The sequence below is a fragment of the Lathyrus oleraceus genome, chromosome 5 (genome assembly GCF_024323335.1).
Source record: "Lathyrus oleraceus cultivar Zhongwan6 chromosome 5, CAAS_Psat_ZW6_1.0, whole genome shotgun sequence".
Classification (NCBI taxonomy): Eukaryota; Viridiplantae; Streptophyta; class Magnoliopsida; order Fabales; family Fabaceae; genus Lathyrus; species Lathyrus oleraceus.
The window spans coordinates 441,690,419-441,762,507 of NC_066583.1; the positions used below are offsets into that span (position 1 = coordinate 441,690,419).

Sequence of the window (72,089 nt, forward strand, 5' to 3'; positions counted from 1 at the left end):
CAGATAGCTGAAACTAGGCATTAATCCTAAACACAACGAGAGCGTTTTAGGATTAATTAGACTTTATTTATATTCAAAGTTACTTTTAAATTCAAAATGAGTCCGCGAGAGCCAAGCATTCTGGTTTAGGAGTATGGCCAGAGTCAATAAAAACGAGAGTGTGAGACTAGGTCCTTTCTATAAATAATTTCTACTAAAGAATATTTTAACCAATAAGATTACACCAACTACCTATCGAATCCCCGGAGTTTGATGCGTTACATACCGATATCCCCTATATCACATATCTTTATTAATATTCTATTTACGTTATAGTTATTTCTCTTCATCCCTCCAATCTTAGAAAGATCATAAACCTTAGATTTGCATAGCAACATTAGACCACGATACGTTCGATTATTAGTCCTTGTGGGTTCGATAATCTTTAAAACTATGCGATAGGACTATGCACTTGCAGTCACGATTCACATAGACTTACTAAGTCACGATCAAGTTTTTGGCGCCGTTGCCGCGTGTAACACCCCTTTTTCTACCCCAAATTATTTAGCATATAATCAGAGTAAATAAGCACGCATATAAAGAAAAGGGCGTCACATCGACGTTTTCGAAACTTAAAACTTTCAAAAACCAACAATACACCTGGCCATTTGAAGTAACACATTTTACTCCTCATGAATATTCAAGCAATATGCGTTCGCAGCGGAAAATAAAGAATACTCATGTATTTCATAAAATGATTCATGTCCCATACCATGATCATCCCTCACTAATCACTTCCAATTAAAATAAACAAGTAATAACATAAAACATATCTAAATAAGACACGAGTTCAATACCACTAATCTACCCAGTGTTACATGACCAGAGCATTGACTCATCACCTAATTTCAAACTAAATACGGAAACTCTCTAGCTATTCTTGAGCGAGCTACCGTCCACCTACTCCAGCAATACTACTTTGTAGTATCTGCACGATACCCATGTAAAGGTAACATTCAAACAGAAAGGGTGAGAATTCAAATCATCATGAAATAGCATAATAAGGCACAATGAATTAAAACACAATTTAAGAATTCATCACACTTGGTATAATCACGTCAATAATATTAACCAACAATCATCTCACATATTTCAAACGTATATCGCATCCACATCAATACATGCATTCAATGATCACATAACTATAGACAACTCAATGCCAGACAATGTGACTCTATGCATGTGGTACCTCAATGTGAACTCAAAGTTTCACCGCTTTCCGATTCAACATCTAGAATCCAAGCCACGCTTCCGATCCGGACAAGACCAAAGCCCTGCGTCTGTTTCCAATGAAGGATCACCGCTTAATACTACGCCTAATCCCAATTAGGATTAACGTCTGCTACGTCTGTTTCCAATGAAGGATCACCGCTTAACCACTTCCACAATGAAGTCAACTATGCTATGAATGAATGCACACATACCAACACATATGCAATTAAGACCATCTATATACCGTCTTAACATCCCACATATCACCATGACTCACAATTGGTACATATACACATTCATCACAACACATCAATTACAATTACATATACACATCCATAACCATAAATCATTCACAATTCAATAAATGGTATACATACACATTCATACAATATATTATTCACCAATATAGGCCAATCGTCAAATATGTACCCATAGATTTCATTCCAAAACGCACACAACATTTAAATATCAATTTTTCACTTTTCAAACAGTGTTAACCGGTTAACGCCCTAGGTTAATCGGTTAACGCAAAACAGAATGCGCTTCTTGGCAATTTTTAACAGTGTTAACCGGTTAACGCCCTGGGTTAACTTGTTAACGCAAGACAGAATGCAATTTTTTCAATATCGCAACAGTGTTAACCGGTTAACGCCCTGGGTTAACCGGTTAATACAAAACACAATGCTGTTCCTGCACTAACACGAAACAGAATGCAGGTTTTCCCCGCATTTTTCATCGTTGGAGGACTTCCGGACCTCCGATTTCGATTCCGTAAAAAGCTACACGTTCAGAAAATTATGACTCATCCAAATATATATTCATTCACAGTTTTAGTATAATTTAATCAGCACAATTCAAGAGTATTTATCAAGACCTAATAATTCCAAACCATGCCAATTAAGGATTTCAACCTAAAACATGTTCCTACCCATTGACCCAATCATTAATCCATAATAATTAGAATTTCCCCCCTTACCTTGTCAATCTGATGAAAACCCTGACTCCTCGTTACTTTTCCTCTCCTCTTTCTCTATTGCCTTTAGTGCTCAAGTGAATTCTAATTCTCACTTCCCTCACTCTTACTATTTATAATAGTATTCTAGTTGGGCTTAAATCATCTAATTTAATTACTAGGCCCAATAATACCTAATATTTAAATACCTATATTTAAATTTAAATAATTAACCACTCACTATGCAACCAAGTTAATTAATAATTCAATTATGTCTCATATCAACTAAATAATGAATTAATACACCAATTAATTAATTAACACTCCACATAATTAAATTAAAATTATAATAATAATAGTATAATAATTAAATACTAAAAAAAATGGGTTGTTACAACTCCCCCCCACTTAAAAGATTTTCGTCCTCGAAAATTTACCTCAAACGAACAACTCCGGATATGATTCCCTCATCTTATCCTCGAGTTCCCACGTAATATTTCCATTGGCGACTCCGCCCCATATTACCAAAGCAATCTCCTTACCACGAAGCTTCTTCACTTCTCGATCTTCAATCCGCATAGGTGATGTATCAACCGTCAAATTATCCCGTACTTGCACATCATCTAATTGAACAACATGCGATAGATCTGCAATGTACTTCCTCAATTGAGACATATGGAATACATCATGAAGATTAGAAAGTGATGGTGGTAATGCAATCCGATATGCCACTTCACCTATCCTCTCGGAAATCTGATAAAGACCAATGAAACGCGGCGTCAACTTACGCGACTTCAAAGCTCTACCAACACCCGTTATTGGCGTAACTCGAAGAAACACATGCTCGTCTTTCTCAAACTCAAGAGCTTTCCTCCTCTTATCATGATAACTCTTTTGACGACTCTGAGAAGCCTTCATCTTCCCTTGAATCATCTTAATCTTATCTATAGTCTCTTGAATCAACTCGGGTCCAACCATAACACTCTCTCCCGATTCGTACCAACATAAAGGAGTTCTACACCTTCTGCCATAAAGGGCCTCAAACGGTGCCATTCCAATACTCGAATAGAAGCTGTTATTATATGTAAACTCGATTAAAGGCAAGAAACTATCCCAATTTCTTCCTTGTTCCAAAACACAAGACCTCAAAAGATCTTCAAGTGACTGAATAGTCCTCTCCGTTTGACCATCAATTTGCGGATGATATGCTGAACTCAAACGCAACTTCATACCCAAAGCACTTTGCAAACCTTCCCAAAATCTCGAAGTGAACCTCGGATCTCTATCCGAAACAATACTCGACGGTATACCATGCAAACACACAATTCTCTCGACGTATAACTTAGCAAGTCTCTCCATCGAATAATCCATTCTCATCGGAATAAAATGAGCACACTTCGTCAGTCTGTCCACAACGACCCAAATCGCCTCACAATTACTCGATGTTCTTGGTAAGCCCGAAACAAAATCCATAGAGATACTATCCCACTTCCACTCGGGGATAGATAACGATTTCATCAAACCAGACGGCTTTTGATGTTCAATCTTTGACTTTTGACAAGTCAAACATGAATACACAAATTCCGCTACATCCTTCTTCATACCTTGCCACCAAAACATCTTCCTCAAGTCTTGATACATCTTAGTAGCACCAGGATGAATACTCAGACCACTTCTATGCCCTTCCTCAAGAATCCTCTTTCTCAAATCCATACCATCCGGAACACACACTCGATCACGACACCTCATGATACCATTCTCATCAATCCGAAAGTCACCACCTTTACCTTGGTTAATCAATGTCATAACATCGACTAACTTCAAATCTGACCTCTGACCTTCTCTAATCTCGTCAAGAATGTCACACGTAAGCTTCAACATCCCAAGCTTAACACGCGAAGACGTCGCTTCACAAACCAAACTCAAATCCCTAAATTGCTCCAACAATTCAAACTCTCGCATCATCAACATAGACATATGCAATGACTTCCTACTCAATGCATCGGCTACAACATTCGCCTTCCCAGGATGATAATTCAAACCAAAATCATAATCTTTCAAGAATTCCAACCATCTCCTTTGCCTCATATTCAATTCTTTCTGATCGAACAAGTACTTCAAACTCTTGTGATCACTAAACACATCAAACCTCGATCCAAACAAGTAATGTCTCCAAAGCTTCAACACAAACACAACGACGGCCAACTCTAAATCATGCGTCGGATAATTCTTCTCATGAACCTTGAGTTTCCTTGAAGCATAAGCTACCACTTGCCCCTTTTGCATCAGAACACCTCCCAAACCCAACAAAGAAGCATCGCAATACACAACGAAGGTTTCTAACGGATCCGGTAAAATCAAAATAGGAGCCGTAGTCAATCTTCTCTTAAGCTCTTGAAAATTCGCTTCACACTGCGAAGTCCAAATGAAAGCTTGACCCTTCCTAGTCAACTGCGTCAACGGTAACGACAACTTAGAAAATCCCTCAATGAACTTCCTATAATAACCAGCCAAACCAAGGAAACTTCGAATCTCAGCAACAGACTTAGGAGCTTCCCACTGAGATACAACTTCGATCTTCGTAGGATCCACAGAAATCCCACCGCTCGAAATCACATGTCCAAGAAAACTTACTTCACTCAACCAAAATTCACATTTAGAGAGTTTAGCAAATAACTTCCTCTCTTTCAACACCGATAACACAACCTTCAAATGCTCTGCATGATCCTCTTCGCCCTTGGAATAAATCAATATATCATCGATGAACACAACTACAAACTTATCCAGATAATCATGAAAGATTCTATTCATATATTCCATAAATACACCAGGTGCATTCGTCACCCCAAAAGGCATCACGGAGTACTCGTAGTGACCGTACCTTGTCCTAAAAGCAGTCTTCTGAATATCCTTAGCCTTTACACGAATCTGATGATACCCAGACCTCAAATCAATTTTGCTAAACACACAAGCTCCAACCAGCTGATCCATCAGATCGTCAATCCTCGGAAGTGGATACTTGTTCTTAATCACCACTTTATTCAGTTGTCTATAATCAACACATAATCTCATAGAACCTTCTTTCTTCTTGACCAATAGCACAGGTGCACCCCACGGCGACACACTCAGACGAATAAACTTCTTCTCGAGTAAGTCTTCAAGTTGACTCTTCAACTCTTTCAACTCAGAAGCGGACATTTGATAGGGAGCCATCGATACAGGACTAGTTCCAGGAACTAAATCAATCGAAAACTCGACCTCTCGTTCCGGCGGTAAATCACTTATATTTTCCGGAAATACCTCCGCAAATTCACAAACTATTGGCAGTTCTTCGATCGTCCTCTTCTCCTGAATATCCAAAGTTGCCAACAACATAAACAACTCGGCACCATCTTGCACCGATTCATCAACTTGCTTAGCAGACACACACCAATCTTCCTTAGCATCAACCTCAGGAAAAATAACCGTCTTCTCGAAACAGTTGATATACACCCGATTAACTTTTAACCAATTCATACCCAAAATCACGTCGAGTTGCTCTAACGGAAGACAAACCAAATCAATTCCAAAATCCCTACCAAATATACTCAACGGACAATTCAAACACACATAGGAAGTAGAAACAGAACCCATAGCAGGTGTATCAATAATCATACTTCTACGCATATCAGATAATATGAGATTCAGCCTCTTAGCACAATCCAAAGAAATGAAAGAATGTGTTGCACCGGTATCAATAATGGCAATCAAAGGTGTACCATTAATAAAGCACGTACCTTGGATTAGTCTATCATCGGTAGTGGTCTCCGCACCAGACAATGCAAACACCTTTCCCTTCACTTGCTCCTTCTTCGGCTTATCACATTGCGAACTAATGTGACCTTTCTCACCACAGTTGAAACAAGTTACGTTCGAACCAACTCTACACTGGTTTGCTCTGTGACCAATCCTACCACAATTGAAACACTTCACAGGATCTCTACTAGAATCAACAGCACGATGACCTTCAACGCCACAGTTGAAACACGTAAGTGGAGTAGAAGATTCTCCCCCACTTGGCTTCTTGCCAAAACCGGATTGTTTCCTCTTGTCATCATATGGTTTTCCCCGATCTTGGTTTTTCCCCTTCAAACTCTTGTAGACAAAAGCGCTCTCCCTACTATCCTCGTCATAAATCCGGCTCTTGTTAACCAATTCTGTAAAACGAGTAATCTGTTGGTAACCAATGGCCTTCTTGATATCATGTCTCAAGCCATTCACAAACTTCAAACATTTAGATCTCTCAGCATTAGCAGTATTGTAATGAGGACAATACTTGATAAGCTCCTGAAATCTAGCAGCATAATCAGCAACGGTACCATTTCCTTGCTTCAATTCAAGGAACTCCACCTCTTTCTTCCCACGACAATCTTCTGGGAAATAGTTCTCCAAGAAGGTATCACGGAAAAGAGTCCAAGTAACTTCAATGTTGTCTTCTTCGAACCTCTGAAGAGTGTTATTCCACCAATCTTCAGCTTCCTTCTCAAGCATATGGGTACCAAACTGCACTTTCTAAGCATCAGTACAGTTCATGACTCTGAAGATCTTCTCAATTGCTTTCAGCCAAGCTTGAGCTTTCTCAGGTGCATGCTCACCCTCAAAGATAGGAGGATTGTTCCGCTGGAATCTCCCCAAAGCACGGAACTCATCATCATCTCCCTTTTGGTTACCGGCATTTGCATTCGCTTGATGGGCATTCGCTTGATGGATCTGACCCATGGATTCAGCCAGCATCCTCAGCGCCTCAGCAATGGCATCGTCATTCCTGCCTGCAACCATTGTCCTGAACAACCCGAAACATCAAACAAGCAGTATCGATCGTGTCAGATACACAAATCAAATACCACGGAAAACCTACTACTATTGACCAACTGGTCGACCATGCTCTGATACCACTAATGTAACACCCCTTTTTCTACCCCAAATTATTTAGCATATAATCAGAGTAAATAAGAACGCATATAAAGAAAAGGGCGTCACATCGACGTTTTCGAAACTTAAAACTTTCAAAAACCAACAATACACCTGGCCATTTGAAGTAACACATTTTACTCCTCATGAATATTCAAGCAATATGTGTTCGCAGCGGAAAATAAAGAATACTCATGTATTTCATAAAATGATTCATGTCCCATACCATGATCATCCCTCAGTAATCACTTCCAATTAAAATAAACAAGTAATAACATAAAACATATCTAAATAAGACACGAGTTCAATACCACTAATCTACCCAGTGTTACATGACCAGAGCATTGACTCATCACCTAATTTCAAACTAAATACGGAAACTCTCCAGCTATTCTTGAGCGAGCTACCGTCCACCTACTCCAGCAATACTACTCTGTAGTATCTGCACGATACCCATGTAAAGGTAACATTCAAACAGAAAGGGTGAGAATTCAAATCATCATGAAATAGCATAATAAGGCACAATGAAATAAAACACAATTTAAGAATTCATCACACTTGGTATAATCACGTCAATAATATTAACCAACAATCATCTCACATATTTCAAACGTATATCGCATCCACATCAATACATGCATTCAATGATCACATAACTATAGACGACTCAATGCCAGACAATGTGACTCTATGCATGTGGTACCTCAATGTGAACTCAAAGTTTCACCGCTTTCCGATTCAACATCTAGAATCCAAGCCGCGCTTCCGATCCGGACAAGACCAAAGCCCTACGTCTGTTTCCAATGAAGGATCACCGCTTAATACTACGCCTAATCCCAATTAGGATTAACGTCTGCTACGTCTGTTTCCAATGAAGGATCACCGCTTAAATACTACGCCTAATCCCAATTAAGGATTAACGTCTGCTACGTCTATTTCCAATGAAGGATCACCGCTTAACCACTTCCACAATGAAGTCAACTATGCTATGAATGAATGCACACATACCAACACATATGCAATTAAGACCATCTATATACCGTCTTAACATCCCACATATCACCATGACTCACAATTGGTACATATACACATTCATCATAACACATCAATTACGATTACATATACACATCCATAACCATAAATCATTCACAATTCAATAAATGGTATACATACACATTCATACAATATATTATTCACCAATATAGGCCAATCGTCAAATATGTACCCATAAATTTCATTCCAAAACGCACACAACATTTAAATATCAATTTTTCACTTTTCAAACAGTGTAAACCGGTTAACGCCCTGGGTTAATCGGTTAACGCAAAACAGAATGCGCTTCTTGGAAATTTTTAACAGTGTTAACCGGTTAACGCCCTGGGTTAACCGGTTAACGCAAGACAAAATGAAATTTTTTCAATATCGCAACAGTGTTAACCGGTTAACGCCCTGGGTTAACCGGTTAACGCAAAACAGAATGTTGTTCCTGCGCTAACACGAAACAGAATGCAGATTTTCCCCGCATTTTTCATCGTTGGAGGACTTCCGGACTTCCGATTTCGATTCCGTAAAAAGCTACACGTTCAGAAAATTATGACTCATCCAAATATATATTCATTCACAGTTTTAGCATAATTTAATCATCACAACTCAAGAGTATTTATCAAGACCTAATAATTCCAAACCATGCCAATTAAGGATTTCAACCTAAAACATGTTCCTACCCATTGACCCAATCATTAATCCATAATAATAAGAATTTCCCCCCCTTACCTTGTCAATCTGATGAAAACCCTGACTCCTCGTTACTTTTCCTCTCCTCTTTCTCTATTGCCTTTAGTGCTCAAGTGAATTCTAATTCTCACTTCCCTCACTCTTACTATTTATAATAGTATTCTAGTTGGGCTTAAATCATCTAATTTAATTACTAGTCCCAATAATACCTAATATTTAAATACCTCTATTTAAATTTAAATAATTAACCACTCACTATGCAACCAAGTTAATTAATAATTCAATTATGTTTCATATCAACTAAATAATGAATTAATACACCAATTAATTAATTAACACTCAACATAATTAAATTAAAATTATAATAATAATAGTATAATAATTAAATACTAAAAAAAATGGGTTGTTACACCGCGGACTAACTTAGTCGATATCGTAACTCCAGTTTTACCCAGTATAGACTAAGGCACTCTTTTCTCTATTACTATGTATCGCCCAAATTTTCTCTACGATTATCACTCCCAGTATTTTGAGGAATCACAAAATTCCTATAAATCCAACCTGGAAATATTAATGGAGGATTTCATTGAGACGCAAACTCACTCTAGGATAGAATCTGTGATGGAACGCTTTGTGGCTACACAAACTCTTCAGAATGAAGAATTTAGAAAACAAAGTCTTTATACCAATGAAACCCTTACGCAACTGAACACTGTGGTCGAGTCCCTCGTCACTCACAACGAGGCATTGGAGACACAAATCTCCCTACTTGCACAGACATCTCTAGGACCATTCCCACAGAAACATGAGGATGTTGTAACAATCACCAATGAAAAATTTACCGAAAATCCTAAGGAGAGTGATAATGAGGAGGGTTCAGGTGAGAAAAGAGTAGAGATTGAGAAAGAACCACCGACACCACCCAAGAGGGAGGTTGTCAAAGAGGTAGAGAAGGAAGAACTATGTGTTGTTCCTCCTCCCTATAAATCACCAATTCCTTTCCCGCGTAGGTATGTGGAAGTCAAGGTAGACCCCAAATCCGAAAGATATGAAGAGCTATTGGAAAATATCCACACCAATGCACCTTTATTTGAGACCCTGAACAAGAAGAGAAAATTAGAAGACCATGAAACTAGGGAAATCATTAGTATTAAAAGGGGAAAACCAGACTTTGAGGTGGTGGATGCAAAAATTGAACCTAAACCTAAAAAGGTAGCTCTCATGATAGAGCCAGAACCACCACCATTAGTTCAGAAGGATAAACGACCTCGCAGAAGAAAAAGAAGAAAATGTGACGAATATGAGAGATGGATTGATAAATGGCCATGGAAATCGAGGATAATTAAAAGTTTGACCGAGGATTCATCCTCGAAATAACCACCATGAGTACTTACACTCCTGAGTCGCCGCGCTATCGACGTAAAACATAGCAAATATTTCCTGTTTTATTAATGTCATTTTTTTTATCTATCCATTTTTCCTTTCTCCTATTTCATAAAGCCAATCGACATTCTTCTTTATTATTAACTATTACAAACTTAATGCCATTATCTAATTAAATTTATATAGCTACTGACCATCACTATGCAACAAGTAGATTACATGGATATAGTCTTCAGAGGCAGAGCTTAAAGGAGACGCTTTGAGACTCTAGCTCAGAGAGAAATGGAATTAACCATATACCCAGATGGACGTACTATGACCAAATTAGGTATAAGAGACAATGTTATGTTCCTAATTAACCAACTAGGCTGGGACACCTTTGCTATCAAAAGAAAATTTAGTTCCTACAGTAAGTCAACTTTAAAATTCCTAAGCTCCCTAGTTTACCTTCCAAACCATGGTATGGAATTTAACAAAGGCCTCATCACCTTTAGGTTGTTCGATAGTGACTACCGTTACACCCATAGAGAAATATATGAACTCCTAAGATGCCCTAATGGTGCTGATACCTTTACCATTACCCAGGAAGACATGCTTATAGACCTTGAATTAGATCACTTTTGGGGTAGCATCACAAGAAACGACCATCCCGAGTCGAATCTTATGCATTTCGAGAACATCCATAACCCTGCCATTCGTTACTTTCATAAGATCCTAGCTCACACCTTATTTGGAGAGGAACAGAACAAAACCTTCGTGTCCAAGGACGAACTCTTAATAATGTATTGTGCATCACAGGCCCAACCTGTTAACGCCGCTACATTCATGATAGCTAATTTGTACCGTATAGCACAGGAAGACCATGGACCAATCTCAATGGGAGGCTTAGTGACCATGATAGCAAATTCCATGGGATTGCACTACCCACTCGTTAAGGTTATACGACCTATGAACATCCGATTTTGTGTCAACACCTGTATCATTAGGAACCTAGGCCCGGATGTGTTTGAATTCCTAATTAACAGCCAAGTAGTACACCTGTTTACCCTGCCAGACCCTAGGACGAGTGTACATGATAGGAACAACTAGCTCTATGATTTGGATGGACCACCAAATGCACCACCCTCTCCTCCAGAGACACCCCAAATCTATGATCACTATGAAAATTATCTCTCTGACACTGAATCACATGACCCAGTTATACCTGCTGCACCTCTCACCGATCATGCTGCTGCCATCAAAGTTGTTCAAACAGATGTCTCCAATCTGAGAGGCGAGTTGAGCACCCTGCGTGTGGAATTCCACGGCTTTATGGATGTAGTGACAGAGAACCTGGATCACATTTACCAGCACTTCTACTCGTTCGCTCCTCCTACCAGCAGTTGCCGTAATGGCTAATTTATTCGAATTACCGATTTACTGACTTTTATTTTATTTTCTCGTTTGGAATTTTATTGTATTTTCTTTTACACATTGGGATTTATTTAATTACTTCATTTCTTTTTTCCAGTAGACAAATTATTTCATCTTTTCCCGTCTACAGCATTCTTCTATTCGTCAAATTTTGCGATTAAATTTCATTTCACTATATCATGTTTATTATTCCTATATACTATATTATTATGTTGGTAAACTAAAATTCCATTGAAAATTATGGTCAAAGCACACGTAAAGGCACATACATGGGGAAGACCACACTGCATGTGGCGCCTACCACACACAGTTGTGGCGCCCATGTGAGGGTTGTGGCGCCTGCCACAAAGCCCATAGTGGCGCCCGCCACCAACATCAAAAGTGGCGCCAACCACTACACAAGCTTGCATGCACATACCGTGTATTTTGACCCATCAAATCACTTTATGGTGCTGTCTTTTGCATGCTTAACAATTCCTTAAAGCCATTCAACCATTTTCAAAAACTCTTTGACCAAGGCATTGAATACCGTAAGTGCAATTTCTTTATCAATCAATTTCCAACCACCATAACCTCTATAAAACCACCAACATAACCTCAACAAACCACACCTCTCATTAGCATATTTCTCTTCTCTCTTGCTCTATTCTCACTACATTACACAACGAGTGCGAAGTTCATTATGGCACAGATGAGGGAATATTAAATAGTGTTCAGAAACAGCGAGCCAGGCGAATTACAAGAGGAGACGTACACGTCTCTAAGCGCAAGAAAGATCAAATCAACAAGGTACGCCGATGAACCCTGTTTATTTGCCTTAGGAACTCTAGATAGTGTTAACCATATGCTAGACACTTTAGATTTAAATTATTTTCTATCTCTCAAGGACCCTGTCTATGCTCAATTAACACTAGAATTCCTAAGCTCGTTAATTTTTAGTCCCACACCCAACACAAACTACTCCAGTGGGACTGTCCATGCTAGTTTATTCAACGTCGAATATGCCCTTACATTTTCCTATCTAGCGGACCTGCTACATTTCCCCCATGGGGATGGCATAGTAAGTGAGGTCCCAGATATTGAGGGTTGGCAACGCGCCTTCCAACCATTTTGGAGAGCAATAACTGGTACAGTAACCCATAGTTTTAAGGGAAATAGAGCCACTTTAATTCACAACTCGGCTATTCGATATTTCCGCCAAATATTGGCGTCCACCATTTTTGGTCGAGCAAATTCTAACAAGGTGAACGAAAAAGAACTATTTTATTTGTTCGCCATATTTTCGCCACAAAAGGTGAATACCGTCCCTTTTATGCTAGCACACATGCATGACATTGTCAATGCGAAGCGAGGGCCGATTATTTTTGGAGGTTTAATAACCTCCATAGCCAGAGTCCTAGGACTTGAAGAAAAATTCTCCAGGCTAACCCCGCCCCCGCATCATGCCATTGACACTGACATGGCAAGGAGCATGAAACTAGTAAAACAAAAGAGTGACAGTAAATTTAATTTAATAATTGCAAATAATGTGTTACAAGATTTTATCCTCCCAAATCCAAACCGCACATATGTGCGCAACCCGAATAATTATTGTTATACTAATGATCTGGTGCCTAACCAAGTCCCCGAACACATTCCTGAGAATGTAGCTGCTGGCGAGGACACCGATGAGGATCATATTCCGGAGCAAACTGCTCCTGCTACTGACCCACACACCACACACATGTCCTTTGAAAATGTTGCAGGTACATCTTCCAGTCAAAGACCTAGAAGAAGAAATGTGGCACCATCCACTCTTGATGAGATTTATGCTGAACTGCTGTGGCGTAGCGAATTAGACGCTCAACACGGCCTACAAATCCAAAACATGGAAGCTCAGCAAACTGAAATGATGCAAATCCTTCGCCAAATGCAGCATGATTAGCATGACTACACCTTCAGAACCGAACATAACATGTCTGGCTTGATCGATGAAATGGCAACATTGACAATGCGTGTGAAATATCTCCAAAACTACACGCCACCTCACCATCCAAGAAACGGTGGATATGCACATACACGTGGCAGAAGGTGCCAGTAGTAGGATACCCAGGTTCTACCTTTCTTTCCTATCTTATGTCGTTGAATTGGGGACAATGTAAGGTTTAAGTATGGGGGAGGAAGCTTTACCGCTTTTATTTATCATTTTCTAGGTAGATTTAAATTATTGTTATTGTTATTTCCTTTTGTTATTTTTTGTTAAAGTGTCAGTCGAGTTAAATATCAATGTGCTGTCGAGTCTTTATGCGTGGTTTCCGTTATTTACTAATTCTCCTATTTTCTCAAGCCATACACAATTTTTTGCAAAAATCTAGACTTAGAGATACAATACATCTTTTGAAAATTCTAAATTATGAAAAAAAACTGAGGTTGAATTGTAGAGATTTGGAAAAACTTTATAAGATCGGTATCGTTCTAACACCTTTAATCTCCCAAATATAAGATCGATTTGAGTACTTGTCATGCCATAGCCTTAAATTCTATCCTTTAATATTTCCTTAAGTAGTTTATCTAGCAATCAGCATCATCCTAAGCACACGCTACGCAAGAAGTCAATGCAAATAAGTGTATGATCTCAGGCTTAAAAGAAGAAAAGATTACGAAATGTATGAAAAATGTTGTTCCCTCTAAGTTATGTGATCCTCACCTGATTGTAGCGGGAAATTCATGATCATCAAGCTATTGACAAGCTAGAGATCAATTAACAAGAGTTGCCACCGTGCTTTTATTGTTTCCAAGGGAAAAGGGAAAAAGTACGAACAAAACCCAATAAGTAAGAAGTTTTCAAATAAAAACTAATAAAAGTCAAAGATCACAGGTAAGGGGGTTGGTTACACAGAGGGAAGGTGTTAGCACCCAAAGTATCCTAGGTACTCCTAGGGAGCCCTTTTTGTGTGCATATGTATTTTGTACAAAGTGATGTTTACAAACAAATAGAATGAGGGGATGAGAAAAGAATTCATTAATTATATTTTTGTGTTTGACAAGACCTTCGGACTTGTGCCTACGTACCAACATAAAAAATTAGGGATCAAAACCTCGTAGTTCGTGCTACAAATTTCAAAATGGATGCATTGATTTTAACAAAATTTAAGTTTGAAAGGCACAAAGGCCTAAAATGGTTTGAATGAGTTAGTTCTTTTTGGCTTTTTGAAAGTTTAAGTCAAGTATAGTTAAGTTTATTCACAAGTTTGATTTAAGAAAATAAGTTTGAAAATGCAATGGCATAAGGCCAAAGTTTCTATCTTTTTGCAAAAGTGGTCAAAGTTTAGAACAAAAATAGTTCACACAAAGAAGATTTTTGAAAAATGGAGGGAGATATTTTGAAATTAAAGAAATGGGGAGAAGATGAAGAGACTACCTTATGCACAAAATTTAAAAGTTTAAAGTTAAAAAGATCTGACCAAATGGGTAGCAATCCAATAGACAAAAATGTCAATAGAAACCCAGAATTCCCTTGGACTTTTAGGATCAAGCAACACACAAATGCATAATTATATTATCCTGAAGAGAAAAGGCATCAAATAAAGATGGCCTCATCCAAGCTTATCTATTCCATGATCTTCTTCAAAAATAGCCCATGTAACAAATGAATTCCACAAGTCACAGGTTCAAAATAACAGCTTCACAATGATCATGTCGCAGATGGATCTAGAGAGGTCTTCATAGATGTATCAGATGAATTTCAAATTGCAAGTACTTGGTTCTTCAACAAGTTGGCATTGGCCAAGTCCATTAGCATAGGAAGGTTGCCTAGATTCTAAGTCCATTTGTCCAAGATCAAGCCAACAGTCCACTCAAAAGTTTTTTAGGGTTTTTGTTATTATTATGTACATTATGAAGGAGAATTGCCATCCAAGGCGCAGCGGAATATAAAAATTTCTCCATTTAGTGATCCTTACGAATGGGCATGATCAGTGATAGAATCGTTACCTCTTGTGGCGATTCAAACCTTGGTGCAGATCTCTTGTAACGATCAAAACCTTGGATACAGATCCACGGGGCGATCACGAACGTTGAACGATGACAACGTCTCTACTCAGTCCACACGAACGGGTTCCTTCAATCTCAGTGCTAGCTGGTACGAATGAAGGCTTTGAGTGAGAGAGAGAGGGAAACGAAATTCCAAGTCTTCACTTGAGTGTTAGTCTGAGTGAGTGTGCTTCTACCCAAGGGTTCTATTTATAGAACCACTTGTGTGGGCTTCAAGCTAAAAAGCCCACTTAAGTGTATTTTGGCCCATATCTTATAATATGCCAAAATCACTTAAGTATTTGGTACCTTACCATATTTCGTATTCCACTTAAGTGCATCGTACCTTACGGTGTTCCTTAGTTACTCTATCTCTCATCAATCCGTCCTTTGTGTATGACCCTGTAGGTTTTCGCGACGTTGGCAATTATATTAAATCACGCATTTAACATAATAAACAGTGAGCGGTATCTAGCAACACATCACTGCTACCCAAGTCACGAAAATGTCATGTGATCTGACAAATCCTCCTGTGATAATAATTATGTGTATAATTACCCCTTTGCCCTTATGTCTATATTGAACACAAGGTATAGACCGTGTCATCCTTGTCCAGTTCAATATTGGGCCCATAGACATTTATCCTAATATGCAGGATGGGCAAATTCCATCTAGGACACTCATGTCCCTCAGCATGCTTTGTGGAGTACCCATCAACTGTCTTTATGGTTATCCAGTTACGGACAATGTTGGATCAACAATAAAGCACTCGACTTTACATCTAGGATCCATAGTGGTTTCAGGTCGAAGAGTGGTATACATCATTATCACCATGAGAATAACTTATGACACTTTGCATAACTTTCTATATAGTATTCTCATAGCGGGTCAATCCGGTATAAATATTACTCTTAATATTCATACCTATGTTTAAGACTTGATAACTCCTTATCCATGATCCATGAGATGCGATCATCAGTCTACAAACATAATAGTCTTCATGCTTTAATGTTATCCCACTTCACAATAAAGCTCGACTACGGATACTTTAAGAATAATGTTCTTATGTTTAATGTGATCTCATGATTAAGTCATACTTGATACATTAAACGGACTATCTATTCCAGGGACTTTATTAAATAAACATAATAAAGAAAAAGCCTTTTATTATTTATAAATAATTCGATACAAGTACCAAAAGTATTGGCCTCTAGGGCTTACACCAACAATCTCCCACTAGCACTAGAGCCAATCAGGCATACCCCTAATGCACATTGATCTAGTATGGCCATCATGCTTCTGCTGCACAAGAGGCTTTGTTAGTGGGTCATCAATATTGTCAAGTGTTGGTACTTTACATATTTTCACATCTCCTCTATCTATTATCTCTCGAATGAGGTGATAACGCCTGAGTATGTGTTTGGATCGTTGGTGAGATCTAGGCTCCTTAGCTTGTGCGATAGCACCATTGTTATCACAATAGAGACCAATGGGATCCACAATGCTAGGAACTATGTCAAGGTCACTAATGAACTTTTTGATCTAAACAGCTCCCTTTGCTGCACTTGAGGCAGCAATATACTCGGCCTTGGTTGTAGAATCAGCAACTGTATCTTGCTTTGAACTTTTCCAGCTCACAGCGCCACCGTTCAAGCAAAACACATAACCAGATTGTGATCTAAAGTCATCCTTATCTGTCTGGAAGCTAGCATCGGTGTAACCAATTACAGCCAACTCTTCCTGACCTCCGTATATCAAGAATGAGTCCTTAGTCCTTCTCAAGTACTTAAGGATATTCTTGACAGCTACCCAATGGGCATCACCAGGATCAGATTGGTACCCACTCGTTGCACTTAAAGCATACGAGACATCTGGTCGAGTATATAACATGGCATACATGATAGATCCTATTGCAGATGCATATGGAATCTTATTCATGCGATCCCTTTCTTCCTTAGTTGAAGGGGATTGTGTTTTTGATAGACAGGGGCCATGTTGCATATGTATGAATCCTTTCTTGGAATCATGCATATTAAAGCGTCTCAGCACTTTGTCTATGTACGTACTCTGACTTAGGCCAAGCAATTTTTATGATCTATCTCTATAGGTTCTGATTCCTAATATATAGGTTGCTTCACCTAGGTCCTTCATAGAAAAGCATTTCCCCAACCAAGACTTTACTTGTTGCAGGGTAGGGACATCGTTTCCAATGAGTAATATGTCATCTACATATAACACCAGGAAAACGATCATGCTCCCACTAACCTTCTTGTAGACACAAGGTTCATCTTTGTTTTTGATGAATCCGTATTGTTTTACTGTTTCATCAAAACGAAGATTCCAGCTTCTGGAAGCTTGCTTCAATCCATAGATTGATCTTTGTAACTTACATATCTTTTGGGCTTCTTCTGGTATGTCAAATCCTTCAGGTTGTGTCATGTACACATCCTCAAGAAGATTCCCATTAAGGAAAGCAGTTTTGACATCCATCTGCCATATTTCATAATCATGATATGCAGCGATAGCAAGTAAAATCCGAACAGATTTAAGCATTGCAACTGGTGAAAAGGTTTCGTCATAGTCAACCCCATGAATTTGTTTATATCCTTTTGCAACCAGTCTTGCCTTATAGGTATGTACCTTACCATCCATGTCAGTCTTCTTTTTGAAGACCCACTTACATCCTATAGGGTTACTTCCTACAGGAGGCTCTACCAAGGTCCAAACTTGGTTTGTGTACATGGAATCCATTTCAGATTTCATGGCTTCTAGCCACTTCTCAGACTCGGGACCAGTTATGGCCTCTTGGTAGGTCACAGGCTCATCTTGATCCATGAGTAATACATCACCTTGATCTGTTATGAGATATCCATATCTCTCAGGTAGGTGACGTATTCTGCTTGACCTACGCTGGTCTTGTTCTACTTGAGCAGGTTGCTCTTCCACAACTTCTTGTGTTTCCTGCTCTAATTCTTCCATAGGTGTATCGATGCTTTGTGATTCTTGAATTTCTTCAAGCTCTACTTTCCTCCCACTGATTCCTTTGGAAATAAAATCCCTTTCTAGGAAAACTCCAGTTCGAGCGACAAACACTTTGCCCTCAGAAGGATTGTAGAAGTAATACCCTCTTGTTTCTTTAGGATACCCCACAAATAAGCATTTGTCAGATTCGGGCTCAAGCATAGTTGAAATTTGTCGTTTCACATAAACTTCGCAACCCCAAATCTTCATGTAAGACATATGTGGTTTCTTTCAACTCCATATCTCATATGGTGTCTTTTCAACCTTTTTGGATGGAACACGGTTAAGTGTGTAAGCTGTTGTCAACAGTGCATGTCCCCAAAAGGAGTTTGGAAGATCGGCGTGACTCATCATGGATCAGACCATGTCCAACAAGGTTCAATTTCTTCTCTCAGATACACCACTCCATTGGGGTGTTCCAGGACGAGTAAGTTGGGATAGGATCCCACACTCTTTCAGATGGTCATCAAACTCTAGGCTTAAATACTCACCACCTCGATCTGATCGAAGAGTTTTAATATTCTTACCTAGTTGGTTTTGTACTTCATTCTTGAATTCCTTGAACTTTTCAAAGGACTCTGATTTGTGTTTCATTAAATACACAAAACCATATCTATTGAAATCATCAGTGAATGTGATGAAGTACTTAAAACCTCCTCTGGCTGGTATGTTCAGTGGTCCACATACATCAGTATGTATGAGGGCCAAAAGATCATTAGCTCTTTCACCTTTTCCTGTGAATGGAGACTTTGTCACCTTTCCAATTAAACAAGATCTGCACGTCTCATATGATTCATAATCAAAAGAGTCCAAGAGTCCATCTTTATGGATTTTGGAAATGCGTTTCTCATTTATGTGGCCTAATCGACAATGCCAGAGGTAAGTTGGATTTAACTCATTAGGTTTCATCCTTTTAGTATTAATGTTATAAATAGGCATTTCAAGATCAAGGACATATAGTCCATTGTTCATTTGTGCACTAGCATAGAATATATCATTCAAATAAATTGAGCAACAATTGTTCTTTATTATAAATGAAAAACCAAACTTATCCAAACAAGAAACGGAAATAATATTCCTGCTAATTGCAGGTACATAATAACAGTTCTCTAACTGAATTATTAAACCACTAGGTAAAGTCAATACATAAGTTCCTACGGCTAAAGCAGCAACCTTTGCTCTATTGCCAACTCGTAGGTCGACTTCACCTTTTGCCAATTTTCTACTCCTTTTTAGTCCCTGCACATTTGTACAAACGTGAGAACCGCATCCAGTATCTAATACCCATGATGCAGAAGTGGATAAATTAATTTCAATAACAAAAATACCTGAAGTTGAAGTCTCTACTCCATTCTTTTTATCTTCCAGGTACTTTGGGCAGTTTCTCTTCTAGTGTCCGGTCTTACCGCAATGGAAGCAGGTGCCTGCTTTTGCTATGCCTCCACTAGGCTTTAAAGTAGCAATGGTGGGTTTGGGTTTGGCAACTTCCTTGCCTTTCCCTTTATCACCTTGCTTAGTGGGCCTTTTGTTCTGTCTCTTTCCATTTCCGATCATCAGAATGGACTTCCCTTCTGACTTCAGATTCTGCTCGGCAGTTCTTAACATGGCGAGCAGTTCAGGAAGAGATTTGTCCATATCAATCATATTGAAATATAGGAGAAATTGACTGAATCTATCTGGCAATGATTGCAAGATCAAATCAGTCGCAAGTTCCTTTTCGAGGGGAAAACCTAATCTCTCAAGGTTTTCCACATACCCAATCATTTTGAGCACATGGGAACCTACAGGGGCTCCCTCAGCTAACTTGCTTTGAAAAAGGGATTTTGAAACTTCAAACCTCTCATGACTTGCTTGCTCTTGATAGAGCATCTTCAGGTGTTCAATCATATCGAACGCTGACATGTTCTCATGTTGCTTTTGCAATTCTGAGTTCATGGTAGCTAGCATGAGACAAGCAGTCTCACTGGCATCATCGACATGCTTCTTATAAGCATCTCTTTCTGCCTTAGGTGCAGAACTAGGAGGTTCCTCTTCAGGAACAGGTGTCTCCAAGACATACAGCTTTTTATCATGTTTGAGGACAATCCTCAGGTTTCGGTGCCAATCCAGAAAATTTGTCCCAGACAGTTTTTCTTTGTCAAGGATCGATCGCAAGATGTTGTTAGAGGTGTTTGTTATCATGGTAATCTACATAAGAATTAATGAAAATATAAGTATCATTGACATATTTAATTAGGCCTTTAATTAAATATTCTCCCACTATTTTACTCAAAACAAATGACCCTCATCATTTGATTCGGAAAATCCCGTTGGAAGATTTTCTAGTGGGTCGAGATCCATGTTTCACTTCGTTCTAAGTCCACGTAGGCGGATTACACAAAACTAAGTTATTTAGGTAGGGACTCCTTCCAATTGTATCTCATACAACTCTCGAAAATTTCGGTTGGGCGAATAACTCCTTATTCCAATCCATCATATGGATTATTCCTAACTCTTGCTTCTAAACATATATAATCTTATTATAATTTGTTTAGTTAAGTTTGACCCATTGTTTTAACAGTTGGATATTATAATTATCCCATCGCACCTTACTAATTACATAACATGCACCTCGCGTAGGCGAAACCTACATTATCCGATACTAGTCTTGATGAGTGTTAAAGCTTGGAAAGCATAAACTTAATATTTAATTTGAGGGAATTGCAATTTTTCTGATCTCACTGGCTTATTTATCATATAAATCGCCTCTCACATGCATCAACATACATTCACATGCATCAACATACATACATACATAATGAAGCAGTTATGGCCCCTAGCGCAATTGTTCTCTCAAGCCAATGAGAGAACCTAAGCTAACCTAATAACGATCTAAGCTTCTCCAAGCAAGATCTTCAAGGTTGTCCTCCTTTGGCACTGACTTCTTTGCTTTCTTTATATCATTACATTACATAAAGAAACTTGTTTTACATACGAGGGAGTGAGATGAGAAAAGAAGTTACATTGAGAGGTTAAAAGAGAGGCACGACACGCAGGTCGTATTTTAAAACCCAAAACAAAATAAAGGAAAACTAAGGTCATAACCGATCACCACAAGACAATAATAAACACTTTATAATTATTATTAATCCTTTAATTAATTAAAATTAAATTAAATCTCGACGACCGATCACCACATTTTAATGAACAATTCATTTAAAATCGACATCGCTTTTCGCATCAACACTTGATACTCTAAAGCACTGAGTTAGCCGAGCGGGTGAATTTTGCCTGGCGTTAACCGGTTAACCATATGCGTTAACCGGTTAACACTGTTTGAAATCTGTTAAAAAATTATTTTCTGCCTTGCGTTAACCGGTTAACCAAATGCGTTAACCGGTTAACACTGTTTGAAAAACTCTTGGAAAACTGTTTTCCGTCTTGCGTTAACCGGTTAACCAAATGCGTTAACCGGTTAACACTGTTTGAAAACCTTAAATTTTTTATTTTGTATTGCGTTAACCGGTTAACCATATGCGTTAACCGGTTAACCATATGCGTTAACCGGTTAACACTGTTCCAAAAAGTGTTTAGAAAGCACAACTCTTGTGCAGTCAAACCCCAATCACATAACTCTCTGACAACACAACCCTTGTGCCGTCACTAACCCTAATGCACCAATTTCAGACCGTCAAACACATCTCGATTGTTGATTCAGTATGATTGATCAACACGTCATTGCTTCACCATACTAATGTCGGATCAAGAAGCAAACGACCATTGATCGCTCAAAGGAAAACAACCATTGAGTGTTTGAATGAACGAAACAAGAACACTATATCATATATAATGTATTTTGCATCAGGATTACATATATCATATATATGACTTGATCGATCTCAATTTAATTTTTGATTCATTCTGTTTTAATCGTATTAATACAGAAAATAAACAGTTATCAGATTCATGGTTTCGTAAGTGGCTCTGATACCACTGAAGGAGAATTGCCATCCAAGGCGCAGCGGAATATAAAAATTTCTCCATTTAGTGATCCTTACGAATGGGCATGATCAGTGATAGAATCGTTACCTCTTGTGGCGATTCAAACCTTTGGTGCAGATCTCTTGTAACGATCAAAACCTTGGATACAGATCCACGGGGCGATCACGAACGTTGAACGATGACAACGTCTCTACTCAGTCCACACGAATGAAGGCTTTGAGTGAGAGAGAGAGGGAAACGAAATTCCAAGTCTTCACTTGAGTGTTAGTCTGAGTGAGTGTGCTTCTACCCAAGGGTTCTATTTATAGAACCACTTGTGTGGGCTTCAAGCTAAAAAGCCCACTTAAGTGTATTTTGTAACACCCCGATAAAAATAAGATAATTATTTAATTTAAGTTAATATTATATTTATTAATTTAATTAAATAATTCGGAATATTATTGGATTATTATTATTATTGAAATAATAATTATTTGAAAATATATAAGTTGGAAATAAGGGAAAAGAGTCTCATTTGGAAAAAGAAAGTTTTCACGTGAAACAGAGAAAGCGATTGAGAAAGAGGAAAAAGGGCAAAGAGGCAGAGCAAGAGGAAGAAGATTGGAGAAGAGAAAAGCTTGGAGCTTAGAGATTGCCGGATTAACTCAGGTAAGGGGGGTTTATCGTCGTTTAATGGGTATTATGGGTTAGCATGTAATGGGTAGTGATAAACCGTTGAATTGACCCTAATTGGGATTTGGAATGCTGAGAAATTGTGATGAATAAGTTGTGTTAAATCTGAAATTTAATCGGTAATTGGATGGGTAGTGTTTTCCCGAACGTATAGCTTTTTACGGAATTGGAATCGGAGGTCCGGAAGTCCTCCAACGGCGGAAAATGCGGAGAATTCTGCATTCTGCCCTGTGTTAGCGCAGGAACAGCTTTCTGTCTTGCGTTAACCGGTTAACCCAGGGTGTTAACCGGTTAACACTGTGTTGTATTGTGTAAAATTGTTGTTTTGTCTGCGTTAACCGGTTAACCCAGGGTGTTAACCGGTTAACACTGTTGTGATTGCTGAGATATTGCTGTTTGTGCTGCGTTAACCGGTTAACCCAGGGCGTTAACCGGTTAACACTGTTGCGTTTTGCCAGAAAGTGTGTTCTGTGTTGCGTTAACCGGTTAACCCAGGGCGTTAACCGGTTAACACTGTTGAAAAGTGGAAAAATTGTTATTTAAAATGTTGTGTACCTATTTGATGGTTGCCTATATCGGTGTGTGATATAGTAGGGATTATTTCCCGCTATTTTGAGCAGTATAGGTATTAGTAGAGTGTGCTAATACTGTGTTTAATTAATTGACATGATATGATGTTTTGATACATGTGTTGATGATGTATGATGGTATGCATAATATTGTGAATGTATATGTTATGCATGTGTTGTGAATGGACTGTTTTATGGCTTAGAGTGTGAGCATATGTCCATTGTGGATTTTGTTGTGATGTTGCATTGCTAGGTGATTAGAATGCATATTATGGCCTTTATGGTGGTAGCTAATTTCCATGGTGAGGAATTAGTGATGTTAGTCATTTTGGACTGTTGTTGATGTTTGCATGCTAGGTGAATTAGCGTGCATAGCATGGCCCTTGGGGTGGTAGCTAATTCCCATAGTGAGGAATTAGTGATGTGAGTCACTAGGTCTCAAATGAGTGGGACTAGTGAGCTTGGTAGCCGTACCTGGATTGGTCGGTGAAGTTGAACTATATGTTCACGAATAGTCGGTACCGCATGCATGGAGTCTCATTGCATAATTTATGTATGGCGTGTAATATGAATGGATGTATTCCAATATTATACGTGTGTTGTGTTGCTATTGAGTATGAATATGAGTTGTATTGGTGTTGAATATGAGGTTTGAGTTGATGTGCCGTTACTGAATGTGTGATGTGATTAGGGTGATTAATGTGTTAAATTACTTAACATGACATGATATTTTATAATGCTTATTATATCGATTGAGGAACTCACCCTTACAACTATTTTTCAGGTAACGAGCAGTGATTGAGTAGAAGCTAGTGCTTGGAGTCTAGTGTAGTCTCCTTAGTGGGTCATGCTCTGATAGATGTAACATCGGGAGGGAACATTTTAATTGTGTTGATAATGATTGTTGAACCAGTTTACATGTAGTATGTTACATGTTTTGAATGATCGATTTGATCTCTATCCGCTGCGTATTATGCAACTGTTTTATTTGATAAATAAATGAGCATGACAAGCTACTTTGATGAATAGTGTGAAAAATTGTGTGACACCCTTAATTGTATATTTACTCTGATAGATACATAATTGTTCATTTAATTAGATATTTTGGGGTATTTTAGAAGGGTGTTACATATTTTGGTCCATATCTTATAATATGCCAAAATCACTTAAGTATTTGGTACCTTACCATATTTCGTATTCCACTTAAGTGCACCGTACCTTACGGTGTTCCTTAGTTACTCTATCTCTCATCAATCTGTCCTTTGTGTGTGACCCTGTAGGTTTTCGCGACGTTGGCAATTATATTAAATCACGCATTTAACATAATAAACAGTGAGCGGTATCTAGCAACACATCACTGCTACCCAAGTCACGAAAATGTCATGTGATCTGACAAATCCTCCTGTGATAATTGATAACACTAAAATTTACCATGTTTTCGACTCCGATTTCACATGCATTCTAGTTATTTTATTATCATTTTGTTGTGTTATTGCTATGTTTTTCTTTGTTTTCAGGTTTTTACTTTAATCGGAGCCCCGATCGAGAAAATGAGCGAAAAAGAGCCAAAAACCCTAAAATTCAGCATTTTGTTCTTATGGACTACCCAATGGCGGGCGCCACAGACCAAGCCATAACGTGTCCAAGCTCAACTTCCCTCAACTCCCACGTTCTCCACTACATCCACTAAGGCGCCTCACTTTGGCCTTGTGGCGGGCGCCATGGCCTTGTGGCGGGCGCCACAAGAGGAAAAACGATTCCCTCCTATTTTCAAGTTGAAGGGCATCCAAGTCATTTCCATCTTTTTACTTGCTTATAAATAGAAACGCGAATTCACTTTTACAATCATCCAAACTTAGAACAGAGGCAAATTCAGAAGCAAATTTGTTTCACTTAGGCATATATTCAGTATTTTATAGTGGTAATCGCTTTGCATTGGAGTGTTACCACAATTGTGTAATCAAGTCTGTGATAGAGTCTGTAATCGAGTTTGGAGCACTTTGGAAGGAAGTTAATCCTGCCGCCATTTTCATTTCCGCTTTGCAATTTATTCAACCCTCCGATTGGAGCAGATTTTTTTTACTTGCCTTTATCTTATTTATTTACCGCACTCGCTTTACTTTATTTATTTCCTCGCACTCGCTTTACTTTATTTATTTCCTCGCACTCGCTTTACTTTTATTTATTTCCTCGCACTCGCTTTACTTTATTTATTTTCCCGCACTCGTTTTACTTTATTTATTTCCTCGCACTCGCTTTACTTTTATTTATTTCCTCGCACTCGCTTTAAATTATTTACTTTCCGCACTCGCTTTAAATTATTTACTTTCCGCACTCGCACTACTTTTATTTATTTTAATGCACTTTTACTTTACCATGTCTAGCTAAATTGATAAGGTTAGAATGTAAGGATCGTAATTGAACCGATAATCCGTACAATTGTTCGTAGAAACACTTATGGGCTATTTTAACTTTCAACTTAAGTTTTCCCGCACTTCAATTCCGTTGGGTAAGATCGAAAGCCGTCCAACGTCTATCTAAACTTAATTGTTTTTAACTATTTCAAAAACAGCGAAAGCGCTTTGTTTAGTTCATTAGGAGTTTTTAACATTAAAAAGAAAAGAGATTTTAAAACTATTTTCGGACGCGTTTATAAGTTTAGAGTCTGGTTCGTGAGGACCTCTTTTGGTTAAGAAATCCAGGTTATAATACTTTTCAACTTAGTCAAGATACTATATTTCTTAAAAATAGGTTTACTACTCTAACGCAATGCGCGCCTTTTTATAAGTGACAATAAGAGGGTTTGATTAGGGAGTATAACTCGGTTCTGAATACGCGAAAGCGACAGTTCCTGTTAAATTAGTTCTTTTCAAAGTAGGAAACACTGCCCATAAGTAATTCTATTAGCAAGTACTTGGATTATTAATTGATTACGTGAATTACATTCGACCCTGTCTTTATTAATTAATCTTTATTTAACACTTTACTTTTCATTGTACACTCCAAAAACACCTATTTTGATTGCCTTTGATAAACACCATAACAATAGATAACGATAGATTAACACTTGGTCTCTGTGGATTCGACAATCTTTTATATTACTCTGACGCATTCGTATACTTGCGAACACCGCATCAAGTTATTGACCGCATCAAGTTTTTGGCGCCGTTGTCGGAGACCAATTTCGTCAAATTTCATTTCCCTGTTGTTATATCGTTTAGACTTAGGCTATTTCCCACCGGTCAATGCGAAGAACTCGCAGCACCGGAAGTTTAAGCTTAGTATACCCTCTGGCGGAACCTGAACGTTACGCTCGCTCACGTTTATTCTTTCATAGAATTAAGAGAGCTATGGCAGAAGATCAAAACCAAAGACCTCTTAAGGACTTCGCTCAACCATCAAACGAAGAACCTAGTTCTAGTATAGTAAACCCAACCATCCCAGCTAATAATTTTGAACTTAAACCATCCCTGTTGCAACTAGTGCAACAGAGACAATTCGTGGGTCTCGCTACCGAGAAGCCAAACCAACATTTAAAAATATTTCTTCAATTAGCAGATACTTTTAAAACCAATGGAGCTTCTCCTGAGGCAATACGTTTAAGATTATTTCCTTTTTCCCTCAGAGATAAAGCCCTATCATGGTTAGATTCCCTTCCACCCAATTCCATTACGACTTGGGATAACCTTAGAAGAGTTTTTCTTGCTAGATATTTTCCCCCGAGTAAGACCGCCGTTCTTCGAAACCATATAACTAGATTTACCCAAAACCAAGGAGAATCGTTGTTCGAAGCTTGGGAGAGATATAAAGAGTTGTTACGAGCATGCCCACATCATGGTTTAGAAAATTGGTTAATCATTCAAACCTTCTATAATGGACTTCATTATAACACAAAGATGACCATCGACGCTGCCGCAGACGGTGCTCTGATGAACAAACCTTATCCTGAAGCTAGTGCCTTCATTGAAGATATGGCTCAAAACCATCAATCATGGGGAGTCGAACGAGCGACAGTTGAGAAGAAGGAAGCCCAAGGAGGAGTGTATGAACTAAGCTCTATAGACATGATGCAAGCTAAAATGGACGCATTAGCCCTTAAAGTCGAGCATATGTGCATAAACCCGAATACTATAGCCGCAGTTTCGTCGGATTGTGAGATATGTGGAACCAAAGGACATCAATCTGCAGAACGCAGTCTATTAAATGAAACCCACTATGAGCAAGTAAACTACACCCAAGGGAACCCATATTCGAATACCTATAACCCTGGACGGAGGAATCACCCGAACTTCTCCTATAAAAACAATAACCCTATTCAAAATAATACACCTCCGAGACCTAGTTATCAAGCCCCAAGATCAAATCAACCTATGCAACCTGCACCACCAAAACTGAGCCTTGAGAAAATTATGGAAAATTTTATCACCGCTCAAACCCAACAAAACAAGGAGTTCATGAACCAAAACATTCATGTTAACGAATTGATTACTCAGTTAGGAACCAAGGTTGACCAAATAGTTACTCATACCAAGATGCTTGAAACCCAGATCTCTCAGGTAGCTTTAAACCAAGCCCCTCAGACTACACCTGGAGGACAATTCCCTGGACAACCTCAACAAAATCCGAGAAGACAAGCCAATGCCATTACCTTACAAAGTGGAAACGCTTATGATGAGCCACCAAATCCTAGATTGAGTGAACCCAAAACTTCTAAGGAATGAACCAAACCCCCAAACAAAGTAAAGGAACCAGAGGAATCTGAAAACCAGGAAGGTCGAGAAAAAGGAGAAGAACCTAAAGATAAAACTTACATACCACCCCCGCCATATAAACCACCTATACCATATCCGCAAAGACTCAAACAAACCCAAATCAATAAACAGTATCAAAAATTTATTAAAGTTATAGAAAAACTTCATGTAGAAATCCCTTTCATAGAAGCCATCACCCAAATACCTTCTTATGCAAAGTTTCTCAAAGACATCCTTACCAACAAACGTAGACTTGACGATCCGAAGCCTTTGGAATGTAATGCTATTTCCGAGGACAAATTAGCAAAGAAAGATAAAGATCCTGGAAATTTCTCCATTCCTTGCCTTTTGGGTAATCATGTCATCGAAAAAGCTTTTCTAGACTTAGGAGCTAGTGTGAGCTTAATGCCTTTAGCGGTTTGTGAGAGGTTAAACTTAGGAGAATTACAACCCACTAAGATGTCACTTCGGTTAGCCGATAGATCTGTTAAATATCCGATAGGCATTTTAGAAGATGTTCCTGTTAGGATAGGTCAATCATTTATCCCTACTGATTTTGTTGTCATGGACATCAAAGAGGACAATGATATACCAATCCTTCTAGGTAGACCATTCTTATCGACTGCAGGAGCCATAATAGATGTCAAGAAAGGAAAGTTGACATTTGAGGTAGGTGACGATAAAATAGAATTTATACTTCCGAAATTTCTTATGGCACCTGTGATGGGAGACTCGTGTTATGCCTTAGATATCATTGATGAATGTGTTAGAGAATTAGAACAAAAAGAAATTATAAAAATAATTAAGTTACCATCAACTCTCATAAGGGAAGATGATGACTTTAAGAAACCCTACATCGATGATAACCTCTACGAATGTTTATCCCTTACCTCAGATCCTATGCCATGCCCTAAGAAACCAACCTTAGAACTTAAGGAACTGCCTAAGAACCTGAGATATGAGTTCCTCGATGAAAAGATGAACCGTCCAGTGATAGTTAGTGCTACCTTGAGCCAAGAGGAAACGAACCAACTTTTAGACATTTTACGAAGACATCCCTCAGCCTTAGGATATAATATCTCTGACCTGAAAGGTATAAGCCCATCCGTATGCATGCATCGGATTTCGCTCGAAAAAGATTCAAAACCCTCAAGGGAACATCAGAGAAGGATAAACCCTATAATGAGTGATGTTGTAAAAAAGGAAGTTCTTAAGTTACTTGAGGCAGGTATAATCTACCAGATCTCGGACAGTAAGTGGGTGAGCCCTGTGCATGTAGTACCTAAAAAGGGAGGCATCACAGTCGTGCAACACGATAAAGGCGAACATGTAGCGAAACGTTTAGAAGGAGGATGGCGGATGTGTATAGATTATAGAAAATTAAATAAAGCAACTAGGAAGGATCATTTCCCTTTACCATTTATAGACCAAATGTTGGAGCGTCTAGCCAGACACTCTTACTTCTGCTATCTAGATGGATACTCTGGATTCTTCCAAATACCTATTCACCCCGAAGATCAAGAAAAAACTACCTTTGCATGCCCTTATGGAACTTTTGCCTACAGACGAATGTCGTTCGGCCTCTGTAACGCCCCAACTACTTTCCAACGCTGCATGATGTCTATCTTTGCAGATTACCTAGATGGTATCATGGAAGTGTTTATGGACGATTTCTCGGTTTGCGGATTTGATTTCCACAATTGCCTTGCTAACCTTGAGAAAATCCTGGAGAGATGCGTGGAGGTGAACCTCGTGCTAAACTGGGAAAAATGTCATTTCATGGTAACCGAAGGAATAGTTTTAGGACATATAGTTTCCGAAAAAGGTATAGAGGTAGATAAAGCTAAAATAGAAGTTATAGAAAACCTAAAACCACAAAAAATAATCAGAGAAGTCCGAAGCTTTCTTGGACACGCTGGATTCTATCGGCGTTTTATTAAGGACTTCTCCAAAATCACTAAACCTTTAACTGGACTTTTAATGAAAGATGCTGAATTCATATTTGATGAAAAATGTAATGACGCATTTAATCTTTTAAAGCAAGCATTAGTATCTGCACCCATTATGAAACCACCTGGTTGGTCAGAACCGTTTGAGATAATGTGCGATGCTAGTGATTATGCAGTTGGAGCCGTTCTAGGACAAAGGAAAGATAAAAAATTATATGCCATTTATTATGCCAGTAGAACCCTAGATGTTGCCCAACTTAACTACGCAACAACTGAAAAAGAATTACTCCCTGTAGTTTTCGCTATAGACAAATTTAGATCTTATCTAGTAGGAGCAAAAATTATTGTTTACACCGATCATGCTGTCATTCGTTACCTATTAAGTAAAAAAGATGCCAAGCCCAGGTTACTCCGATGGATTCTATTACTACAAGAGTTTGATTTAGACATAAGAGATAAAAAAGGCACTGAAAATGTAGTGGCCGATCACCTTTCTAGGCTAGAACATCTAAAACCAGAACTAATACCCATAAATGATGATTTTGCCTATGATAGACTGATAGCTAAAGTAGAAACCATTGAAGATGATAACATAGATCCTTATGAGCATTCCCAAAATTCCTTAGCAATAAGTAACGTACCCTGGTATGCAGATTTCGTTAATTACCTAGCTGCTGATATAGTACCCCCTGATCTTGACTACCACCGCAAGAAGAAATTCTTCCACGATGTAAGAAACTTCTATTGGGACGAACCGCTCCTTTTCAAAAGGGGTAAAGATGGCATTTTTCGCCGTTGCGTTCCAGAAGAAGAGGTAAATAATATTATCGAGCATTGTCATTCTGCACCTTATGGTGGACATGCGAGCACCTCTAAGACATACGCCAAGATTCTTCAAGCTGGCCTATTCTGGCCTACCATGTGGCGTGATGTCTATGCTTTCATTGTCAAGTGTGATAGATGCCAACGCACTGGAAACATTTCAAGACATGATGAAATGCCTCTAAGAAACATTCAAGAAGTAGAACTCTTCGACGTATGGGGTATAGATTTCATGGGACCTTTTCCACCATCCTTAGGAAATAGGTATATCTTAGTAGCTGTAGACTATGTGTCTAAGTGGATTGAAGCTATAGCTGCACCCACAAACGACACTAGGGTAGTAATCAAACTATTTAAAAACTATATATTCCCTAGATTTAGAACACCACGTTTAGTCATAAGCGATGGAGGATCACACTTTATATCGAGAATATTTGACAAACTTTTAAGAAAATATGGAGTTAGGCATAAAGTAGCAACACCATACCATCCACAGACTAGTGGCCAAGTAGAAGTATCTAATAGGGAGATAAAACAAATCCTAGAGAAAACTGTTTCTATTTCTAGGAGAGACTGGTCTCAGAAGCTTCAAGAAGCATTATGGGCCTATATAACCGATTTCAAAACCCCTATAGGAACTACTCCTTATCAACTAGTTTATGGAAAATCATGTCACTTACCATTCGAATTAGAGCATAAGGCCTATTGGGCCATTAAAACTTTGAATTTAGACTACCTAGCCGCTGGAGAAAAGCGTACCCTAGACATTAATAAATTAGAAGAACTTAGGCAATCGGCCTACGAGAATGCAAAAATATATAAAGAGAGGACAAAAGCCTATCACGACAAAAGAATAGTAAAGAAAAACTTCAATATAGGCGATTCTGTTCTCCTTTTCAACACTAGGTTACGACTCTTCCCTGGAAAGCTACGTTCAAGATGGACTGGTCCTTTCGAAGTATCCAAGATTCTGAGATCCGGAGCCGTAGAAATCAAGAACGATACCTGTAGTCCATTCATTGTAAATGGACAAAGACTGAAGCTCTACGAAGGAGGAGACATTCCAGCATACTGCTCGAGCCACACCCTGATTGATCCACCAATTCCTACTACAGATGTATAGATTCTAATCGTCAAGCTATTGACGTTAAACAAGCGCTACGTGGGAGGCAACCCATGGTTTTTCTTTCATTTTACTTTTTCGCATTTATTTATTTTTATTTTTATTTTATTTTATCATATTTTGCATTGAGACTAAGATTTGAATGGTTTGTATTTTCAGGATCACTTTCTTAACTTTTATAGGATGCAGGATTTCGATGACATGCACGTGGCCTATAGAGATAATGCTCAGAGAGAGCGCCACATCGCTCTGTATCAGCGCCCTATGGCACCCACACGTTATCCTGATCAGCACTGTATGGAGGCACTGGGCATTGAGCCGAGTATCCGATTCCTTAGCCACCAGCTTCACTGGGACGAGTTTGCTGATGACTTGAGTAACAGCTACAGGAACCTGACATTGGATGGCGAGGGCACTAGTGGTCCGCAATAGGTTGCTTCCCTTATCTTATTTTGAAACATTGGGGACAATGTTCGATTTAAGTGTGGGAGGAGACTCTATCGTCTTTTCTTTATTGTCTTTTCTCGTTTTTTTTCCTTTATCGTTTTTCTTTGTGTTTTTAGATAGTTTATTTATTGTTATTTCCTTTTAGTTGTTTATTTTGCTTTTTAGTATAATGCATGAGTTTGACGAGTCACCAAATATAGTAGATCTTTAGTACAATCCTACCTCCCCATACCTTTAGCCCCACCGAAATTTTTTTGCAAAAAGAAAATAGTGTTATTTCGAAAGTTTTCAGGTTTTTAAAGACATGTTTTGAGTAAGGATGCGGTGACTTGGGAGAACTTTGCGAAACATCAGTATCTGTTTTAGCACCATAAGCTTCGTAAATATAGGAATCATTCCCGAAACCCCATATACCATGGCCTTAATCATCATTTCCGTATAAGTCCTCAGTAGTTTATCTCAGCAGTCAGCTCCGGCCTACGCATCCTCTACGTAGGGGACCGATGCAAATAAGTGAATGATCCAGAAAAACAAAAAAATAAAGAAAGCAAAAAGGCAACTCCGGTATAGGTGACCCTCACAAAGTCATTTAAACCAAAGAATTGTAAAAAATTGCTACAAAAACAAAAAGAAAAAGAAAAAGAAAAAAAGAAAAACTTACCCACTGTTAGTTAGTTCAGAGGTATCTAGCACTGAACTCGGTAGGGCGGATTACGATCCGATCCCCCACAACTACAGTTGGGTCCAATAAAAGGGTTTACACATATTTATGTGCCAGAAACCCCATGCTCAGATCATAATCACTAACAGGCCACTCTACTATGAAGCATGTACGGATAACGGGCTTAATGTGATTGCGCCTGAATGAAAAGGACACAAAAAGAGATGAAGAAGCAGGCCTAGGTATTGTGGGATAATATGGGTTGGTTAATATAGGAATGAAGTTTATGTCCGTATTTGCGGATCAGTGTCATCATGATACCCTTAGTTCACTCAGTTAGTACCTATCACTGCATCCCGACTCGAACTTGGAATTTTTACCTGAAGCACTCGTTTACACAAATTTTCTTTTATGAGCTTTTTAATGTTTTGCTTGAGGACAAGCAAAGGTTTAAGTGTGGGAGAGTTTGATAACACTAAAATTTACTGTATTTTCGACTCCGATTTCACATGCATTCTAGTTGTTTTATTATCATTTTGTTGTGTTATTGCTATGTTTTTCTTTGTTTTCAGGTTTTTACTTTAATTGGAGCCCCGATCGAGAAAAGGAGCGAAAAAGAGCCAAAACCCTAAAATTCAGCATTTTGTTCTTATGGACTACCCAATGGCGGGCGCCACAGACCAAGCCATGACGTGTCCAAGCTCAACTTCCCTCAACTCCCACGTTCTCCACTACATCCACTAAGGTGCCTCACTTTGGCCTTGTGGCGGGCGCCATGGCCTTGTGGCGGGCGCCACAAGAGGAAAAACGGTTCCCTCCTATTTTCAAGTTGAAGGGCATCCAAGTCATTTCCATCTTTTTACTTGCTTATAAATAGAAACGCGAATTCACTTTTACAATCATCCAAACTTAGAACAGAGACAAACTCAGAAGCAAATTTGTTTCACTTAGGCATATATTCAGTATTTTATAGTGGTAATCGCTTTGCATTGGAGTGTTACCACAATTGTGTAATCAAGTCTGTGATAGAGTCTGTAATCGAGTTTGGAGCACTTTGGAAGGAAGTTAATCCTGCCGCCATTTTCATTTCCGCTTTGCAATTTATTCAACCCTCCGATTGGAGCAGGTTTTTATTACTTGCCTTTATCTTATTTATTTTCCGCACTCGCTTTACTTTATTTATTTCCTCGCACTCGCTTTACTTTATTTATTTCCTCGCACTCGCTTTACTTTTATTTATTTCCTCGCACTCGCTTTAATTTATTTATTTTCCCGCACTCGCTTTACTTTATTTATTTCCTCGCACTCGCTTTACTTTTATTTATTTCCTCGCATTCGCTTTAAATTATTTACTTTCCGCACTCGCACTACTTTTATTTACTTTCCGCACTCGCACTACTTTTATTTATTTTAATGCACTTTTACTTTACCATGTCTAGCTAAATTGATAAGGTTAGAATGTAAGGATCGTAATTGAACGGTAATCCGTACAATTGTTCGTAGAAACACTTAAGGGCTATTTTAACTTTCAACTTAAGTTTTCCCGCACTTCAATTCCGTTGGGTAAGATCGAAAGCCGTCCAACGTCTATCTAAATTTAATTGTTTTTAACTATTTCAAAAACAGCGAAAGCGCTTTGTTTAGTTCATTAAGAGTTTTTAACATTAAAAAGAAAAGAGATTTTAAAACTATTTTCGGACGCGTTTATAAGTTTAGAGTCTGGTTCGTGAGAACCTCTTTTGGTTAAGAAATCCAGGTTATAATACTTTTCAACTTAGTCAAGATACTATATTTCTTAAAAATAGGTTTACTACTCTAACGCAATGCGCGCCTCTTTATAAGTGACAATAAGAGGGTTTGATTAGGGAGTACAACTCGGTTCTGAATACGCGAAAGCGATAGTTCCTGTTAAATTAGTTCTTTTCAAAGTAGGAAACACTGCCCATAAGTAATTCTATTAGCAAGTACTTGGATTATTAATTGATTACGTGAATTACATTCGACCCTGTCTTTATTAATTAATCTTTATTTAACACTTTACTTTTCATTGCACACTCCAAAAACACCTATTTTGATTGCCTTTGATAAACACCATAACAATAGATAACGATAGATTGACACTTGGTCTCTATGGATTCGACAATCTTTTATATTACTCTGACGCGTTCGTATACTTGCGAACACCGCATCAAGTCATTGCACACTCCAAAAACACCTATATTGAACACAAGGTATAAACCGTGTCATTCTTGTCCAGTTCAATATTGGGCCCATATACATTTATCTTGTTACGCAGGATGGGCAAATTCCATCTAGGACACTCATGTCCCTCATCATGCTTTGTGGAGTACCCATCAACTGTCTTTATGGTTATCCAGTTACGGACAACGTTGGATCAGCAATAAAGCACTCGACTCTACATCTAGGATCCATAGTGGTTTCAGGTCGAAGAGTGGTATACACCATTATCACCATGAGAATAACTTATGACACTTTGCATAACTTTCTATATAGTATTCTCATAGCGGGTCAATCCGGTATAAATATTACTCTTAATATTCATACCTATGTTTAAGACTTGATAACTCCTTATCCATGATCCATGAGATGCGATCATCAGTCTACAAACATAATAGTCTTCATGCTTTAATGTTATCCCACTTTACAATAAAGCTCGACTACAGATACTTTAAGAATAGTATCCTTATGTTTAATGTGATCTCATGATTAAGTCATACTTGATACATTAAACGGACTATCTATTCCAGGGACTTTATTAAACAAACATAATAAAGAAAAAGCCTTTTATTATTTATAAATAATTCGATACAAGTACCAAAAGTATTGGCCTCTAGGGCTTACACCAACACATTAATGGTCAAAGACCACACAAACAAACAAAGTATACACAAACAAAATATATCACACAATATGGTTCAAATGGACAAAGTGAAAATTACATTAACATAAATAATTAGAATGATATGTACAATGGCAAATGAAATAAAGTGCTAAAAGTAAATTGCATTAAGATAAAAACTTGAAATTAAAAGTTAATAGTTAGTAGGTTAGAGGTTAGTTTTGTTTTGCTTTTGCTTTTTCAAGACATTCTTTGGAGAACACTCAACCCACTTATCACAAGCATGGATCCTTGAACCAAAACATCTTCCAAAGGAAGGAAAGAAGGCCAAGTTTCACACAAAAGCATATTCTTCAATCCACTTATCACAAGCATGGATCCTCGTAACCTCGAATATCCGTGTGATATCTATAATTAACCCATTGTTTGAATATTCGTAAATCACCTAAAAGCATATTCAGCGCATCAAATTATTTTCTCGCCCCCGTGCGATCAAAAACCTTTTCAAAAAGAACATTATTTAAGTTCGTTCTACCGCAATACAAACAAACACTTTAAGCCTTCAATTGCGATCACAAGCAACAGTCAATTGCTAGAACACGATCTAAATATTCTTTCGATAAAATCAATCAACCGATACTCATTTGCTATGAAGAACTAAGAAACTTTGAATTCCTCATTGTACCTGAGGATACGTAGGAGCGAGACTCACAATCTCGTCAAGCACCCTAATAATAAAACCTTTTGCGACCCCTTTTCTTGTCTTGTTCAATCTTTTATCACTCGAAAACACAAATAACATTAGCTAACATTCAATCACAAGTTTAACTAAAAGGTTCTTGTTAAATACAATGGATGTGAGGGGTGTTAATATCTTCCCCTTGCATAATCGACTCCTGAACTAGAATATGGTTGCGACGAACATTTTCTTTTTTTTAAGGGTTTTATCGATATTTTTCTTTCCTTCATTGGAAAAATAAAGTTCGATGGCGATTATGTTCAATCATTCCACGAGCGCGTGAGCGTTCGTGAGGTTGTATTTTTCGAGATGCGATAGACTGAACCTTTGACAATTAAAGCATTACACTTTTCTTTTATCAACCCTCCTTCTTTAACCTGTAAAGTTGCCTTGACCACCATTTTTGTTGCATCTGCTCTAACCCCTTTGACAAGTCAAATTCTTGGAACTGTGGGACTCTCTTCCACCAAAATTCTAAAAATTCTCTTTACTCTTCATGGGTTATTTTCCTTTCGATCTCTTGTCCTTCTTGTTGAAATAAGATTGCAAAGCAATCTCTGCATTTTTCTTATCACTATTTCTCTCATCCATCCTTTGCTCCTGAGCCTCAAGAGGGCTTTGTAACTCCTCTTTGTTCATCATTGCAAGATCCTTCGATCCTCAATCGCTACGACCACATTGTTAAATCTTGGCGTTAAAGAACGCAATATTTTCGCGATAACATACTGCTCTGTGATTGTTTCTCCACATGCCTTCACTTGATTCACTAATCGAGTGATTCTCATTGTGAAATTGTTGTTGGTCTCCTTCTCTTCCATTTGAATCAATTTAAGTTGACGTTTGTGAGTTTGTAACCTCATCACCTTCTCCTTGTCAGCCCATGCATATGTCTTATCTAATATTTTCCACGTTTGCTTTGACGATTCACAATCACCAACTTTTTCAAAGTTGTTACCATCCACACATTAATGGATAAAAATAGCGCATTAAAATCTTTCTTCTTCCCTTCCTTATGTGTTGCCCGTTGTGCATCCGTTGTACCTTCGACAAGAGGATTCATCTCATTCTTGATCACTTCAAGAACATCTAGGCAACCAAGCAACATCTTCATTTGTTTGCACCATTTGTCTTAAGACTTCACATCAAGGATGAGTAGGTTTGTCGAGATTATTTCATTGGAAACATAATCATGTTGCACACTAAGTGTTTGGGGATCAGAACCAGGCTCTTGATGCCAAATGTTAGAACTTGGAACCACAAGATTGATGAATAATAAAGAAAATTGAATGTGGAGAGGGAAAGAGAGAGAGAGAGAGAGAATTATCATTAATACTTACAACAATACCTCAAAGGTATTTATATGTTTACAAATGGATTAGATACAAGCAATCAAATCAAATAATATAAAACATAAAATCTTGTACCTGTAACCGGTTACATTAAACATATAACTGATTACAACTGTTATAAAAAAGGAATTAAATACAGTGGTAACATGTTACAGAAATCGGTTATTATAATCGATTACGCCCATGACGAACTTTCTATTTTTCAAATCAAAAGTGAATTTCGACCAACTATAATCGATTACATTCCCGTAATAATAAGTTACAATACTTGAATTATATTTTTCATATGACATATAACAACAAATAAAGTAAAATTATTCTCTTAAATGTATTTACTATCATCAAAATCAAATCAACTTAAAAGAAAATCCCCTTGTGGAACCAACTATAATATAATACAGTTTGAGTTCAAATGTGAATTAATAATATAATATATTTGAGTTCAAACGTGAGTTATTGATTCCAACTTCCTCAATAAATAAGTAAAATGTACAAATATTTGACCGATATGCATAATATCTCAAAATTTTGGACGGAATATACTGTATCTTTCTTTCTTTCTTGTGCCTTCCCCAATCTCTCCATAATTTACCTTTTTTTTTTCTTGTAGCAATAAAAAAAGTATTGAAAAATAATTTGAAACTCAAATAATTTGAAATAAAAGAAAAACTATAACTATTTATGTCGGAGAATTTATCACATAAACATTCAATATTAAGAGACTTTTTCTTTCATGCAATATCTGACTGAATTCTCTTATATATAAATATTTTATAAATTGATAAAGTATCCACATTTTCGATCGATACAAGACTATTCCTTCCGCTAGTCACTCTTCATACTTTCGTCAACAATTCTTATAAAAAAACTCGTCTTTCTCTTCAGTCTTGTTCTTCTTCCTATTCATTTTCACCGCAACTTTTTCCCCATTATATCATTCATACCATGCATAGATTCTCACATCTCTTCCACAAACACACTCTTTTCAACCTTCCATTCAGAAAGTCTTTTCAAATCAGCCATGAAAATACCATATTACACCACCTCTTCTTCTTTACTACTACCTCTCAAATAATTTCTTCTCAACCCTCTGCACACTCACCACCAACACCAAACCCTAGCCCCCCAAAATTCAAAACCAGCAACACTACTATAAGAAACGACCAATTCGGTCTCGTTCAACTTGAATCTAGTGCAAACAATTTCACCGATCAAAACAATGACGAGTTTGCTTCTGATGTAGAAAAGGTTTACAGAATATTGAGAAAATACCATTCTAGGGTTCCCAAATTGGAGCTAGCTTTGAAAGAATCTGGAGTTGTTGTTAGGTCTGGTTTAACAGAACGTGTATTGAATCGGTGTGGCGATGCTGGGAATTTAGCTTATAGGTTTTTTTCTTGGGCTTCTAAGCAACAAAGTTATAGGCATAGTCCAGATGTGTATAGAGCTATGATTAAGGTTTTGAGTAAAATGAGACAGTTTGGTGCTGTTTGGGGGTTAATTGAAGAAATGAGAGTGGGAAATCCTGAGTTGATTTCGCCGCAAGTGTTTGTTATTTTGATGAGGAGATTTGCTTCTGCTAGGATGGTTCATAAGGCTATTGAGGTGTTAGATGAAATGCCTAAGTATGGTTGTGAGCCGGATGAGTATGTTTTTGGGTGTCTTTTGGATGCGTTGTGTAAGAATGGTAGTGTTAAGGAGGCTGCTTCACTTTTTGAGGATATGAGGTATCGGTTTCCGCCGACTGTTAAGCATTTTACTTCGTTGTTGTATGGTTGGTGTAAGGAAGGGAAGCTTGTGGAGGCGAAGCATGTGTTGGTGCAAATGAAGGATGCGGGTATTGAGCCGGATATTGTGGTGTTTAACAATTTGCTTGGTGGGTATGCTCAAGCTGGGAAAATGGGGGATGCTTATGATCTTTTGAAAGAGATGAGAAGAAGGGGATGCGAGCCGAATGCAGTGTCGTATACTGTTTTGATCCAGTCGTTGTGTAAACATGAGAAATTGGAGGAGGCAATGCGAATGTTTGTTGAAATGCAGAGAAATGGTTGTCAGATGGATGTCATAACGTATACGACATTGATAAGCGGGTTTTGCAAGTGGGGAAAAATCAAAAGGGGTTATGAGCTTTTGGATCAGATGATACAAGAAGGACATTCCCCGATTCAGCTGACTTATCTGCATATCATGGTGGCTCATGAAAAGAAGGAAGAATTGGAAGAGTGTATGGAACTTGTGAATGAGATGCAGAAGATTGGTTGTGTTCCTGATCTTAACATCTATAATACAGTCATTAGGCTGGCTTGTAAGTTGGGAGAGGTCAAACAAGGTGTTTGGCTTTGGAATGAAATGGAAGCGAGTGGACTCAGTCCGAGTATCGACACTTTTGTCATCATGATTAATGGGTTTCTTGAGCAGGATTATCTAGTTGAAGCTTGTGAGTATTTCAAAGAAATGGTTGGGAGAGGGCTTTTTGCTGCTCCTCAATATGGTACTTTGAAGGAGTTGATGAATTCTCTTTTGAGAGCCGAGAAGCTTGAAATGGCTAAAGATACTTGGAATTGTATCACTGGTTCTAAAAGTTGTGAGATGAATGTGAGTGCATGGACAATCTGGATTCATGCATTGTTTTCAAAAGGACATGTGAAGGAAGCTTGTTCGTTTTGTATAGACATGATGGATAACGATTTAATGCCACAGCCAGATACTTTCGCAAAGCTTATGGGTGGTTTGAAGAAATTGTATAACAGAGAATTTGCTGTAGAAATCACTGAGAAGGTAAGGAAAATGGCTGCTGATAGACATATCACTTTCAAGATGTATAAACGGAGAGGAGAGAGGGATTTGAAAGAAAAGGTAAAGGAGAAAAAAGACGGAAGGAAGAGGAGGGCTAGACAACGCCGTTGGGGTGGAGGCCATCAAAAAGCATTATAATTTACTGGATTCAAGTTGAAGTTTCCCATGCAACACATAGGTTTTCCCGGGGATCTGATTTCTGCTCAAAAGTTGGTTAAGTAATTCGATTGAATGGAAATAAAGTGGTGTTAATGGTTTTGACTTAAGGAGAGATGAGCATAACTAGATGGCACTAGAGAAGCCGCTTCTTTCTTTAAGGCATCAACTAATTAACTGGTCAAAATAGCTCAGGTCTTTGTAGTTTCTAATCATAACTACTTTGTTCATTTTTAGTAGTTGTTTTTAAGGTTATTTACTTATGAATACTGACAATCGACACCCCGATAATAATTTTTAAAAAAAGAAAGAATAAATTGAACATAATGACAAGTGTCGGTGTCCGAGTCGGTGCTATAGAGTAATTTGTACATACCAATAAAAACTAATAAGTTTTGTAACTCTAGATAGAATAATTTGTCTATTTCTAATAGTATCTTTGATTATTTATTATCTCATTTCACCTATTTATCTCTGCAATATCTAGTTAGCAATTTTTTTTTACAAAATAGTAGTTAATACTATTTTTAACTTAGAAAACTGTAAATAAAAAGAAACTAATTTTTGTAAGAAAACAACACCTTAAAAGGAATGGAAGGAGTTCTAAAGTTTTTTTTTTCTATTTCAGATTGAAGTCTCCCTTTCAAATTGATCCAAGGGCTTAGGTAATGTGATCAGTTTATTGTTCGGTAAGCACACATTTCACAGTTTTATCTATGAAGAAGAGAGGTCTTCAGAATGGAAATTGTGTTTGTAGTTATTTACAGTTCTACTTAAGCTTAACAAAGTTTGAAACTAGAATGCTCCTTTACACCAACATTATGTGCTGGACAGGGTATTGGATGAAAGAACTACTTTTTAGAAGAGACAATGAAAGTGGCAAGGGAAATGGTTAAATGTGCTAGAGGATTCAAGACATTGTCCTGCTTGTTTTATGATGTGGTATATCTTATTCTTTTCACCATTGATTTTAGTTACTCCCTACTTAGAGAGCAAGAGAGAATACAAGAAAAATGTACTTATGTACAAAAGTACTAGTCATGGTTAGCATATAGGGAAAGTTCCTCTTCCATGAGCACATCTTAATATTTTTATTGAAAAAGTTCCTCTTGTTTCTGCAGAAAGTATGAGTAAGTAAGAGGTATACATTTGGAATTTTTCGAACCCTTAGGGATATTATGCTGGTGATAGTTTGACTATGTACTATTAGATTCAAAATAGACATTTTTTCCACTGTAATTTGGAAAAAAATCTTAGTGTATTTTGATGATCAAACATCAATTACTGGTTTGAACTTTTAGTTAGGCATGCTGTTTCTTGTCTGTGATTTTTTTTTAAAAATAATCAGTATTTTTAAAAAAAATCCAAAATAATTATTTTTTTTATTTTTTTAAAAAATAATCACCTTTCTAAACAGATGAATCAGATAAATTGATGTATCCATTCCCATTAAGAGGAGGGGCCAGTTTGAGTGACGCATGCATTGGAAGTCTCATGAAGAAGCGTCAATGTCTCTGGCGCATGCATTTGGCATGTGGTGTATGCTCTAATTCATATGGCGCATACACTTTTGTATTAATTTTTTTTATTTTAAATTTAATTTTAATTTTTTTTATTAAATAATCTATACTAATATATAAAGGGAAAACATGAATTTGGTGTAGTTTTTATTTCTTCCAAATATACCCTTTTCAATTTTATTTTAAATCTTAACTTCTATTTCCCACAAACGGCGGTTATACAACGATTTATTATTTTTCACACTATTATCTTTAAGTATTTTATAAATAATTAAAAATAAAAATAAAATTAAATAAAAAATATAATACGATTTGTATTTTATGTGAATCAGTATTTGAGAAAGCGGATAGATGGGCCCGTCTGGACGCTAGTGAAATATAATGTTAAAAAAAATGTATTCATGATATAATAAATGTTACATGAGATTGACAAAAATTTAATGACCGGCCCGATCAAAACGTTCCACTGTTCCACATCCAGGTGCGTTAGTTTGTCTTCGAGGTCTCCCACGATTTTCCTGAGGTGTTTGGGGTCTTTACGCGCTGACCTGATCGAATGATGACTGGTGTGAAAGTTCGGCGGAAGTTCCAACGGTATTTGATAGATGTGTCATCATTTGTTCCCAATATCTAGGGGGCTCTGGCCAACGACGCTTCCGTAATGGAATTCGGTGCCCATGTCATCGTAGTTAGGTCGATGGGGTTGGGTGGATTGTGGACGGTATAGTTGCCCGAATTGAGACATTGAATCGTTTTGGAAATGAAGCAATGGTTCCTGGAATGTACTATAGTTAAACAATGGTTGTGTGTTTTGGTGATGGGATGTTTGAGTGCTCATTGGTGGGGGGCTACGATGAAGTGATCCATATGAATCATATGTGCTATAGACGGTTGTGGTTGATGTTGGTGTAAGCCCTAGAGGCCAATACTTTTGGTACTTGTATCAAATTATTTATTAATAATAAAAGGTTTTTTCTTTATTACGGTTGTTTAATAAAGTCCCTAGAATAGTTAGTCCGTTTAATGCATCAAGTGTGACTTGATCATGAGACCACATTAAACATAAGGACACTATTCTTAAAGTATCCGTAGTCGAGCTTTATTGTGAAGTGGGATAACATTAAAGCATTGAGACTATTATGTTTGTAGACTGATGATCACATCTCATGGATCATGGATAAAGGGTTATCAAGTCTTAAACATAGGTATGAATATTAAGAGTAATATTTATACCGGATTGACCCGCTATGAGAATACTATATAGAAAGTTATGCAAAGTGTCATAAGTTATTCTCATGGTTATAATGGTGTATACCACTCTTCGACCTGAAACCACTATGGACCCTAGATGTAGAGTCGAGTGCTTTATTGCTGATCCAACATTGTCCGTAACTGGATAACCATAAAGACAGTTGATGGGTACTCCACGAAGCATGCTGAGGGACATGAGTGACCTAGATGTAATTTGCCCATCCTGCGTAACAGGATAAATGTCTATGGGCCCAATATTGAACTGGACAAGGATGACACGGTCTATACCTTGTGTTCAATATAGACATAAGGGCAAAGGGGTAATTATACACATAATTATTATCACAGGAAGTTTTGTCAGATCACATGACATTTTCGTGTCTTGGGTAGCAGTGATGTGTTGCTAGATACCGCTCACTGTTTATTATGTTAAATGCATGATTTAATATAATTGCCAACGTCGGGAAAACCTACAGGGTCACACACAAAGGACGGATTGATGAGAGATAGAGTAACTAAGGAACATCGTAAGGTACGATATACTTAAGTAGAATACGAAGTATGATAAGGTACCAAATACTTAAGTGATTTTGGCATATTATGAGATATGGGCCAAAATACACTTAAGTGGGCTTTTTGGCTTGAAGCCCACACAAGTGGGTCTATAAATAGAACTCTTGTGCAGAAGCATTGTATGGGAATACAACACAATTGAAGAATTTGAACTTCGTATCTCTCTTTCTCTCACTCAAAGCCTTGATTCGTACCAGCTAGCACTGAGATTGAAGGAATCCGTTCGTGTGGACTGAGTAGAGACGTTGTCATCGTTCAGCATTCGTGATCGCTCCGTGGATTTGTATCCAAGGTTTTGATCGTTATGAGAGATCTGCACCAAAGGTTTGAATCGCCACAAGAGGTAACGATTCTATCATTGATCATGCCCATTCGTAAGGATCACTAAATGGAGAAATTTTTAAATTCCGTTGCGCCTTGGATGGCAATTCTCCTTCAGTTGAAGCGTATGGTTGTTGGTGGATAAGGTTTGATTCTTGGTTTTGTGGTTGGGTGGGTGACATGAGTGGATTGCGACGTTGGGTGTTTGATTGTTGGATGAATGGCATGAATGTGTTGTGAAGTTGGGTGTTTGGTTGTTGGGTGTATGTGGTAGGTTGATGGTGTGAGGTTGGTTGTTGGGTTTGGATGGTTTGACATTGGTGTTGGATGGGGACATGTTGTTGGGCGTATGATGACGAAGCTAGTTGACATGGATCAATCAAATATCATGGCTCAAACACAAATTATTGCGTTGTTACCGACCTAAACCATGTCATATATTGTTGAGTTGGTCTTGCACCATGGATGACTGGTTCGTTTAAGATGTGTTGTCGTCGATTCCTCCATTGGCGATACATCTCTTTTGCGAAGTCTCTACAGTCGGAATAATCCCATTGTGCATCAACTCTTTTTTGATGCCAATCTCCCAAACACGTCGGAGGTTCTGGAATCTGTTGCTGCATGCCGAACTGCAGTTTTACCCGGTCACTCTGGTGCATCTCCACAGTAGTAAACCGGATAATTGGTGTCTTTGTTGTCCAAACTGCAGCATCGTCATGGTTAACCTGATGATCAAGACCTAGATATGGCCTCCAAATAAACTGTACAACAATACGACACAATTAGATGATAAATAATTTGATAAGTATTTTTAAATTAAAATAGAGTTGTGTAGGAGTATTACATTGTTTGGTCCAATGTGGTCCAATAGATTGCGATAGACTACTATAGCGTATTTTAGACACATATTGTAGTTCATTCCCCTAACTGACCACCTAGATAAAAAAAATTGAAAAATATTATTTACAGTTAATTGTAATATAAAGTATAATTAATTAAATTATAAAGTGTTAAACTTACTTTGTTGCAAAAGAGAACATGAATGGGTTCTCGTTTACCGGAGCGAGTGACGACATTCTTGACCAATCCCATGTTTGTAGCAAATACGCACATGAATAAAAAGTACAAGTATTTTTTTTTTGGTATTTTTACACATTGCACTATGTCATACCCCGATTTTGGTCCTGAATTTTTTTTCTTTCATTTTTTCATTTTTTGTTTGGCACTTGGCCTAAAGTTCATTTGCATACATTCATGACCAAAGGCCACCATCCATTCCCAAAATCCATATTTTTTGATAAACATTGCTCATTATTTAGTATTTCTTTATCATGGTGTTTTGATTATGAAATGGATTCTAAATATTTGACTCTTTTTATTTTTCAATTTTAATTTCAAATTAAGTCTAATTCCAAATTTCAAATTAATCTTAATTGTATTTTTACTAATGATTCAAATTCTAATTGATCTTTAATATCCAAATGAATGTTAGAATTTGACATCAAAGTAATTTTAGCAAATTGTAGATTAATTTGATTTTAATTGGTTTTATTTAGCTTTTTTGATTTTTTATTGATTTTGATTAGTCTCGGATTATTCCTAAAAATCCATATCCATCTTTATAATCAAATATCCAAATTCCTTAAACCCACAATTAAATCCATTTTTTTCCTCTCATAATTGCATACCCATTCACAATAAAAAGGATAACACCAAATAGTAAATGGATAAATTTTATAAAGTTTCACCAAATCTCATCAAAAGGAACAAACTGAAACCAATGTATTCACATGACTAACAGAACCTACATATCTGAACGATCAGCCTCTAACAAAAAAATGAAACGAAACAGGCACTGTAAACCCATTAACGAAATCAACTTTTTATCAAAGAATCATTCATCGTCACCAGCACCCTTAGAGGAACCAGCTTTCTTTGGAAGCAACAGGTTGTGAATATTGGGCATCACGCCGCCATCGGCAATGGTAACATCACCAAGAAGCTTGCTCAGTTCTTCATCGTTTCTAACAGCCAATTGAATATGCCTTGGCACAATTCTAGTCTTCTTGTTGTCCCTTGCAGCATTTCCAGCCAATTCAAGAACCTCAGCGGCAAGATATTCCAGGACGGCAGCGAGGTATACAGGAGCACCAGCGCCGACACGCTGCCGGTACTCCTTCATCAACATGCTCAGAACCTCGTCCCCAACCTGCAACAATCCTCATCAGCAGACAACATCAAACACAACAAGTTCTGCTATAACAACCTGCCAAATGCGATCCCAGGAGTACCAATTGTCGCAGAAAAAAATCAATAGCAGGGTTGCAATTTAAATCAACAGAAGTAGTAAAACCAACATGATAAAGGATATGTTTGTATTTTTTTGCTTCCTCAAAGTTCAAACATGCATTCCGTGAACACCTCCATTTCTTAGCTGCGCCGTGCAGTGTATCACCGACCCGCCTATTATCTAAAGTTTTTCACAGATGAAGGTGTTCCGGCTGCAATTCAGGTTGAAAGTCTTCAGTGCTATGCATTTCTATGTAGTCTGTCACAAGTTAAATGGCAAACTGAATTTTTGGCCGAATTTCCTTCTATCCTTGTTCCATTGGCCGGTGATGATCAGACTGTAAGGGTTCCAAACTGATTGGAAAGTACACAATCATCAAACTAGAGCTATCAGCCCTTGAATCTTGTAGGTGTAGTGTTCTCCTGCAAAAAAAAATAAAGAGAGGTTGTTTTATCTCGAGTCAGCAAAGTAACAGAAGACACGAATTGTAAAAGGAAATTCAAATAGAAGGGTAAGGATGTATTGGCTAAAGATAAAATAGGCACGAAAAAAAACAGTTACCTTCTTGCTCCAGTCATGTTTGTGAAAATTCCTCTGTTAAACTTTGCATATCTGATGCTAGCACTAGAGTCTTTACTCTTCCAACTGTGCCTAATTTTATCAGCGAAAGTCGTAGATCCTTTGTCAGGCCGGAAGTCGAAGGATGAAGGGGGTGTTAGTGTAGTTGAGGTTCCACCAAACGTGGGTCCTACCATTAAGGCTTCTGCTGCCTCACAGATGGAGTCTGCAATGGCGGCATTATCCGTTGAACTAAGCAAACTACGGACAGGAAGAGCATCCGCTGGAATGATTGATCACATTATCGTAGAAACTGGCGGTGTCAAGATGCATTTGAATCGGTTTTCTCTTGTTTCCGTACTCGATTAAAAAACCTTATCTGTTAATCCTTTTGATCCAGAGACACTTAAACAATTAGAGAACGTCACTGTTTCATTTCCATTTGGATTAAATCCTAAAACAGATGGTGAAAGATTGATTGTTGTCATTCCACCATTGACCAAAGAGCACGTGCAGGCTATGAATAAGTTGGTCACTAAATCTTGCGAGGATACTCGACAAAGCATTAGAAGAGCTCGACAAACGGCGATGGATGCCATTAAGAAGCTGAACTCCATGTCTTCCCCAAGGATGGCATAAAAAGATTGGAGAAAGAAGTTGATGACTTGACAAAAAATCTATCAAGACTGCGGAAGATATATGCAAGGCAAAAGAGAAGGAAATTAGTCAAGTTTGAGAAAATGCTGTTTGGTGAGGAATTCAAGAAACAAAGACTTACAGCAGCAAACATACCAAGCCAGCTAGACACCATTATCACTACAAAACGAAACAAGCTACAACCTTTTCCAATCAAAGCAACTTGGGCATAACCAATCGGTGATTGTAATACAAATGCTCATTCTTCCAATGCTTGCACATGCCTTTCAAAATGGGCAAAGTTGGGAAGTTGTGAATCCTACAATTGTAAAAGCAATCATAACAGTCAATTTAAAATCATCTGGTTACGATTTGCAGAGAATGTCCAAGATGCATGTGTTGAAGCAGCCAGCATTGCTGAACAGCCAATTTCCTATGTCTTGGACTCGTGTATGGACTTGCAATATGTTCTTGTGCATTGCAGCTCTGGGTTGGAAGACTTTTGGTTATTCACGGAAAAACACTTGGTGGTGAGTTTGTAACTGTTTCTTTTTGTTGTAACTTTAAGTGGCCTGGGATTGAGTCAAGCAGCAACAAACTTCTACTCCTTTGAACAAGGGCGGATAGCTACTTATAGGTTACATGAGATGATGAGCCGATCCTCCTCAACTGTTATCCTGCATAAATGAAGAAAATACAAGCTTGAATGATCAGATATTGGGATTTCCAAAAAGAAGTAGAGTGATGTTAGGACGGCGTTACATAAGAAGACCATGCTAACCTTGTGAAATGGTCTATTCACTAGCCGGCACACCAAGAAACAAAGCTTGCGGTATCCCGTTGCCAAACCTACTGATTCACAAGGTAATTGTCAGTTAATTGTTGCACCAACAACAGGTTGTAGCAGGAAATTATTGCAATCCTGTATCAGTTACATTTCCTACCTTTTCACATGAACCACCACCATTTTTCCAAGTGCTAAAGAGTCACCGAACCTCAAGGTTACAAGAGCCTTCACTGCGGTAAAACACATAATAGACAGCAAAGCAGTAAAATTTCAAAGAGTTCCCAATTTGGCATCCAGACAAAACAATTGGAGAAAGCGTGGTTCAGATTACCTTTCCAAGGCCAAGCATCAAAGGAGGTAGTCCAATTCTGAGCATCAAAAAGACTTCTGGAAATTTTCTTCTTTGAGCTTTTGAGTACCAAAGCCGAAAACCCTAATCTGTGAGCATAAAAGGAGAGGCGAATCGTTTCAGAAGAGGGGACGAAACAATTGAGAGGCGGAAAGGAAAAACTTCAAAGCAAATCAAAACCCTAAATCCCAAATCAAAAAAAACCAGTATTGGAAAGGAGGAGGAAGATTTAAGCTCACCTCATTCGTCGTCGCCAGAGGTGAGATTTCTTTTGTTGAGCATTTGAGTTTGAATGAGCGTCTGAGTTTGAGAGAGATTAGTTGAGGACGATTGAGCGATTTTGAGAGAGAGGGGGTTTGGACGTGAGAGAGACGATTGAGAGCGATTGAGAGAAACGCGAGGTTGAGCGATGGAGAGGTGATGAGAGTTGAGGGAGAGAGAGGTCGGAGATGATGAGAGGACGAGGTTGAAGATTTTTTTTTCTTTCTGTCACTGTACATCTCACGATTCCCTTTTTTTTATTTATTTCATTTTTTTTAAAAAACAACAAACATTAAAGCCATCAAAAACTTAATATGTTTAGTCTTATTTTGTTTTTTTTAATAAGTGGATATTAATGCATTGTTTTTTTGTGTTCCCTAGTAATGTACTAGTTATTAGTCCCAAAGATCCAACAGCCAGGCGGCTAGGGTCACCATTTGGGATTTCCTCCTTTATTTTAATGAGTAGTCTAACAGACCATTCCATTTTAATTTTATTTTTTTTAATTAATTTTGATTTTAACCTATTCTGGTTTATATATCTAAATTAGTATTAAAATAATAACTAGTCATGAGTGGTCTGGTGGAGAGGGGTGATTTCTATAGTCTTTAGTGTAGTGGGTTCGATACTTGTATTTAGCATTTTATTTTCTTTTAGCATTTTATTTTATGTTTATGTTTTTATTATACTCATGGTTGATCTGCTTTCTTTTAATTTCATCATTCATTCAAAACCATTTTAAAACTATAAAAATCATATTTTTCTCGATTCAATATCGAGCCCATTTTCACACCCTTGTAAGTCGATTGCTTTTTAAGCATCGCCATCAACCTCACATAGCTTACTCTTGGGCTTTCTTACAATGAGCCGGTTCTCTTGCACTTACACTCATATTTCGCATCATTTTGTTTGTTTGGGCCCGATTTAATTATTTCATGATTTTTGAATCCCCATTTTAAAAAATGTACCCCACTCCCCCGATGTATAATAATCTTGTACTGTTTTTATTTGTTTGACTATTTAGTTAGATACTAACACAAGAATAAAATCAACTATTTCCAAAAAAATACAAAAATATGACTCGATCCAACGTCGAGTATTTTCTCAATAGACAAGTCAATTCACTTCTCCCCCCAATTCTATTCCACTTATTTTTCAAACTTTCATCAAACGCTTGATTTAATGTCAAGCCATTTTTCCCGATAAAAACTCAAAAAATATATATTAATTCATAGTCAAGACTTTTTCAATAAAGATGGAAGTGGAACGTGGTGTATACCACGCACTCCTGAGACTAGGATTCGAGATGTATATCTCGCCAATCCTAGCTCTCGCCATCATCTAAATTTATCCACTTTGCTCTCTCAAACACTCATTCAAATTTCTCTTAAACGTCCATCAATACTTGATCTAGGTCAAGTCATTTTCACAACAAAACTCAAGATACATAATTCTTATTTAACACTTTTCCAATAAAGGTGGAAATGGAACATGGTGTATACCATGCACTCCTGAGGTTAAGATTCGAGACGTATGCCTCGCCAATCTTAACTCTCGCCATCGTCTAAAATTGTCAATGTGGTTTCGTCAAACCCTTTCTCAATCAAATCTAAGATACCTAAATCTTATTTAACACTTTTTCAATAAAGGTGGAAATGGAACATGGTGTATACCATGCATTCCTGAGACTAGGATTCGAGATGTATATCTCGCCGATCTTAGCTCTCGCCATCGTCTAAAATTGTCAATGCGGTTTCTTCAAACCCTTTCTCAATCAAATTCCAAAATACTTAATTCCTATCTTAACCTTTTTCAATAAAGATGGAAATGGAACATGGTGTATACCATGCACTCCTGAGGCTAGGATTCGAGATGTATATCTCGCTCATCCAAGTTCTCGCCATCACTCAAAATACATCCAACCAATCAAACTTTTTCTCACCGCCGTGCGATTAATCAAAAACCTTTTTCATAAAAGAAAGATATATTGTCTTAAGGTGATGCAAAACAATGTTTCGGCCACGATTGTTGAGTAGAGATAAATGACGCTTTTCCGAATGTAGATTTATAAATCCGTTCGATGTGTGGTACGCGTCCACTCCTCATCTGTTTTGGGTAAAACGATGTTTTCGTCGATTAATACAATGTAGCTTTTGCTAAAATCGACCAACAAACAAACATTTTTCTACCCAGAACTACGTAAGCCTTGATTTCTCTTTTGAGATACGTAGGAGCAGGATTTATAAATCTTGTCAGGCCCACTAATAAAAAACTTAGGTTTAGTCCTTCGTTAAAAACATCCAAAAACTTTCTCCTCTCTTCTATTCTTTCTTTCCCACCTAATAAACTGAAAAGCCTAACATTCTAAACTAACATTAACGCACACAACTGACCTAATGGTTCCCGTTGAGTACAACGGACGTGAGGGGTGCTAATACCTTCCCCTTGCGTAATCGACTCCCGAACCCTGATATTGGTTGCGATGACCATATCTTATCCTTTCTTTTGTCTTGGGTTTTATCGATATTTCCCTTTTCCTTTTTAGGAATAAATAAAGTTCGGTGGCGACTCTGTTCAGTCCATTATTGCGAGCGTGCGATCGCGCTTCGCTTTGAAGTCGTATCCCCATTTTTTTTCGAGGTGCGACAGATGGCGACTCTGCTGGGGAAGACAGTCCCTAAGCGAGTCAAGCCTAGTTAGGACGTTTGTGTGCCTTTGTTTGTTTAATTTCATGGCTTTTCCCATATTTATTGCTTTTAATATCTTTATTGTTATATTGATATTTGTTGTATATTTGTTCTATTGTGATTGTTGGTACTTGGGTATTTGATTGCAAACCATGTGGGAAAGACTCTACACCCGAGTCTAGAGTAAAAAAAAAACATAAGATAGGACGATGGTTGAGTAGTACGGACTCCCGAGGTGGATACTTCGTAAGAGTCGGTACGAGAACCTCACTTAGAGTAGATCCTTTTGCAAATATTGTCGCCCGAGGTGTATACCTCGTAAGCGCCGATGTTTCAAAGGGGTCCATGACTCTAAGGACCTTTTAGAACATTAAACCTTTGGCCAACTAGAAATGATGGTTGCGTAGTATGGATTCCCGAGGTGGATACCTCGTAAGGATCGATACGAGAACCTCGCTCAGAATAGATTCTCCAGATGGAGTTGATGACCGGAAAGTATTTTCCGTAAGCGTCAAACAGTCTTTTGAATCCATGACTCTGAGTATCCTGTCTAGAACCCAGTCGATGGTTGCGTAGTACGGACTCCCGAGGTGAATACTTCGTAAGGGTCGGTACGAGAACCTCACCCAGAATAGATTCCCTTGATGGAGTTGACGACCGGAAAGTATTTCCCGTAAGCGTCAAACATTCTTGTGAATCAATGACTCTGGGAATCCTTTGTAACAAAACCTTAGATCTTACCCGGTGAGAACCTATTCTTGGAAAACAATCAGATTCATCAGTACCTCGGGCTTTTGACCCGTGTATAAAAAAAAAACAAATGTGCATGGCTTGCATTGCATTCATTCGCATTCCATTGCATTTGCATCGCATCATAATGCATGTCATTTTCCAGACAAAATAAAAAAAACTCATCCATCCTTTGTCCGTGAAGCAAAGTGATTCTCAACACGCGTTTAGAACAAAGAACCATGTCTTAGGAGATGATGGACGAGCTAAGGAAAGGCCAAGAATCACTGAAGGGGGAACTTAATCTTTTGAAGAGCCAAATGAGATGGGTCTTGGAAACCCTGCAAGTCTTGTTGAGAAAAGAGGGTCACCCAATATACGCTGCTGCAACAAAGAGAGCTACTATGCCACATTCATCTGGTGTTACCCCAAGTCAAGGGAAATTCTATGTGGCAACTCCTCATTTACATGTATATGGACCTCCCTTAAGACGTCATCATCAACATCCTCTGGCTATTCCTCCTCAAAATCACCGAAGTCAGGTTCAGAATAAAAATCAGAATCAGAATAAGAGGAACAAGGATCACAATGACTCGATTCCGGTGCCATATAGCAAGCTCTACCCGCAACTGATCCAAAATGTTTTGAAGCATTTTGAGTGAAATTAAGTCCAAATTAGTACTGTTCACATGCCATTTTCATGCATAAGGGTGAGAAGTTCAAATTTGCAAAACACCTCCAAACTTAATCCATTTTCATTAGCATTTGGTTTAGGTTAATTAAGCATGTTTAGCATAGCATATAAATAAAAAATCATAACAGAATTCATCACAATTCCCAATCTTAGATCTAGAATCACAAAAGTCTCTCAAAATTCTCTCTCAAAATTTCTCCAAATTTCTTCACATAACTTCACTTTCTCTTGATTAATTCCTCATTCTGAAGCATTTGTGAGCAAGATTGAAGCTAGAACCAAGAGGATTCGTGCACATGGAAGCAGCTTGAAGCTATGGAAGCATCAATGGTGAAATCAAAATTCTGTTGAATCGTGAGCAATTGGACCTCAAGCATTCATCTACTCACTTGTACAAGCTTCCTAGAAGACATTTGAAGCATTGCCAGGCCTGAAAAATGCGATTTCATAAAGCTGCTCTTCAAGAGGTCACAGATTCGATCTCTTTATTTCTTGAAATTGTTGTGTGAATGTTGTAGATCTCTTAACTGTGATGATTCTGAGCTTTGAACCACTAAAATCCATGCATTATTGAACAAGTTATGGTGATTTAAAGTTTTGTGCATGAAACTTAATTTGTTCGATTCTCTTTGGATATGATGTTATATGCTTAGCCAATAGTTGATGTCACAATGTGGATACAACTTGCATACCTTGCCATACTTGGTTCATGAAATGAATTTGGTGAATGATATGGATATGGGACCTTTTGGATTGTGTTCTTAATTGATTGAAGTTGTTTCATGTCAATTTTCATGTTCTGTTTTGGATTTTTTCTCCATCTTTGACCCTAGGCTTTGACCTAGTGGTTTGCCTCTCATGTTTGAGCTTTGATTTCAGGTTGAGCACTCAAGTTCCATAGTTGTTGATGCTCTATCACTTGAGCCTTTGGTGTTTATTTTTGACTACTAACATTGTGTGTTTTGTAGGGTTGTTAACTCATTTGAGTTTGACTTGTGGCTTATGTCTTTGCTCATTGGGTTTGACTGTTTGATATTCATGATTGTCTGTTTGTCTGTACAGTTGAACTGATTTGTTTGATGTTTCTACAGGTACATAAGTTGCTTAAGTTCAATTTGAACTTGCTTTTGCTTGGTTGCATAACCAGTGAGGTATAATATTTCTGACTTCATGTAGTCTGAAAGACCTGTCCTGTTACTTGGGCAGGCACCTGTCTGAAGCCCTCCTTAAGAGGCAATGCTTGTGTTTGTTTACTTTTGTGCCAAGCAGGAAAAGTCCTTTGATAAGGCAATTGGCAGATAAAAGAGATGTGCAATCCATCTCCTGCTATTCAGTGTGTCATCCACTTTGCTCACACACCTTGTGTTGATGCATTGTGGATATTAACCCAAAATCTTTGTTGTGTCAGTCATATGTGGAGAAGAGTTCCAACTTTCTGAACTCCCACACTTTCATTTGTTTGAAGCTCTCCCAGGCCAGGGATAAGAGCTGTGAGGTCTTACCCTCACTTCCCATTTCATCTGCTTCACCCTAACTCTCAATGTTAGGGTTAAGAGCTAACTACACCCGATTCCAGTTGGCTTGTGTTTCACAGCCTAACCTTGTGTGAGCCCACTTTGTTTGTATATAGTGTGTGCTAATTGTGTGTATGTTTGCTTTGCTGGTGCTGTTTAGGATAGCTTGCTTCCTGTGCAAGTTAGATAGAAACCTCGACCTAGGACCATTGTGGATTGCATGATAACTATTAGGCTCGAGTCAGTCTCCCTTCTAGTTTGTCATTTCCCAGTCTCTGGTTAGGAGAAAGTTTCTCCCCTGTTTAGGGGAACTACGTTGCCCTGATCCTCATACCAGATGAGGTACGTAGGCAGGAGGTCGTACGAGATCTCTCCGGGCACCCTTTTTCTTTTTGTGTGTGTTTGATTGACAGTTATTAGGCTCGAGTTCCAGACTCCCTATTAACTTGTTTGGTTGTTATCCTTCCTGTGTGTGTTAGGAGATGGATGTAAGACCAGCGATTGGCAGTCCGTATCCTCTTGGTGTTGGTTTGTGTGGAGTCTGACGTAAGTCCAGCGATTGGCAGTTGGTTTCCAGTGTGTGTTTGTTGGTTCGGAGTCTGATGTAAGTCAAGCGATTGGCATTCGGTTTCCATGTTTGCCTGTTTGTGTGGAGTCTGACATAAGTCCAGCGATTGGCAGTCGGTTTCCTACGTGTGTTTTGTTTGGCGTGCGTGAGCCGAACTACGGTAGCTCTGATTCTCATTCCAGATGAGATACGTAGGCATAGGATGCGATATCCTAGCGAGCCCGTTCCCCCTTTTTCCCATCTGTGTTGTTTCCAGTGTGTGTGTGTATTCGTTTGAGCAGTGTTTAGCAACCTTTCTTCTATTTTTTTGAGCGTGGATCCCGTCGAGTACGACGGATGCGTAGGGGTGTTAATACCTTCCCTTCGCATAACCGACTCCCGATCCCATCTCTCTTTGGTCGCGAGACCATGTCTTTTCCAGGTTTACTTCGAGCGTTTCCTTTCCCTCTTTGGGATAAATAACGCACGGTGGCGGCTCTGTTTGTTTTGTTTTTCCCGCCGGTTGTTTTTCGCGGATGCGATAGTAATCTACATAAGAATTAAAGAAAATATAAGTATCATTGACATGTTTAATTAGGCCTTTAATTAAACATGCTCCCACTATTTTATTCAAAACAAATGACCCTCATCATTTGATTCGGAAAATCCCGTTGGAAGATCTTCTAGTGGGTCGAGATCCATATTTCACTTCGTTCTAAGTCCGCGTAGGCGGATTACATAAAACTAGGTTATTTAGGTAGGAACTCCTTCCAATTGTATCTCATACAACTCTCGAAAATTTCAGTTGGGTGAATAACTCCTTATTCCAATCCATCATATGGATTATTCCCAACTCTTGCTTCTAAACATATATATAATCTTATTATAATTTGTTTAGTTAAGTTTGACCCATTGTTTTAACAGTTGGATATTACAATTATCCCATCGCACCTTACTAATATATAGATCATGCACCTCGCGTAGGCGAAACCTACATTATCCATTACTAGTCTTGATGAGTGTTAAAACTTGGAAAGCATAAACTTAATATTTAATTTGAGGGAATTGCAATTATTCTGATCTCACCGGCTTGTTTATCATAAAAACCGTCTCTCACATGCATCAACATACATTCATATGCATCAACATACATACAAACAAAATGAAACAGTTATGGCCCCTAGCGCAATTGTTCTCCCAAGCCAATAAGAGAACCTAAGCTAACCTACAACGATCTAAGCTTCTCCAAGCAAGATCTTCAAGGTTGTCCTCCTTTGGCACTGACTTCTTTGCTTTCTTCATATCATTACTTTACATAAAAGAAACTCGTTTTACATACGAGGGAGTGAGATGAGAAAAGAAGTTACATTTGGGAGATTAAGAGAGAGGCACGACACGCAGGTCGTATTTTAAAAACCCAAAGCAAAATAAAGGAAAACTAAGGCCATAACCGATCACCACAAGACAATAATAAACACTTTTATTATTATTATTAATTCCTTTAATTAATTAAAATCAAATTAAATTTCGACGACCGATCACACTACGCAGAGTTAGCCGGGGGTCCGCTGCCCGGACAGCGGGAACGGGTGAATTTTTCCTTGCGTTAACCGGTTAACCATATGCGTTAACCGGTTAACACTGTTTGAAAACTTTTAGAAAATTCTTTTTTGCCTTGCGTTAACCGGTTAACCATATGCGTTAACCGGTTAACACTGTTTGAAAATTAAAAAAATTTATTTCGTATTGCGTTAACCGGTTAACCATACGCGTTAACCGGTTAACACTGTTCGGAAAAGTGTTTAGAACGCACAACTCTTGTGCAGTCAAACCCCAATCGCATAACTCTCTGACAACACAACCCTTGTGTCGTCACTAACCCTGATGCACCAATTTCAGACCGTCAAACACATCTCGATTGTTAATTCAGTATGATTGATCAACACGTCATTGCTTCACCATACTAATGTCGGATCAAGAAGCAAACGACCATTGATCGCTCAAAGGAAAACAATCATTGAGGGTTTGAATGAACGAAACGAGAACACTATATCATATATAATGTATTTTGCATCAGGATTACATATATCACATATATGTAACTTGATCGATCTCAATTTAACCTTTGATTCATTCTGTCTTTAATCATATTATTACAGAACAAAAACAAATATCAGATTCATGGTTTCGTAAGTGGCTCTGATACCACTGTTGGAGAATGGCCATCCAAGGCACAGCGGAATTTAAAATTTTCTCCATTTAGTGATCCTTACGAATGGGCATGATCAGTGATAGAATCGTTACCTCTTGTGGCGATTCAAACCTTTGGTGCAGATCTCTGATAATGATCAAAAACTTTGATACAAATCCACGGGGCGATCACGAACGTTGAACGATGACAACGTCTCTACTCAGTCCACACGAACGGATTCCTTCAATCGCAGTGCTAGCTGTTATGAATGAAGGCTTTGAGTGAGAGAGAGAGATACGAAATTCCAACTCTTCAGTTGTGTTTTCTGTCTCAGTGAGTTACATTGCTTCTACCCAAGGGGTTTTATTTATAGAACCACTTATGTGGGCTTCAAGCCAAAAAAGCCCACTTAAGTAAAATTTGGCCCATATCTCATAATATGCCAAAATCACTTAAGTATTTGGTATCTTATCATATTTCGTATTCTACTTAAGTACACCGTACCTTACGATGTTCCTTAATTATTCTATCTCTCATCAATTCGTCCTTTGTGTGTGACTCTATAGGTTTTCGCGACGTTGGCAATTATATTAAATCACGCATTTAACATAATAAACAGTGAGCAGTATCTAGCAACACATCACTGCTACGCAAGTCACGAAAATGTCATGTGATCTGACAAAAACCTCTTGTGATAATAATTATGTGTATAATTACCCCTTTGCCCTTATGTCTATATTGAACACAAGGTATAAACCGTGTCACCCTTGTCCAGTTCAATATTGGGCCCATAGACATTTATCCTGTTACGCAGGATAGGCAAATTCCATCTAGGACACTCATGTCCCTCAGCATGCTTTGTGGAGTACCCATCAACTGTCTTTATGGTTATCCAGTTACGGACAACGTTGGATCAGCAATAAAGCACTCGACTCTACATCTAGGATCCATAGTGGTTTCAGGTCGAAGAGTGGTATACACTATTATCACCATGAGAATAACTTATGACACTTTGCATAACTTTCTATATAGTATTCTCATAGCGGGTCAATCCGGTACAAATATTACTCCTAATATTCATACCTATGTTTAAGACTTGGTAACTCTTTATCCATGATCCATGAGATGTGATCATCAGTCTACAAATATAATAGTCTTAATGCTTTAATGTTATCCCACTTCACACTAAAGCTCGACTACGGATACTTTAAGGATAGTGTCCTTATGTTTAATGCGTTCTCATGATTAAGTCACACTTAATACATTAAACGGACTATCTATTCTAGGGATTTTATTAATCAACCATAATAAAGAAAATGCCTTTTATTATTAATAAATAATTCGATACAAGTACCAAAAATATTGGCCTCTAGGGCTTACACCAACAGAACGTTGATGACGAAGATGAGCCATTACCAGCTAGTCATGTATATTGTCCACCTCAACACATGACAAGGTTGAATTTGGGTTCCGATGAACCTTCATCAGATATATGGTACAACCCTTATGTGCAAATGCAAGGATCTTTGAAACAAGGAGACACATTTCGCACAAAAGAAGATTGTGTAAAAGCCATTAAAAAATTTCACATGGAACTATCAACTGATTTCAGAGTTGATAGAACTAATGCGTTGAGGAGCGATTCTTGGGAGATTGGATCCATGGGTCCAGTTCACACATCCATGCTGACAAACCCAATGCAAGATCATCGAAAACTAAGCTTTCAGCTAATATGCGACGAAATATTGTCTGTCATTGGCAACAATCCATCGTTAAAGGTGAGTACAATAATCTCGCATATTATAGCACAATATCAGTACACTCCATCATATAGGAATGCATGAATAGCTAGGACAAAGGATGTTGAAAAAGTGTTTGGCAATTGGGAGGAGTCTTACAAACAACTTCCAAAATACCTGTTGGCTCTAAAACAGTATGCTCCAAGGACTATTGTCAAGTTGGAAACTATGCCCGCGTATACACCAGACGGGACGTGTGCTATTGGAAATGGAATATTCCACCGTCTCTTATGGGCGTATCAACCATACATCATAAGTTTTTCTTTTTGTAAACCTATTATACAAATTGATGGTACATGGTTGTACGGGAAATACAAAGGAACATCACTGATGGCAGTGGCACAAGATGGCAATAACAACATTTTTCTAATCGTCTTTACCCTTGTTGAAGGGGAGACTGCTGAGGGATGAAGTTTTTTCCTAAGAAATCACCGATTGCACGTTGCACCTCAGCCTAACTTATGTTTGATCTCCGACAAACACCCTTCAATCATCAGTGCATATAATAACATTGATAATGGCTGGCAAGATTCTCCTTCGATGCATGTCTTTTGTATTAGACATAATGCTCAGAATTTTATGCGGGAGATCAAAGACAAAACATTGCGGAAGAAGATTGTCAAGGCAAGTTACACATTATAAGAACCTTCTTTCAAACACTACCGCAAAGAAATAAGATTGTCAAACGCAGATGCAGTACGATGGATCGACAATATTCCATTGGAGAAGTGGACTAGGGCATACGATAATAGTCAACGTTGGGGCCACATGACAATAAATCTTGTGGAATCAATGAACTCTGTCTTCAAAGACATATGTAACCTACCTATAACTGCTTTGGTGCAGGCAACATATTTCAGGCTAGGGGTGCTGTTTGAGACCAGACGTTCCAAATGGAGTTCATTGTTGCAACATGGGAAGTTATTCAGTGATGCTTCAATGAAATTCATTAGACATGAAGCTGCCAAAGTAAACACACATGTGATCATGGTGTTTGACCGCACTAGATAGAGGTTGGTGCGACTGCGGAAAGTTCCAAGCCTTCCGTACGTCCTGCTCCCATGTCATTGCGGCATGTTCAAAGGTTCGAAGGGATCCATCATACTTACTATCTGACGTTTACAAAGTCACCAGCCTATCAAATGTTTATAAAATTAGTTTTTTCGTAGTGGTAAAAGAGGGTTACTGGCCAAAATATTAAGGGGACATCGTCTGACACAACGAAGTTATGCGAAGGAAGAAAAAGGGTCGCCCAAACATCACCCGTATTCGAACCGAAATGGATACGACAAACAAAATGGTTAGATTATGTAGGTCATGCCGTCAGCCAGGTCACAATTGTACTAACTCTCCTAGTGTTGGAACGAGCACAACCAGATAAATTCACATGTACCTTTGTTGCAATATATGAAAAACTAAATTTATTTCATATTATAAGTTTGTGAGAAAAATACATTACATAAACAACAACACAAACAATTGAAACAACTACAATACAATAACTAAGCGATTACAAACATCAAAACAATTTTGAACATGTAATGCATCATCCTATGAATGTCTCGGTCAGTCTTAATATCCACTCATTCACGCACTTCTCCATTTTGGTTGAACGTGAACACAAGCCATTGGATTCTTCTAATCCTTTCACCATATCCAATTTCTCTATCTAACCAACTGTTCAACGTCCGATTAAGACGTTCAAACGAATCTATATTCCAAAGTCGAATCTTTATCGGAGACGCAATGACGGAAAATATTAAATCGGCATTTTGCTTGTGAATGTATTCAGACATGGTTAAAACTCAAAAACTTAAAGGAGAGTGAAGTTGAATGAAAGAAAATGTAGTTGTAGGGTAAGAGTTGTGAAAAATATTGCATACAGGACGAGGTATTTATACAATGGAGCTAGAAAATGCATGCGTCAAAGGGCTAGGCACCTCACATGTCAAGATATGTAGGCGCCAGAGACATTGACGCCTCTTCATGAGGCTTCCATTGCATGCGTCACTCAAGCTGGTGCCTCCTCCTAAGGGAAAATGGATGTGTCAGTTCATCTGGCACATTTGTTTTGAAAGGTGGTTTTTTTTGGAATTTTTTTTTAAAAAATGATTATTTTGGAATTCTTTTTAAAATACTGATTATTTAAAAAAAATCCTTGTCTGTTGTGTCTTAACTTTGGGAAACTAGATTACCATAAGTAATAAAAGGATTTTTGAATTGTTTAGCATCAAGATTCTCCATAAACATGATTGTATTGGAGTTTGTTGAAGGATGAAAGTCATGTTCATGTCATTGAGTAAGAATTACAAAGAATATATCTGGTTAGCATACACAGTTTTTCTGGGGCTATGGTCGAATATGGTCTCTTTTATCATATATTTATGATGTTGTTGTCTTCAATTACGTCAAACTATTAGTTAATATGATGGCTCTATAATTTTTTACTGAGCAGGGGAAAATAATAGGAGAAAATTTAGATACAATTCTTTAGGTATGATTTTTACTATTAGGTGTGGTTTTTACTATTTTTTAATGGAAATATGACAAGCGTACAATTTCCTCATACACCTAGTTTTCTCCTGTTTTTATTCTTTAAACAATATTTAAGTACATGTCATGTTTTCATTGAAAAATAGTAAAAACCACACCTAATGAATGTAGATAAATTTTCTCCAAAATAATATTTTATAAGATAAATTGTTTGATTTAAAAAACTAAGATAAAATGTCTATGCGCCCGAGTGATACACTGATTAAGGTGTGTAAACAGGACAATGATCTCTAAGAGTCTAAGTTAAACAATTCAAATTTAGTGGAAAAATTGTCCATTTTGAAATTTAAATAAGATATTCTTCTGTTAAGCATATCAAATGGTAAACAAATTAAAACATCATGGCTCATAAAAATATTGTTTTCACTTCAAGACCTTTGAATTTGTACACATTGATTTATTTGGTCAAACAAGGACAATCTGGTAAATTATGAAGTTGTTATTATGGATAAGTCATATAATGTGTTTTTTATTTTATGAAACCAATTTGTTATTATGGATAAGTCATATAATGCGTTTTTTATTTTATGAAACCAAGTGCAAAATGAAGAAGACATTTGTATGATTATTGTTCTTAGTGATTGTGGTGGAGATTTTAAAAACAAACATCATGAAAACTGTGAAGAAATGACATTTTACGTTATTTTGGATTTCCTAGAGCACCTATACAAAATTGTGTTATAGAAAGAAAGATATATCATCTTCAAGAGATAACAAGAACCACGGTTCATGAAACAAATATTGCAATATAATTGTGCACAGAGACAGTAAATATAACATGCTATATTAAAAATTAAATATATATTTGATCTATCTTGATTGAATAAGGCATTTTATGAATTGGGAAAATGAATAAAACCAAATATCTCTTCTTGAATATGTTTATGAAATTAAGTAATCATTGTAAGGTATTAAACAAGCTCCCATATCTCGCTATGATAGACTCGATAATTTTCTTTTCAAGAATAGTTTTGAAAGAGGAAAGATGGACATATAACTTTTTAGAAAAAAAATCTTAAAATAATTTCGTTACACTTCAAATTATTTGTTAAAGAAACAAATGTTCTTAAATATTTTATGATTGAACCAAAATTTACCTTACAAATGAGTTTTATTTTTGGTACAGTAGAAAAAGAAAAAATAATTTAGAAAATAAAGTTTCATCATCATCATCTACAAGAAGAGTGATGATTTTAATAGGAGATTCCGCAAAAGATCGGTACTCCTCTCTAGAAGTATGAAATATTTGAACTCGTCATTTCCTATAAAAAAAGTTCTTTAATGTTGTGAAGAATTGCAACATAGTAATGTCAAACATTAACAAACTTTAAAGTAAGCTTGATAGCGAGTTGAAGTCTAAATAACCCATAAGGTCGTTGATGCCAAGATCCTAGGCAATCAACACAGCATGAAGGATGTTGGAATAACCAATATTATCCGTAAAACTGTGAACCCAAACGCTATCAACATTTTGAATGAATTTACCTAAACTCGAGACTCCAGGATTGTCAAGGCTACTACCATCGACATTCAAAATCATATTACTATCTTTGTATGCATTTCACATGATCGTTCTTGTTGGATGAGACATATTATGCTTGAGTAAACATTTATTTAACATATTAACATAATTCACTGTGATGAGTTTCAAAGTATAGGAAGATACCACTTCATTCATAAGACACAATTTACTTCTAGCGCGCCAGAACCACCAACAATCATCCAAAAAGATAGAGCGATCATTGATGTCATGTCTAATCCAATCATATAAACCATCCCTTGGAAGAAAAGTGGGTCCAAGAAGCCAATAGATTTTTAAAAGCGAGTAACAAATTCACATTCTCTCAAGTAGTGTAGAGTTGTCCCAACGTCATGATTGCATATAGGGCAGAGATTCGTATGAAGCATACAACGATGACACAACATTGATCTCATAGAAAGAGACTTATGTAAAGTCGTCCAAAGGAAGAATTCCACCTTCTCAGGAGCAGGAATACGCCACACCCATTTTCAAGAGTTATTCTTGTTAGGAGTGAATATGGAATTAGAAAAACGGTCTAGAGGGAGTGTGTGTGTGTGGGGGGGGGGGTGAATAGACCCTTGTTAAAAAATAACTACTTTATCGGAGAGTTTTCAACATATGCGCGTGGAAGGTTTGATGCGAACATATGAAAATTATACTTTTCAAAACTTGATCACGCTAACCCTAAATCGATTCACAAACACCAAAGATGAATATAATGATACACAAAGTATTCAATTTATTCGGCTGTAAAATCCACGAGAACAATTCAATATAATGAATTTTAGCCTCAATGGTTTCCTAGAATTTAATTACCAATTTAACACGATAGGGTATCCAATTCTAACAAAACCTAAGTTTATGTAATAAATTACTACCAATCGTGATATTAGCTCATCCATATGTATGCATAGGATCTCGCTTAAAGATGAAACAAAAGTGGGGAGACAGCCCCGTAATCCTTTGATTCGTGATGTTGTGAAAAAGGAGGTCACTTTCACGTGCCCATTCAACACTTTTACTTATCGAAGATTCTTCTTTGATCCTGGAATACAAGGCAATTGCACAAATAAAAATTTCAAGGTCAATGGACACTACACAAAGCTACTCAATAAGAACCCGACTTTGGAAGAATAGATTGTAGAAGAGCTCTCTTTGGGAAAGACCGCTTATGCGATCATTTATCCACCTTGACTCCTCGGGTGTGTTCTTTCCTTTCTCTCACTCTTATTTTATATTTATGCTCTTTCATTGAGGACAATGTATGTTTTAAGTGTGGGGGAGGGAACCATTTATTTGTTTTATTTTATTTGTTTTTTCTCTGTTTTGGTTTTGGTTTGCTTTCTTAAAAAAAATGCATGTTTTTTCCTTTGGTTTTTGAGTTACAATTATGAGTATTTTTCTTAGTTCTCTTGACTAAAAGTCTTGTGGTGTGATGTGAAAAATTTGTTGTGCATTTTTAGTATGATAGGAATGACTAAACTCTAAATTGTACATCATTTGTGGTAGATCAATTAACCTTGTGAGATTTTGAGCCTTATATGGATAACATACAAAAATCCATCTCTTTCTTTCTTGTGTGGTTCACTCATGTTTGTTAGTCTCTAGAACTTGAATTGACTCTTATTGATGTTGTTGTTTACTTGTGCACACTGATATGATAAAGGAAATTTTGTTTTGTTTTATTTTTTTAGCCAGTTAGCCAAAAAGCCAACCCTAAAATAATTGCATCCCTTGTTTGAAACCCCCTTGAGCCTATTATCTTTTTTTTATTTAAAACTCATTACAAGCCGAGAAGTGAAAAACAATGTTATCACTCTATTCAAAGGGTTGAAAGAGTCTTGTTTGAAGTTGTGTGGGGTTGAAAAATTATGTTTGTAATATTTCAATACATGTCAATACATACTCCTTCAAAAAAAAAATAAAAAGAGGAAGGAGAAGAGAAAACAATTGCTATAGAATTGTTCAAGTGAATGAAATATTTTGTAAATTCAACTCCCGCAGTTTCTTTCAAGTCTCTTTTATCTCTTTGAATTTTAGCTTAGTACCCCTTAGGATTTATCTCACCCTTACCTTGGCCACATTACAACCAAATAAAAGTCCTTTTGATCTGTGTGTGCATGTATTTCAATTGCGGATGTTAGAGTCTTTTTAAGCTTATGGTAGTACTAATGTTCATGTTGTGCTTTAAGTGTAAACAGTTAATCTAAACACTTGAGAGTTGAGTGAATTATATCCTGTGAGGATCTTACTACGGTTGATGTACTCTTTGGTAACTTATTTTCCTATCTGCTTTGAATGTTACAAAAAGTTGCTTACTAATACCATATTCTTAAAGTTTAGACTTAGAATTTTGCTTGCACCTTATATCTTGATAACCTTTGGAATTGCATGTTTTGTTTGTTCTTGTTTTTTCTGTTTTGAGTTTTGAATTTATAATTTTGCTCGGAGTGCAAAAGTTCAAGTGTGGGAGAATTTGATCAGTGCATTTTGATACACCTTCTTCTACTATTGTACTTAGGCAAATATATAGTTTATTATATTATTTTTAATATTTTAGTGTGTTTTAATATTTAAAATTATTTTTGGCTTTATTTTATTTTCGTACTTTATTTTCAGCATAAATAGTTATTTGATACCTTATCACTATGCAGATCATCACATTGGCTATATGAGTCGGATTGACGCGTTCTAACATGCGTTGGAAAGCTAAGAGAAAAATCTACAAGTTTCATGTTGAGGTCAAAATCTGATTCTAAGCGAAGGAGGATCTAATAAATCGTTGAAGTTCCAGACTTAATTAAAGTAGTTAGTTTGGACCAGTTTTTGTAATTTTCGGGCCGGATCCTATAAGGGCCCGAATTTGCCTTTTATTATATTAGGTCTTTCACTACTATAGTAATTCTAATTCTGAATTTTGATGATATAATATTTCATTGAAGATTTCATGGAGAGCTAATTCCCAAAGAGTTGATCTGTTGTATTCGAATTCCACTTTGAGGTTTTTATTAATTTCAATTTAATTTCAATTTCTTTTCAATTCTTCCTATAAAATGGTTAGCTTAATTCGATTAATTTCGTTTGCTTAATTAAATTGTTTCTTATAGGATAGAGTTGATTAAATTTGATTGTTTGTATGATCCTTAACTATAATCACGTTAGCGTAGCTTTTTCGTTATCGTGTTTGATTAAGTCGTGTTTGCTTAATTTGCGTCTGCTTAAATTCGTTTGATTAATTCGGAAATTAGGAACATACATTATATAATACCAATTTGCGCTTGTCAGTGGGTATTGTAATCGAATGGGATTGAATCCGCCAGGGAATTGAAATTGTAAGAATCGATGATAAGTCGAAAATCGATATAATAGATTAGCTTACTTATCAATTTTGCTTTTACCTTTAATCATATTCGATTTATGTTTTGAACCTTAAAAAACCCTTCTTTCTATTCATTTGGTTATAACATTCAAAAGTCCTTGTGATACGATATTCGAGTATCGCTTCCGTTTTACTACACATTTAAACTCGTTTTTGACCCGTGTGCGACAGCGGATCAAAACTCTTTTAGATCTTAAACATTATTATAGTCTAATCATTATTATAGTTTTAGGTATTGTGTTTTAGCATTTTTTTGCCCTAACTTTCTTGCGCTATGGTCTTTTGGGTATTAGGATAAAAAAAACTATTTTTTTAAAGAAAATTGTCTCAAATTTTTCCGATACTTTGTTGATTAACTAGGAAAAAATCAAACTTAATCCATTTTCATTAGCATTTGGTTTAGGTTAATTAAGCATGTTTAGCATAGCATATAAATAAAAAATCATAACAGAATTCATCACAATTCCCAATCTTAGATCTAGAATCACAAAAGTCTCTCAAAATTCTCTCTCAAAATTTCTCCAAATTTCTTCACATAACTTCACTTTCTCTTGATTAATTCCTCATTCTGAAGCATTTGTGAGCAAGATTGAAGCTAGAACCAAGAGGATTCGTGCACATGGAAGCAGCTTGAAGCTATGGAAGCATCAATGGTGAAATCAAAATTCTGTTGAATCGTGAGCAATTGGACCTCAAGCATTCATCTACTCACTTGTACAAGCTTCCTAGAAGACATTTGAAGCATTGCCAGGCCTGAAAAACGCGATTTCATAAAGCTGCTCTTCAAGAGGTCACAGATTCGATCTCTTTATTTCTTGAAATTGTTGTGTGAATGTTGTAGATCTCTTAACTGTGATGATTCTGAGCTTTGAACCACTAAAATCCATGCATTATTGAACAAGTTATGGTGATTTAAAGTTTTGTGCATGAAACTTAATTTGTTCGATTCTCTTTGGATATGATGTTATATGCTTAGCCAATAGTTGATGTCACAATGTGGATACAACTTGCATATCTTGCCATACTTGGTTCATGAAATGAATTTGGTGAATGATATGGATATGGGACCTTTTGGATTGTGTTCTTAATTGATTGAAGTTGTTTCATGTCAATTTTCATGTTCTGTTTTGGATTTTTTCTCCATCTTTGACCCTAGGCTTTGACCTAGTGGTTTGCCTCTCATGTTTGAGCTTTGATTTCAGGTTGAGCACTCAAGTTCCATAGTTGTTGATGCTCTATCACTTGAGCCTTTGGTGTTTATTTTTGACTACTAACATTGTGTGTTTTGTAGGGTTGTTAACTCATTTGAGTTTGACTTGTGGCTTATGCCTTTGCTCATTGGGTTTGACTGTTTGATATTCATGATTGTCTGTTTGTCTGTACAGTTGAACTGATTTATTTGATGTTTCTACAGGTACATAAGTTGCTTAAGTTCAATTTGAACTTGCTTTTGCTTGGTTGCATAACCAGTGAGGTATAATATTTCTGACTTCATGTAGTCTGAAAGACCTGTCCTGTTACTTGGGCAGGCACCTGTCTGAAGCCCTCCTTAAGAGGCAATGCTTGTGTTTGTTTACTTTTGTGCCAAGCAGGAAAAGTCCTTTGATAAGGCAATTGGCAGATAAAAGAGATGTGCAATCCATCTCCTGCTATTCAGTGTGTCATCCACTTTGCTCACACACCTTGTGTTGATGCATTGTGGATATTAACCCAAAATCTTTGTTGTGTCAGTCATATGTGGAGAAGAGTTCCAACTTTCTGAACTCCCACACTTTCATTTGTTTGAAGCTCTCCCAGGCCAGGGATAAGAGCTGTGAGGTCTTACCCTCACTTCCCATTTCATCTGCTTCACCCTAACTCTCAATGTTAGGGTTAAGAGCTAACTACACCCGATTCCAGTTGGCTTGTGTTTCACAGCCTAACCTTGTGTGAGCCCACTTTGTTTGTATATAGTGTGTGCTAATTGTGTGTATGTTTGCTTTGTTGGTGCTGTTTAGGATAGCTTGCTGCCTGTGCAAGTTAGATAGAAACCTCGACCTAGGACCATTGTGGATTGCATGATAACTATTAGGCTCGAGTCAGTCTCCCTTCTAGTTTGTCATTTCCCAGTCTCTGGTTAGGAGAAAGTTTCTCCCCTGTTTAGGGGAACTACGTTGCCCTGATCCTCATACCAGATGAGGTACGTAGGCAGGAGGTCGTACGAGATCTCTCCGGGCACCCTTTTTCTTTTTGTGTGTGTTTGATTGACAGTTATTAGGCTCGAGTTCCAGACTCCCTATTAACTTGTTTGGTTGTTATCCTTCCTGTGTGTGTTAGGAGATGGATGTAAGACCAGCGATTGGCAGTCCGTATCCTCTTGGTGTTGGTTTGTGTGGAGTCTGACGTAAGTCCAGCGATTGGCAGTTGGTTTCCAGTGTGTGTTTGTTGGTTCGGAGTCTGATGTAAGTCCAGCGATTGGCATTCGGTTTCCATGTTTGCCTGTTTGTGTGGAGTCTGACATAAGTCCAGCGATTGGCAGTCGGTTTCCTGCGTGTGTTTTGTTTGGCGTGCGTGAGCCGAACTACGGTAGCTCTGATTCTCATTCCAGATGAGATACGTAGGCATAGGATGCGATATCCTAGCGAGCCCGTTCCCCCTTTTTCCCATCTGTGTTTTTTCCAGTGTATGTGTGTATTCTTTTGAGTAGTGTTTAGCAACCTTTCTTCTATTTTTTTGAGCGTGGATCCCGTCGAGTACGACGGATGCGTAGGGGTGTTAATACCTTCCCTTCGCATAACCGACTCCCGATCCCATCTCTCTTTGGTCGCGAGACCATGTCTTTTCCAGGTTTACTTCGAGCGTTTCCTTTCCCTCTTTGGGATAAATAACGCACGGTGGCGGCTCTGTTTGTTTTGTTTTTCCCGCCGGTTGTTTTTCGCGGATGCGATAGTAATCTACATAAGAATTAAAGAAAATATAAGTATCATTGACATGTTTAATTAGGCCTTTAATTAAACATGCTCCCACTATTTTATTCAAAACAAATGACCCTCATCATTTGATTCGGAAAATCCCGTTGGAAGATCTTCTAGTGGGTCGAGATCCATATTTCACTTCGTTCTAAGTCCGCGTAGGCGGATTACATAAAACTAGGTTATTTAGGTAGGAACTCCTTCCAATTGTATCTCATACAACTCTCGAAAATTTCAGTTGGGTGAATAACTCCTTATTCCAATCCATCATATGGATTATTCCCAACTCTTGCTTCTAAACATATATATAATCTTATTATAATTTGTTTAGTTAAGTTTGACCCATTGTTTTAACAGTTGGATATTACAATTATCCCATCGCACCTTACTAATATATAGATCATGCACCTCGCGTAGGCGAAACCTACATTATCCATTACTAGTCTTGATGAGTGTTAAAACTTGGAAAGCATAAACTTAATATTTAATTTGAGGGAATTGCAATTATTCTGATCTCACCGGCTTGTTTATCATATAAACCGTCTCTCACATGCATCAACATACATTCATATGCATCAACATACATACAAACAAAATGAAACAGTTATGGCCCCTAGCGCAATTGTTCTCCCAAGCCAATGAGAGAACCTAAGCTAACCTACAACGATCTAAGCTTCTCCAAGCAAGATCTTCAAGGTTGTCCTCCTTTGGCACTGACTTCTTTGCTTTCTTCATATCATTACTTTACATAAAAGAAACTCGTTTTACATACGAGGGAGTGAGATGAGAAAAGAAGTTACATTTGGGAGATTAAGAGAGAGGCACGACACGCAGGTCGTATTTTAAAAACCCAAAGCAAAATAAAGGAAAACTAAGGCCATAACCGATCACCACAAGACAATAATAAACACTTTTATTATTATTATTAATTCCTTTAATTAATTAAAATCAAATTAAATTTCGACGACCGATCACACTACGCAGAGTTAGCCGGGGGTCCGCTGCCCGGACAGCGGGAACGGGTGAATTTTTCCTTGCGTTAACCGGTTAACCATATGCGTTAACCGGTTAACACTGTTTGAAAACTTTTAGAAAATTCTTTTTTGCCTTGCGTTAACCGGTTAACCATATGCGTTAACCGGTTAACACTGTTTGAAAATTAAAAAAATTTATTTCGTATTGCGTTAACCGGTTAACCATACGCGTTAATCGGTTAACACTGTTCGGAAAAGTGTTTAGAACGCACAACTCTTGTGCAGTCAAACCCCAATCGCATAACTCTCTGACAACACAACCCTTGTGTCGTCACTAACCCTGATGCACCAATTTCAGACCGTCAAACACATCTCGATTGTTAATTCAGTATGATTGATCAACACGTCATTGC

At 37.6% G+C, this 72,089-nt stretch overlaps 2 protein-coding genes, 1 non-coding gene and 1 pseudogene across 3 annotated transcripts; 2 read left to right on the forward strand and 2 right to left on the reverse strand.

Annotated features, from left to right (window-relative positions):
• Positions 1–27,671: 27,671 nt before the first annotated feature.
• On the reverse strand, positions 27,672–27,778 carry LOC127088517 (small nucleolar RNA R71). Its single transcript, XR_007790350.1, has one exon. It is a non-coding gene; the product is annotated as a small nucleolar RNA R71 (small nucleolar RNA).
• An 11,629-nt stretch (positions 27,779–39,407) lies between these two features.
• LOC127085323 (pentatricopeptide repeat-containing protein At3g49730-like) lies at positions 39,408–41,587 on the forward strand. The gene has a single exon (XM_051025843.1). The coding sequence runs from the start codon at positions 39,584–39,586 to the stop codon at positions 41,570–41,572; it is 1,989 nt and encodes a 662-aa protein (XP_050881800.1). The 5' UTR covers positions 39,408–39,583; the 3' UTR covers positions 41,573–41,587.
• Positions 41,588–46,966: 5,379 nt separating this feature from the next.
• Positions 46,967–47,478, reverse strand: LOC127082065 (probable histone H2A.3). The gene has a single exon (XM_051022287.1). It carries the CDS (start codon positions 47,441–47,443, stop codon positions 47,150–47,152), a length of 294 nt encoding a protein of 97 aa, XP_050878244.1. The 5' UTR covers positions 47,444–47,478; the 3' UTR covers positions 46,967–47,149.
• A 134-nt stretch (positions 47,479–47,612) lies between these two features.
• LOC127081239 (uncharacterized) lies at positions 47,613–48,839 on the forward strand (annotated as a pseudogene).
• Positions 48,840–72,089: the final 23,250 nt, after the last annotated feature.

Excerpts from the sequence above, each read along its gene's own strand:
- LOC127082065 (XM_051022287.1), bottom strand. The coding sequence starts at position 47,443 with ATGTTGATGAAGGAGTACCGGCAGCGTGTCGGCGCTGGTGCTCCTGTA.
- LOC127085323 (XM_051025843.1), top strand. The coding sequence starts at position 39,584 with ATGCATAGATTCTCACATCTCTTCCACAAACACACTCTTTTCAACCTT.